General features: G+C 39.3%; 3 protein-coding genes and 1 pseudogene across 3 annotated transcripts; 2 read left to right on the top strand and 2 right to left on the bottom strand.

The window, feature by feature from the left end:
• Positions 1-8411: 8411 nt before the first annotated feature.
• LOC128533439 (olfactory receptor 1M1-like) lies at positions 8412-9482 on the bottom strand (annotated as a pseudogene).
• Positions 9483-32656: 23174 nt separating this feature from the next.
• On the bottom strand, positions 32657-33718 carry LOC128533452 (olfactory receptor 1M1-like). Its single transcript, XM_053507723.1, has one exon. It carries the CDS (start codon positions 33638-33640, stop codon positions 32657-32659), a length of 984 nt encoding a protein of 327 aa, XP_053363698.1. The 5' UTR covers positions 33641-33718.
• A 19244-nt stretch (positions 33719-52962) lies between these two features.
• LOC128533603 (olfactory receptor 6N1-like) lies at positions 52963-53907 on the top strand. The gene has a single exon (XM_053507889.1). It carries the CDS (start codon positions 52963-52965, stop codon positions 53905-53907), a length of 945 nt encoding a protein of 314 aa, XP_053363864.1.
• Positions 53908-69530: 15623 nt separating this feature from the next.
• Positions 69531-70490, top strand: LOC128533272 (olfactory receptor 8I2-like). Its single transcript, XM_053507519.1, has one exon. It carries the CDS (start codon positions 69531-69533, stop codon positions 70488-70490), a length of 960 nt encoding a protein of 319 aa, XP_053363494.1.
• The last annotated feature ends 1599 nt before the right edge of the window (positions 70491-72089 follow it).

Genomic DNA, 72089 nt, shown 5'->3' with positions numbered 1-72089 from the left:
TATTTATTATTCTAAAGAACCAGCACATTAAAGTGCCCACTAAACAGCTTGAATTTGGAACTTAGGAAAATTTTATTCATATCTGATGCAGAAAAGCTAGTTTACAAATTCATGACCTCCAGATTGGGCTATTGTAATGCATTACTAGGTGGTTGTCCTGCATACAACCACCTAGTAATGCATTAACAGGCTACAGTTAGTCAAAAATGTTCTTACCAGATCAGGAAAATATGATCATATAATAACCTTACTATCATCCCTGCACTTGCTACCTGTTGAGTTTAGAACTGATTACAAACTAACATTACTTACATACAAGGCCTTAGGTGGTTTAGCTTCCACATATATTCTGACAGGTTACAATCCGGCATGCTCGTTAAAATCTCAAAACTCTGGATTTCTTGTTGTTTCTAGGATATCAAAATCTACAATGAGGTGGGGCATTTTCATATTTAACTCCTAAGCTTTGGAATAGCCTTCCTGACAATGTTCGGGGCTCAGACACAGTTTCCCAGTTTAAAAGCAGACTCAAAACACATCTCTTTAACCTGGCATATACATCATTCATCCCATAACCTCATCCTCCAGTACATTTAAATGCACAATCTCATCTAGTACATCTAGTACATCCAGTAATATACTCAGCAAGAAAGAAACGTCCTCTGGCTTTTAACTGTTTTTACTTTCAGTAAACTTAATGTGTAAATATTTGTATGAATATAATATTGCCAGCAGCGTGAATCCTCACTAGAACCAGAAGATATGAGCACATCACCCCTATCTTATCCACATTGCATTGGCTCCCTGTGAAATTTCGCATTGATTTTAAAATACTACTCTTGACATTAAATGGTCTCGCGCCGCAGTACCTGAGCGAACTGCTAGTGTCTTATGAACTGCCACGCCTACTTCGATCAAAGGATGCAGGCTGCTTGTCAGTACTGCGTATTATGAAAAATACCGCTGGGGGCAGAGCTTTTTCTTACAAAGCCCCAAAATTATGGAATAGTCTTCCAAATAGTATTCGGGACTCAGACACAGTCTCAGTGTTTAAGTCCAGGCTAAAAACCTATTTATTTAGCCAAGCATTTTTATAAATAGATTTGCCATAGGTAAAGGAGCAGATCTGGGGGACTCATGAACGTAGAGTGTTATGGTGAACTGGTATGTTTGGATGCTGTCTTCCTCACTCTCATTGATCACTCAGGTTTGCTGACGGTGAGGTGATTGTTTGCTTTACATCTCAGGAAGCCCTCATGTCTGTGTTTCCTTCTGGCTCTCCCTTTTAGTTATGCTGTCATAGTTAGTCCTGCCAGAGTCTCTGCTTGCACTCTACAGTTAATATACATTCACATTATACATTGTGTGACTGTGACCATACCTAACTGCCATCTCTCCTCTTCTTCTCCCCCCCCCCTTTCTCTTTCCTCTCTCCTCCTGTCTCCCCCTTTCACTCTTTCTCTCTCTCTGTCGAGCTACACATGTCGTTCCTGAGCTGCCAGTGATCCAGACTCCCTCTGCCCTCCGGACCTGTCTGACCCATCCTGGTGCCCCGCTTCTGGCTGAAGATCTCGTCACATGGATGCCCTGTGTGTCTCTCTGGAATGCGTCTGGTGTCTGGGGATGATTCTCTCTACCTAGAAAATGGTTCTGGTATTGACTGGTGTTGGCAACTGTTTCTCTGGGGACTTGACAGTTCGATAGTTCAGGGCTGGAACTTCTTACAAGTCTACCTGGGTCTTCAATAACTACCTGGACTCCATATTAACATCAATTAACATCAGCTATTATAGCTGAACTGCCTCCCACCCTACACACTGTATAAATGCAGATCATTTACTGCTTTCTGTTTCACCCAAATGAGGATGGATTCCCTGTTGAGTCTGGTTCCTCTCAAGGTTTCTTCCTATTACCATCTCAGGGAGTTTTTCCTTGCCACTGTTGCCCTCGGCTTGCTCATCAGGGACAAACTGACCATTTTGATTCATACAAATTCACATTTCATACTAACTTAAATAATTCTTTTGACTGTGTAAAGCTGCTTTGCGGCAATGAAAATTGCTAAAAGCGCTATAAAAATAAAATTGAATTGAATTGAATTAAAAGAGTCAACACCATAAGACATAAACTAAAACGGTTTCACAATGTGTCTATTGAATGAAGGGAGGCTTAAAATCAAAAGTACCAGTCAGTATCTGGTGTGGCCACCAGCTGCTTGAAGTACTGCAGTGCATCTCCTCCTCATGGACTGCCTATTGCGGACAGTCTGAGCACTGATGGAGAAATTGTGTGTTTCTGGTGTGACTCAAGCAGTTGTTGTGGCCATCCTGTACCTGTCACACACTAAATATACATTCACTTTTTACATTGTTCGACTGTGACCATACCTAACTGTTATTTCTCCATCTCTTTGCTCTCTACTTTTCTGCTCTCTCCTCTCTCTCTCTCTCTCTCTCTCCTTTTTCTTCTACCTATCTCTCTGTCGAGCTATACATGTCGCTCCTGAGCTGCCAGTGATTCAGACCCCCTCTGCCCGCTGGACCTCTCTAACTCATCCTGGAGTCCTGCTTCTGGTTGGAGATTTCATTACATGGATGCCCCCATGTGGTCTGCCTGGGATGCGTGTGGTGACTGGGGTTGGTTCCACTTTTCCATGAAGGTGGTCCTGTCCTCGACTGATGCAGACAGCTGTTCTCTGAGGAGCTGTGACTTCAGTCGCTCAATAGTTCAGGACTGGAATTTCTCACAGTATACCTGAGCCTCCAGGAACAAACTGGACTTTAATCTTACACATCTCCTCTTATACTGAACTTCCAGTCTCGCATATTATTATGCACATTAATCCCTGCTATCTGTTTTCACCCAGATGAGGATGGGTTCCCTGTTGAGTTGGCTTGCTTATCAGGGACAATCATATAATTTTGATTCATACACATTCACATTTCACAAACTTAATTCTTTTGATTGTGTAAAGCTGCTTTGTGATGATGTAAATCGTTAAAAGCGCTATACAAATAAAATTGAATTGAATATATATATATATATATATATATATATATATATATACACTCAACAAAAATATAAACGCAACACCTTTGTTTCTGCTCCGATTTTGTATGAGATGGACTTAAAGATCTAAAATTCATTCCAGATACACAATATTACCATTTCTCTCAAACATTGTTCACAAATTAGTCTAAATGTGTGATAGTGAGCACTTCTGCTTAGCTGAGATAATCCATCCCACCTCACAGGTGTGCCACATCAAGATGCTGATCTGACATAATGAGTAGTGCACAGGTGTACCTTATATTGCCCATTTTTTCCCTAGACCTTTTGTTCAGGTGTTCATGCAGTAAACTCATGGGAGAACACGATGGTTTGAGAATTTAATTAAACACGAACATATATATATATATATATATATATATATATATAAGTGGCATTTCAAAATCCAACAATTCAATGGTCAATGATTGGTGCATGGGCATCAACTCGCACGTTCTGCGATATCCAGTGTCATCCATACTGCCGTAGTTTTAGAGCTCTAAAACAGCATTCGCTGGTTAGTAAGTAAGTAAGCAAATAAAAGTATAAAATAAATAAAATAGCTTTAAATTGTAATACAGCGTAGTAAAAGTATATATATATATTATATATATATTATATATATTATATATATAAAGAAAGAGAGATTCTGGTTGACTTTTCAAATCAGGGCCCGTTCTAAACCGGACCATATGGGGGGGCAGTGAGAAATGTGAAGGGGGCATCATGTGTACACATCATGTTCGAGCACTGTTTTTTTCCCTGTGCTTATAGTAACAGTATTATCCTTGCTAAATTGTGTTGTGAGCTGTGTCTTAAGCCTGGAGAAGTGGAATGCACTTTGTCAGGCCTCTACCTTTAGACCTGTCCAAGACTAAACTCCTGCTGGTATAGCTCTTAAGGTTACGGAGGCACGCAAACCCCCTGACCACAATAAGGTGGCAATCCCTCAGGGGGGGGAAACTGAAAAATAAAAATTAAATAAATAAAACAAAATAAAATAAAATATCCTTAATCCAGATTCTATCAATCAATGACATAAAATTTATTTAAGCTGGATGGTCTAATTCTCAAAAACGTTAAACCTAAAGTAAGACTTAACACACTATAACTAGAATATTTACAAAACTGAAAGGTTGTCTTATAAATAATAATAATAAAAAAGAAAAAACTAAGTTAAAACAGATGGGCTATAGAACAGATCATATTATGTTTTTTTTTTTTGCAATTTTTTTAAAGTAAATGAACAGCTCTCTTTTCTCCAATCCACTCTAAACCAACAGTCTCCTATTTTTTACTTAGGGGTCTGTCAGACAACGGTCATTTGTCTTCAGTCTGTCAAATTTAGCGGATGAGGACTTATCGCTGTGCTTTTTGTAACTGAAAAAAAAAAAAGCTACAGCTTCTTCAACGTCCTTCGACTCTGTGACCGCTGAACTCTGACACGACACTACGTTAGGCTACGTCTTCATGCATTTGCATACGGACGCTGATTAGATGTTTAGGTTTAAAAAATTTATGTGTTTACAGTATGTGTTTGTATGTGAATATATTATATAAGTATGTGTTTGTGGCGCGTCTCATACGTGACATTCATATAAAATTGCAATTTGTGATAAATTCACAAATTTACTGAATATATTATGTTTTTCACACAGTGTCACTCACGACTTTAGACGTCCGTTGATTTCTTTGTCTCTTGTTTTATTTTCAACATCAAAGTACATGGTTGTTACAGTTTCTTGCATAAATCCACTATAGTCACGACAAGTCGTTTGCTGTGTTCTGTAGCTTCGGTAGATTACAGTTACAACAACTTATCTTACTGTATCCTTTAGCTCACAGTATCACGATCTAAAGCTTGTGTTTTCCACCCCTTTCTGTATCCTTCCGTGTCTTAACAACAACAACAACTAACGTGGGTGATAGACATGCAGCTACACAACTGTAAGATGATGTCACAGAACAACCTATGAAATGATGTCACAATACAAATTATGAGTATAATACTAAATGCTTAACTAATAAATTGAAATGAAATAAACACAACAGATCACAAGAATTAAATATGGCCCTTACACTGAGCCAATGGTTTTTCTCTCTCTCTCTCTCTCTCTTGCTGTGGAATTGTGGGTAGTCGTCTCTCCTGCTTGGTCTTAATGCATCTCTTACTGGTACAATCAACATCCATGTATGCATGTACTGTTAACTATAACACTGTAATCATGTGTGTAAAGTATTTTATTTTGTGTTTTTATGTGTATGTGTACTGTTTATTATAACAGGTGTGTGTGCATGTGTAAAGAAAAAGCAAGTCTCATTAGAAAGGTTAAACATCCATTTTCTCTCTCTCTCTCTCTCTCTCTCTCTCTCTCAGTCTGCACTGATTCCGTAATGTGTGTGTGCGCGAGTCATTGGACACACACACACACACACGCACACACACACACACACACACACTAATGGAAACACTGCTCGGTCATGATTCTTTTTATAGGTAAAGTGCTGGTTAATTAGTTTTATTTCCCGTTTGTGTGCATGCACACAAAGATCATTAAGGATTTCTTATTTATTTTCCTGATAAAACAGTGTTTCCATTAGTGTGTGTGAAAGTCGTCCCACACAGTAGTTCTCCCCCTCTCAAATAAAAGAGGAGGAAGAGGGAGAGGAGAGGGTGTAATTTCTGCTCTACTTTCACTTTAGCTTTACAGCACGTGCACGCACTAACACACACGCACACAGCCTGCATGTGAAGCTAACACATAAATAGTTTGTGCGCAGGCAAACACTAACAAAAACACTTCTGTCTGGATTTTTTTTTCAAAGGTAAAGTGCAGGTTAATTAGTTTTATTTTTACTTTATATTTTGTATAAATTATTTTTATGTATTTTTTTGGGTTGTGGAACAAATAATCAAAATTTTTACTATTTCTTATGGGGAACTTTGATTTACGAGTGTTTTGCTATACGAGCATGGTTCTGGAATAAATTATGCTTGCAATCCAAAGTTCCATTGTATTTCATGTTATTTATTTATTTATTTATTTAGTTTTTATTATATATTTTTTATATTTCTATTTTTTATTTTACTATTTTATTCCAGTTTTTAATTTTCATAGTTTTTATTGCCTGTACATTATGTAAATTTTGCTAATGTAAAAATTTATAAAGTTTATTTACATATTTCTTATATTTCTAATTCATAATTTCTTATTTCTCTTATTTTCACACTGAAACTTTCCTTTTGAATCTTGAGGTCATCAGTAGTATTAAGCATTTTACTTCATATCATACTGTGTATAACTGTGTATGTGACAAATAAAATTTTAATTTGAAACCCACCAAGCATGTTGAGAACATGCAAATTACACAGACATACATATTTTATACATATATACTTTATCACACATGAGCAAAATATGTTACAAGCATTTATCACATATAGTAAATAACGATTAAAGGGGGGAATTAAACACAATCACATTGCCTATACCAATTTTTGACATCTTTTACTTTAAGATAATATACTTATAATGTATCCAAAATTTTTTCAAAGTTTTTGCATATCATTAATTTCCCTAAGCCTCCTGAAAAGCACAAATACTGCATGTTATCATAATGCTTTCCATGTACCAATATGACAAACAGTCCTGTTAGCATAAAAAAATAACTTCAAAAAACTACATGTATAAACAGCAATAAATTGCGAATAAACCTATGCTAGTATATTTTACATGATATTTTTGTACTACAAAGATGAAGGTGAGTAAAGACCTCCCACAAATTACCTCATTTAACACATTTTCATTCTAATAGCAATTGAGAACCATGCTACAATGAAAAAGATGGTAGCAATAGACCAAATGTTCTAAATCAAGTCCGGATGCACTGAGCCTTGAGTAACATCAAACACATTTTAAGGAATAATGCACATAAATTTGCCTTTTGAATATCTTTTTATAAATTTCACAAACCTCTTTGCTGTTATAATAACCTCCAATATTTTAAGAAGAATTTCCACTTAATTTGGGAATGTAGGATGTGTGGATATTGTGTGGGATTGGGGTCACAGTAATAGGCAGACCGCAAGCCAACCTTAGCAAACTTTTAAACACTTTCCTGCTTGTACATGTCTGGGCCCGTAGTTTCAGTTAAAGAAAATTGTGATGCTACAGGAGACAATCATACAATCATGCTGTTCCAACTTTGTTAGGGAAACGCCTGTATATGCGTTGGACAGTAAGTTGTACATAAACATTGGCCATTTAGAGGCATATGTACCTGTCCATCCTCTGCTGTGGGATTATATATTTAGGAGAATATACAAATGTGCATTAAAGTCAGACAACAAACATTAGTATATCACTTTTACTTTATTACCACTTTATTAGTTAGGAGGAACATTCAAATCTATTATAGAGTTTGCATAGTTTTATTAATAAAAACTGTCAAAAGGTTTACATTTTTAACTACACTGAAAGGCCTAAAAACAACATCACTACAAAAATAAAAATTCAAAATATGAATTATTACATCACCTTGATGCATGTGTACTGTATGTCATTGTTACAGGCCTAAAAACCTTACAAATGCTAATCAACAATTTTTATTTAAATAAAATATAAAATACAACTCAAGTTATTCTGGGTGTAATTAATAAAATTTTTATAACTGTCAATAATAATCAACATAGAGTCAGCCAAAAAATTTATACATGCTTGAGGAAAAGAGAAACCTACATACATATTTATATGATATCAATTAAATGTATAAATTAATTGATAGTATAAATATTTTTATATTAAATTAAACTATTTTTCTTTTCCTGAACTGTGTTTATATATTTTTGGCTGATTCTGTAGTATTTGCTACATATTGTAAAAGTAAAAAAAAAAACAACGGCCTGTAGTCGCTGATTCTAATTTTAGAGCAAAGTGATGTGCTTCTTGTTAAGTCCACGAAAGTAAAATAGTTTTGTTCAAAATGCTTCATTTATTTACTTACACAGTTTTGTAAGAATAGTTTTTGTACTAGTTACATAAGAAGGAAGCAAAGAAGGAAGAGGAGACATGGAACAAAGAAAGCAATAAAGAAATAATCTTTTGTATTGCTTATCCAAAAAAAATCATGTTGCAAATAAGTTTTTACGTATGGGAACCATTAAAGATTTTCAGGCTAAATTTAATACACTTCTTTTAAGTATCAAATCTGAATTATTATTTTGGTTGAACAAGGTAGACCCTTGACTCGAATTAAAACCTGTAGACTCACTTTTTTTTTGAAGATATATTTAAAAGATGTTTGTACTATACAGTCTTTTGATATTTGCGTACTAAACATAAATAGCACTTAAATATATACTATCACTTTTCTGAAGCATGGACTTTGGAAATCATGACGGTTTTCTTTTTAAACATTTTAATAATAAAGGCTCTGAAATCCTTTGTGTTTAAGACATAAATAATGGGATTTAACATGGGTGGAATTGTCCTTGAAAGTGAAGTATTGATTATCCTAGCATTCGGATGGAGAGAGAAAGTTAGAGCAGCAAGGTATGTACTTAATACAGGAAGAAAAAATATACCTACTACTAACAGATGAGAGACACAGGTTTTGAATGCCTTAAGACGACCCTCCCATGTTGTAATTTTAATTAAAGCCAATAAAATACCTAAGTATGATAAGAATATTGCAATCAATGGTGCATAAAGATATAGTATCACACAAAAGTTCCCCATTATGATATTAATGCTGTTATCATTACACGCCATTGCATAAATTGGCCCATGGTCACAAAAAAAGCTTTTTATTTCATTGGTTTTACAGAATGACAGTCGTGTAATCAATACCACCATTGTGCCAGTTACAATACCATTAAATATCCATATGGCAATTAAAGTTGCAAGCATGAAGGAAGTGCTTACCATTGCATGGTATCTTAGTGGTAAGCAAATGGCAATGAAGCGATCATATGCCAATGCAACAAGAGTTAAAGACTGTCCACTAAAAAAGAAAAAAGTAAAAAACATGTTGGTCAAACATGCATCATAGGTTATGTACTGTGAATCATAAAAAAATGTCTTAACAAGGCTAGGAATCAGTGCATTTGTTTCACCAAAGTCTGACAGAGCCAAATTAAAAATTCCCATGTATTTTGGAATATGCAGTGAATGGTCAACTAATATCATGAAAAGTACAATTGAGTTTCCACAAAGTGAGAAAACATAAATAAAAATTAGAAAAACAAAGTAATATTGGCTGAAAGGTATTTCAGAAAATCCACTAATAAAAAAGTACTCTGGATGCACAGATGCATTTAGTGATAAACTTGAGTTTAAAGCATTCATGTTGAAGTAGGTTCTGTTCATGTTATTTCCAGCCTAAAAGAGCATAAACAATGGAGTAAAACAAAAATAAGCTTGTACATTCAACATAACCCGATTAGTTCAACTAATTTAAGAAATATATAATTAAGGTAAAACAGGACAGCATAAAATCTCCATCTACATTTACAACACATAAGCAGAGCTGTCGCAGTGAAAATGACATTTTAACTATTAAATTATCATTACTCCGATTTAGTTCTATCTTATACCTTGTTGTAGCTTCAACTTGTGTACTGTATGTGCAGTATATTTAGTAATGTTGGACCATATTTTCTCACGTGATAGCTTAGACAGTGATGTAAATACAAACCAACTGCTAGTTTTTTTTTCTAATTTCTCTGTTGGGCAACAGGTGCAGGGCGAATGCCAAACATGCAACTTTCTTTTCTACAACACAGAAAGTGCAAATATGTAAGCACAACCAAAAATGGTATTTGGGCTTTAAACAGCTGTTGAATTTTTGCATAATGACAGATCCAAAATCTAACAACAGGTTATTAAGGTTCATATAGAATACAAAATAGGCATAAATGAACACATTACAATATACAACACATTTTATATTTGTGAATTTTAAATATGTAGGTGTCATGTTTCCCACCAACATTTAAATCATCCAACTTAATGGCCATAGATTATAATCAAACAAGTTATAGATAGAAGCTGTGATTTTTAAAAATATTTTAATCATTTATCTGAAGCGTACTATGGAGAAGTGTTCTTTTATGGCTATGTTAGTCTACTTTAATTTAATTCAATTCAATTTAGTTTTATTTGTATAGCGCTTTTAACAGTTGACATTGTCGCAAAGCAGCTTTACACAATTAAAAGAATTATTTAAGTTTGTATGAAATGTGAATGTGTATGGATCAAAATGATAAGATAGTCCCTGATGAGCAAACCAAGGACGATGGCAACAGTGGCAAGGAAAAACTCCCTGAAATGGTAATAGGAAGAAACCTTGAAAGGAGCCAGACTCAACAGGGAACCCATCCTCATTTGGGTGAAAACAGATAGCACGGATTGATCTGCATAATACTATGTGAGACTGAAAGTTCAGTATAACAGGAAATGTGTTAAATTAAATGGAGTCCAGTTTGTTCCTGGAGGCTCAGGTAGACTGTAGAAAAAATTCCAGTCCTGAACTCTTGAGCGACTGAAGTTACAGGTGCTCAGAGAACAGCATCAGTCGAGGACAGGACCATCTTCGTGGAAAAGTGGAACCACAGGGGCATCCATGCGACGAGATCTCCAACCAGAAGCAGGACGACAGGTCAAGAAGGCAGAGAAGGTCTGGATCACTGGCAGCTCAGGAGGGACCTGTATATCTCGACAGAGAGATAGGTAGAGGAAAAGGGAGAGAGAGAGAGGAGAGAGAGCAGAAGAGGAGAGAGCAAAAAAGATGGAGAGATGGCAGTTAGGTATGGTCACAGTCTAACCTACTGTGACAGCATAACTAAAAGGGAGAGCCAGAAGGAAACACAGACATTAGGGCTACCTGAGATGTAAAGCAGCCAACCACCTCAACATCAATAAACCTGAAGTGATCAATGAGAGTGGGGAAGACAGCATCTGAACATATCCATTCACCGTAATACTCTACCTCCATGAGTCCCCCAAATCTGCTCCTTTACCTAAGGCAAATCAATTTATGCTTTTTTTTTATCAAAAATGCTTGACTAAATAAATAGGTTTTTAGCCTGGACTTAAACACTAAGACTGTGTTTGAGTCCCGAACACTATTTGAAGGCTATTCCATAACTTTGGGGCTTTGTAAGAAAAAGCTTTGCCCCTGCTGTAGTTTTAATAATACGTGGTACTGACAAGCAGCCAGCAACCTTTGATCGAAGTAGGCGTGGCGGATTGTAAGACACTAGCAGTTCACTCAGATACTGCGGCGCAAGACCATTTAATGCTTTATACGTCAATAGTACAATTTTTAAATCGATGCGAAATTTTACAGGAAGCCAATGCAATGTAAATAAGATAGGGGTGATGTGGTTGTATCTTCTGGTTTGAGTGAGGACTCTCGCTGCTGCATTCTGGACTAACTGAAGCTTGTTTATGCACCTTGTTGAACAACCAGACAGTAAGCCATTACAATAATCCAACCTAGAGGTGATAAAAGCATGAACTAGTTTTTCTGCATCATTTGGTGACAATATATTTTTTATCTTGTCAATATTTTTTAAAGTGAATTAAATCAAATTTCAAATTTAAATTTTACTTGTCACATACACAGTATTACTGTATATATATATATATACTGTACATAAAAATTAAAATATACTGTACAATAGAGCATTTACAATATAGCAAATGTAGAAAATATAGAAAAAAAAGTGAATTGTAAAAATTTAAAAATTAAAATTTTGTGTAAAAAAGACTGAGGGTGTGCAAATATGCATTATTAAAGTGACTTATTAAAGTGCCTTTGTGTAATCGTTGACAATAAAAACATGATTATGTTAGTGTAGGTGTGCGTAATTGTGTCCATAGTGTCCATTAATGTCCAGTCAATTTTTGATGTTAAAAAGATGGTATTAGTTCTGCATGGTGGCGTGGTTGAGAGACCTTATCGCCTTCGGGAAGAAGCTCCTTTTCAGTCACTCTGTATTGGCTTTTAGGGAGCGGAATCGCTTTCCAGACCGCAACAAAGTGAACAGTCCATTGTTGGGATGGCTGAGGTCCTTCACGATCTTCCTGGCCTTGGTCCAGCACCGCTTGCTGTAGATTGAGTGCAGGTCAGGGATCTCGGTGCGGATGATGTGCTCAGCTGATTGCACCACCTTCTGTAGAGCTCGTCTGTCCTGCATGGTGGTGTTCCCGAACCAGGTTGTAATGTTTCTCATCAGGATGGTGCAGGAGTAGAAATTCCTTAGCAACTTGGAGGGCAGTCCATTCTTTCTCATGTGTCTAAGGTGGTAGAGACGCTGCCAGGCCTTTTTTACCATGGTGTTGATGTGACAAGACCATGACACGTCCTGCGAGATGTTAACACAAGGTATCTGAAGCTGTCCACTCTCTTTACTGGGCTCCTGTTGATGATGTGGGTCTGGTAGTTCCTCTCCTGCTTTGTACTAAAGTCTACTATCAGCTCCTTTGTCTTGCTGATGTTCAGGAGGAGATTGTTCCTCTGGCACCAGTTCTTCAGATTTCCAATCTCCTCTGGGTAGGCCGTCTCGTCGTTGTGCGTGATCAGGCCGACCACGACGGTGTCGTCAGCAAACTTCTATGGCGGTGGAGTTGGTAGTGGCCACGCAGTCGTAGGTGTACAAAGAGTACAGCAGGGGGCTTAGAACACAACCCTGGGGGGGCTGAGCACACAACCGTGGGGAGCTCCAGTGCTGAGACATGTCCGCCCATCCCTACAGCCTGTGGTCTGCCAGTTAGGAAGTTGGAGATCCACTGACACATAGATGAGCTGAGTCCCAGGTGCTCCAGCTTGGTGGTGATGGTGGAGGGAATTATGGTATTAAATGCTGAGCTGTAGTCGATGAAGAGCATTTTAACATAATTCCCTCTCCGAGTGTCCAGGTGAGTGAGTGATGTGTGGAGGAGATGAGAGATTGCATTGTCTGTGGCGCGGTTTGGGCGATATGCAAACTGTAGAGGGTCCAGTGTGTCAAGTAGTAAAGAAATGATAAAGTCCCTTACCAGGCGCTCAAAGCACTCCATTACTACTGAGTGGCAAGGCTACAGGGCGATAGTCATTAAGAGAAGCAAGATGGGGTTTCTTCGGGACAGGAACAATGATGGACTCCTTAAAACCTGTAAGGATCACTGACTAAGATAAAAAGATGTCGAATATTTCTGTGAACACAGGTGGTAGCTGGTCTGCGCAGGCTCTGAGGATACGGCCTGAGATACCATCTGGTCCTGCTTTCCTGGCGTTCACTCGCGTGTTCAGCTCGTCTGCCAGAGTCACGTCCGTGTCCGTCATATCGGTTGTTGGTGTTTTATAGTCCGTTATTGTCCTTAGTCCTGCCACAGGCTCCTAGACTCACTCTGTTGGAGTTGTGACTCTAGTTTCCTCCTGCAGCGCTGCTTTGCCTTCTTCACTGCTTTTCGCACATTATAAGACGCAGCCTTGTACAGGGCCATGTCCCCCGACGCAAGTCCCGTGTTATAGGCAGCGGTGCGAGATCTCAGAGCGTCACAGACGGTTTTATCCACCCATGGCTTCTGGTTGGAATGTTCTGATAAGTCTTTTTTTCCACGGTATCATCTGCTAGTTTCCCGATGAATCCCACAACCGCTTCTGTAAACATGCTGACGTCGTTGGAGCTGTTTCGGAACATGCCTCTGTCTCATCAAGTGCGTCCTGTAACGTGGTCACCAATTGGTTTGTTCAGCGCGCGACCTCCCTCTAAACCGGAACTTCCTGTTTCAGCCTTTGTTTGTATTTTGGCATGAGGAAGATGGCGGCATGATCAGATTTCCCAAACGGAGGGCGAGATTATGCCTTGTTTACGTCGCGTCCTTTGTTCTCTCTCAGGATCTCACTCGGCCAGCTCGTATCCGGAGTTAAAAATGTCGAATTGTGAGTACATTGTATACCAATAAAAACAAGAGTGTCTCAATCATACCTAATGTACCTAATGGTGGTGAGTTGACTGGTTTTAAAACACTGAAAACTAACTTAAAAATCAAAAACAAAGAAAAAGGGTTCGGAGCACTCATGACGGCAACCGACCTCACCGGCGCCATATTGGATCTCCTAAATAAGGAAAGAATGCTATCCTGGTAATATTATATACATGTGCTTCAAATGAAAGGCTGGAATCTATAATCACACCAAGGTCTTTTACTGTTGCACTTGATGGAACAGAAAGGCCATTAAAAATCATAGTGTGATCAGAAAGCTTACTTCCACCTGCTTGTGGTCCTATGACTTGAACTTCTGTATTATCAGGATTAAGCAAAAGAAAATTAATTAATGTCCAATCTCTTATGTCCTGCACACATTGCTGAAAAGTTCAAACATGAGGAATGATCACCATCTAAATCTACAACCTGATAACAATCAGATAGCAATAGGATCTGAGCCACAAGAGAGCTGTTCCCTTAATTCCTAATACATTTGCAAATCTGTGAAGAAGAATACTATGATAAAGTGTCAAAATTTGCACTGAGGTTGAGTAAAACAAGTATAGTGACGCAACCCTGATCAGAGGCCAATAGGAAGTCATTTACCACTTTAACAAATACTGTCTCTGTGCTGTGATGAGGCCTAAATCCTGACTGATACAGTCCGTTTATGCTATTTCTATGTAGATATGAACATAGCTGCTGTGATACTACCTTTTGAAGAATTTTAGAAATAATGGGGAGGTTTGATATCGGCCTGTAATTGGAAAGCTGACAGCGGTCAAGGTCAGTTTTCTTGATTACTGGTTTAATAACTGCTAATTTAAGGGATTTAGGAACATGCCCACTGCTGAGTGAACAGTTAATTACTTTCAACAGGGGTTCTGTTATTGCTGGAACTATCTGCTTGAGAAAATGTGTCAGTATAGGATCTAATTCACAGGTTGACGACTTTGAAGAGGCCATGAGTGAAATTAGTTCTCTCGCTTTAAAGGGGAGTAAAGTATTCTGGGTTTTGATGTAATGTAATTAATTTATCATCTGTATCACTTAAATTGTCTGGCTTTAAAGCCTGAATTTTTTGTCTAATATTTATTATTTTGTTATTGAAAAAGTTCATGAAATCCTCACTAGTGTATGTTCTTATTGTGGAGATTTCTGCAGTGGTCTTGTTTTTAGTTATTTAGCTATGGTATTAAATAAATGATTATTTTTGTTATTTTTTATAAAAGTGGAAGTATACATCCATGTTGCGACACTAAGAGCTTTTCAGTTCAGGATGCTCTCCTTCAATGCTTTTTGGAATACCACAATTTAGTTCAATGCCATTTGCGTTCTAATATTTAAACGGTTTGTTTTAGTATAATAATTTTCCTTTTAACTGGAACTACATTATCTAAGCTATAACGAAGTGTTGACTCTAAATATTCGGTCGCCTGATCGAGTTCTGTGGAGTCAAATGGCGATCCAATCAAAGTTGGTAACTCTGGAAGATTATTGATAAAGCTCTGTGTGGTATTTAATGTGAACAAACGTTTAAAGTGGTAGCGCGGTACATTTTTGCTATGACACACTTTAAACGAGACAAGAGATAACTCCACAGACTGTGGAATTGTAATTATGTTTCTTATACCTAATCCAAAGGACAATATTAAGTTCAAAGTGTGACCTGCTGTATAAGTGAGTCCTACTACACACTAATTTACTCCTATTGGGTCCAGTATAGACATAAATGCTATTTTCAGAGGGTCTTCTGGATTCTCAAAATGAATATTAAAGTCTCCAGCAATTACCGCTTTGTCTACAGAAATGACAAGGTTTGAGAGGAAATCAGCAAATTCACAGAAAAGCTCAGAATATGGCCCTGGGGGTCTGTAAGTGATGATAAGCGGAATCGACTTAGCTGACTATGTTACTATAAAGAGCTTCAAATGCATTAAATTTAAATCTGTGTTTTTGTACGATAGCCAGATTGTCATTGTAAATAACTGCGACGCCTCCTCCTCTACCAGTAAGCCGAGGCTGGTGTATGTGGAGAGGGAGCCACGTCAAATAGCCGCGACCGTGTGAATGGCGTGCGAATGGTGTACGGCTGCCCTATGGACGCCGTGATCCCCCCTCCCTCTCCCTCCCTCTCCTGCCAGAAAGGAGTGTCAAGATTTCATAGTAAACATACCCATTCAAGCCCTATTTATTCCTTTACCTGGTTCCACCACTAGATGGCAGAAGTTATTCTGCAGGTTATTTCTATGAATATAATGTGTTGCAGTTCATGAAGGACACAAGCTGAGGATAGATGTACATGAGCTAGTGAGCTAAACGCTCATAACCAGGTTTATATTTTCCCCACTTTGGCCGCAAGTTTGCACGGTAGCACGAGCGCCTAGTGAACGAGCTGGATAAAAACACTGAAGTGTTTATTAGTTAAGGAGTGGGGGGAGGTGTGTGTGGGGATGGGAGGTGTGTGTGTGGAGAGGAGGTGTGTGTGGGGGGCTTCAGTACTCTGTAAGTTATAGTTTGGCTTCAGAGATCAACTCATGCTCCTATACGAGTGTTATATCGCTCAACTTATTTGAATAAAAAGCGCATCAAGTAAATTCTTGGTTAATTTAATGCAGACAATAATACAGACAGACCGCGGTTAACGCTAACAAAGTTTAATGGTTAACATTAGCACTGTGACTCAGAGAACTTCCGGTTCCGGGACGAGAACACTGTGCACATCTGTGCTGCCGCTTCGTACCTTGATTGTTTGCTGGATTGTTTGTTTGTTTGTTTGTTTCTGCTGCATGTCTCTCTGCTATTCTGCTTGGCTGGTTGGATCATTCTATTTTATACTGCTGATGCTTAAAATAAACTGGACTACAACTATCAACTTTTTGCTGTCTGTGAGTTTGTCACCAGCCCGCTGTCAGCCCTCTCCCCTGTTAGCGTCTCCACTTTAGGAGTTTAGGGATTCTCCGGCGCCCACAGTACATCCACCGCTAATGGCGTGTGTTCAGGAGTACCTTTTGCTCTAAGCCCGAAGCCCTTCTGTGCATCTGGACTAACTATAGATTGTCTGCTTCCAAACAACCTCCTGCTGGTTGTAATGTTTATCACTCTCTAATTTATCTCACTGGTCTCACTAGTAGCATCGTACTGCAAATCTGATTCCTGTACATCGTCACTTTGCACTTCTGAACTGTCGGTCAATATCGGACAAAGCCCGTAATCTCAATGAAATTATCACTGACAATATGCTTGACATTTTTCTTCTCACTGAAACCTGGAAAGCTCTGGGATGATTTTAATCAGTTAAATCTTCTTGCTTCTGATGGATATAAGTATCTCACCAGACCTAGACCGCATGGCAAAGAGGGTGGTCTTGCTGTCATTTACCGTGACAATCTTCATCTGTAACAATTTGATTTTCACAATACAAATTCATTTGAAAACATGGTTTTGAAAGTTGACTGTCTTACAATTATCTTACTCTACTATCTTTCTAAAGCCCTGTCCAGCTTTTTTTCCAAACTCAGTGAACTGTTAACCCTTGCCTGCTCATTGTCATTTCCTATTCTTCTGCTAGGTGACTTCAATATTCATTTTCTTTGTCTCTTCGAATCTCTCTGATTTCATTGATATTTCTTCTCCATCTGTGATACTATCTAATTACAACTCTACAATTTCTGAAATCCTATAGCAGCATGCTCCTATCAAGACCAGAAATGTCCCCGCCCATCACTCTTCTCCTTAGTATACCCCTGAGCTCTGTATTCTTAAGGCTACCGGCAGACGGCTTGAACGTCTTTACAGGAAAAACGTTCCTACTGTTCATTATTTGGCTTTTCTACACTGATAAAAATATCCAGCATGATCTACTTGCAAAAAGTTACCTTAATTTTTTTTTATCGGATTATTATGTAGTTTAAACAAGACTATTCTTTGTATTTACTACCTACATTTCTTTCTGTAAAAAATATTTTTTGCTAGTAAAATCTACTTAATTTTTTTTAAGTTAAGTCTATTTAATTTCACAAGTAAACCCTACTTAATTTAATAATTTTCCTAGTCATTTTTTGTGTCCATGCTCAACCTAACTTTAAGAGTTTCAAATATGTATTTTTAATTGAATTTTTTTTTTTTTTTTTAAGTTTTGTAAGGGCCATATTTCATTCTTGTGATTTGTTGTTATGTTTATCTTATTTCAGTTTATTAGTTAAGCATTAAGTATCATACTTATAATTTGTATTGTGACATCATTTCATGAGTTGTTCTGTGACATCATCCCACAGTTATGTAGTTTCATGTCTATCACACACGTTAGTTGTTGTTGAGACACGGAAGGATACAGAAAGGTGTGGAGCACACAAGCTTTTGACCGCGAGACAGTAAGCTAAAAGGAATACAGTAAAAAGAGTTGTTGTAACTGTAATCTACTGAAGCTACAGAACACAGCAAGCGACTTGTCGTGACTACAGTGGATTTATGCAAGAAACTGCAACAACCGTTGTACTTTAATGTTGAAAATAAACAAGAGACAAAGAAATCAACAAAACGTCTGGGGTCGTCAGTGAAACTGTAACAAAAGACACATGTCAGAACTTGTGAATAACATGCACGTACAAGTTTCTTTATTACTTGGAGTGGGGCCTACTTTGTTTTATTAAATGTCCTAGTCTCATTTTAAAGTTACATATACTCACAAAGTTACATATACTCACATTATCTAGTTAGTTATATATTATAGTTAAAATACCAGTTGTGTGATTTTGTACGTTGAAATGCAACTTCATCCAGCACAAAACTTAAAGTAAGAACCACCCTAAAAAATACTGGGTTATTATTGCTGGGTTAATTTAACCCAGCAAAATGGGTTATTTTTTTAACCCAGCAAGATGGGTAAAATATTCAACCCAAATGCTAGGTCAAATTTAACCATAATGCTGGGTTAATTTTACCAAGCAAAATGGGTTGTTTGTTTATAGTGAATCTGTAAAAAAAAAAAAATTACCCATGTCTATTAAACAGTTAAATTACTTTAATATACTGGTCTATTACAAAAAAAAAACTTTCAAGTTTTGCAAAGCATACATATATGCAATAAACAACATCCTATTAAATGTTCTTAGAAAAAAATATTTATTTTTCAAAAGTATAAGAACAGATAATCACCAGAGACATCATTATTATACTATTACTCACAAGGGCAGAATGGAGTAATTGCACAAATAGGCTGAGGCAGCTTCTACAGAGCAGGATCTCTCTGTGACATTAGATATCTTTTCTGCAGAACAAAACTATCCAGCCCTGGTCTTATTTTGACCTACAAACACTGTCTATGACTTTTAAAGTAGGCCTCGCTATTTCATAGCAACATTACAAAAAGTCCTATACAGGACCACACTGCTCTGGATAGTTAATGTCAAAAATATAAAATGCCTTGAAGCACACATCAACTGCCCCAAGTAGTGTGCATTGCTTCAGAGCCTGTCCCACCAGAATGACGAATGCCTGAGAGCAGCGCTGGTCATTATCTCCCAACGTCAGTTTGTCGGGGTATGGCCTTGACAGTTCAGCCATGTTGGTTCCAACCTTAGAAAGAAAAAAATGAAAGAAAGTAAACATTTTGTTGAATAGCAAAGATTAAACTGAATAAGACTATTAATTTAGTGTGTAATAGGATTGATACTAAATAAAAAATATGACATAGCTGTCCATTAAGATAGGGTATAGGTAACCTGAAACAAAAACATGGAGACAGCTATTACCAAAAATAAAACAGCAAAATAAGCATGGCTTTTACAGATCTGGCCTTTAAAAACGCACGTTTTCGGAAAAGGAATCCCACGACTTGCCGCAACTGCGCGCGGCAAGCTGTGAAAATGCCCTTCAATACCTGTAGGGGGCAGTCGTGTTTCAGTCTAAAGTATTGTGTGTCTACTGAAGCCGAAAAATGTTATGTCTCTTAGGCGCCAATTGACAGCAAGCGACAGAGCTCATAAACGTGTCAAGCTCAAACTAATATGTATTTATTCATCATTTTCATTCAGAATTATTATTATTATTAGTAGTAGTTTTCTGAATTTATTATTATTATTGTTGTAACGCACCCGCGCGTGTATGATGTTAGCCTATATGCGTTTTAAACGCGGAGGGGTACTGGTGGCTCAGTGGTAGGTGATTCGCCTGCCATGCGGAACACCCGGGTTCGATTCCCAGCCAGTGCTATGGTGCTATGTGCTAAAATGCCACGATATAGCCATTACATTATCAAGTTATGCTTCGGTACTATATGCATGTTAGCAATTGAGAGTTTTTTTTGCTTAAGCTATGAAACACATTAGCACTCACCTCACATAAGCAAATAGTGTAAAACAAAGGATTCACATTTATTACATTTTCACCCAGAGCGGGATTCGAACCAGGGTCTGGACGATTTTATAGGATATACGGATATTATACAGATATTATTTAAGCAACGCCACACCATGTGGAAAGCGGCAAAAATGCTTCAATTTCATTGGCTGTCACTGAGTGTCAGCTATTCACGACTGGCCCCCCGCGGAACGCAGAATCCCCGGGCTTTGACTACGCTTTCTCCATTCGTTATTGCCAGAGGCGGACTGGGACCAAAAAGTGGCCCTGGACTTCCTGGCCCACAGCAGCCCACACCATAATACATTGGCTCATTAATGTGGAGATACATTTTTAACACCAGTTACTAGTATAAAAATATAACACAATCCAGAAATCAATGCTATTTAAACATTATTTGAAGTATCACTAAACATATATTGGGTCATATTGGTAAAACAAAGAAACGAAAAAAAGAACATTAAGACAAACAACATATAAATCTATAAAGACAATATTTTAAAAGGAATGGCAATAAAACTGAACAGGTAAGCTGAAATATAATCAGTAGCAGCAGTAGCTCACGCTAGTAAACTAGTTACTTATTTTAATTATTATGGTAGTCAATATTAATACGAAATAATGCTGAGAAACATTATTTCAATTAATATTGACCACCATAATAATTACTAGCACAAGTTAATGCTGCTACTAATTTTATTCTGTTTGATTGCCATTCTTTTTACTTGGCTCTGGTGGATCAGGGGAGACGTGTTGGTCATCATCAGCATGTGTTATGATGTGGGATGTGGTGCGCTGCTGGGTCCAGCCTCACTGTCCCTGACCCATTATAGGCAGAATCTGTTCATTTAAAGCATTTCACAGCATTTACCTCCAAAGCTTTTTCTTATTTTCGCGTAACCTTTTCTTCTTCCTCCTTTTCATTCATGTATATTATTATTAAATTGCTCAGAAAATTCGCTGCATCGAGAAAGGATCAATATCTAAAAAGTTTAAGATGCTCACGTGTGTGGACAAAGAATACAAAAGTGTATAATCTTTAATAAAGTTAGCCTAATACAATATTGTTACCAATGCTGAAGCAAACATGATTTTGTTTTAGTCTATTCATTGAATACAACGCGACAGCGCGCTCTGAGGTGAAGCGCACCCACAGTTACTGTAATCCCCCATCTCACCTTTACAACAGGTGTGAAGTCATCAAACCGGTTTCGCTGCTGTGGGAATTCACAGAATTGGGGGTTTTAAAACAATACTTCCCTGATTTCCATCTCCGCGCTTTGCTTTTATAATGTGGAGCAAGCCCGAGATCATATTAACGTAGCATGCATTATTTAAAGTTATTCATATCAGTGTATAGTTAGTGTGATTTGAAAAGTGCTATAACTCCACCTGCCACAGTTTCAGTCCAGTGGAACAATCTGACTACATGTGAAGTGCCATAAAAAAATATTTGCCCCTTCCTATTTTTTTTCTTTTCATATTTGTTACACTTGTATAGGTGGAATTTTACCTAAAGACTTTAGGTGAGAACGTATAGGTTAATATGTATAGGTGAGAACAGCAGATTCACACTTAGGGAGAGTGAATAATTTGCATTTGAACGTTGTCTGGCATTGGAAGCACACGCAGTGACACTAAAAGAACAATAGGATTAATAGGAATAGGAGGCACTAAAGAGGAGGATTTTAATTTAGACTATTAAAAAAATTAACCTGCGTCTATTTTTAGGTGTGCCAGCTGCCACTTTTTAGTCTTATAATGCCCACATGACATGCTGGTGAGCTATCCATGCCAATGATCTCGGGCTTGCACCCTGCGCTATAAAATACGAGTACAACGGCCATCCGCGGACAGCAGCTCCTGCCTCTGTCCGCTCGCGCTGGCTCTTCTTTAAAGTCCCTGGGGCGCGTTCCATTTGCCCCGTTTGCATGCCGCACTTCCGCGTTGTGTGCGCGCGTCTCACTCACACCGCGTAGTAAAATCCACTGTACACTAACAAACCCCGAGTATTTTATGGCGCGCATTGGAAGCCCGGGATCTTTAGCAAGGAGAGCTCTTCTTCACCATTCGTGCCTAATTCCGCAGCCCTGCTTCTTCGCATATCTGAAGGGGAGGCCGCCTAACTAGTGAGCGAGGAGCAATATTGATTTGGGCGCACGCCGTGACAGGCTGAAAAAAAACTGATTAATGTGCAAAAACTATAAAATAAAACTATATAAGACTACATGGCCTTTATAAGACTCAACTTTTATTTAAGCGCACTCACAATAAGGAAAAAACGTTGTGATTTTATAAATGTTTGAAAGCAAATAAGCTGCGCTTTTCTGTATTGATCTGTACTGTTCTGAACTTGAGCGCGTCAGAAAATGAACACAAAGGTTTTTTAAATGGTCAGAGTCAGTCTGCTTGCTGTTTTCCCGACGCGTTTATAATCATTAGTCTACTTCTGCTGGTGCGCTCTGGAAAACTTCATGCATGCGGCTGAGCGCTGATTAAAACTATGGAGTAAATTAAAGAGGAGAATCACGATACCGAATCGAAGTCCTGAGCCCAAACCTCATTTAAATTAAATTAACAAATATTATAAGTAAAAACCAAAAGCCCACGTTTAGAAACAGTTTATAAATTCTTTCCGACATAAGTTGGCCCGGTGTTATGCGCAAAGCGCCGGAAGATTTCCTGAAGCTCCGAAATCACTGGGGCATTTTTTCTAAATAGATGCTATCTTTAATAACTGATGGAGGTTTTGAGCTGTATACACACACATTTTTAAGGGGTTTAAAACTAATAAGTCCGAGCAGACCTACATGAAAGGTGAAAAGTGAGTAACTGAGCGCGCTGTCGCGGTGTATATACTGTACAACACGCGTTTATCAACCTTTTGATGAAAACGCTGCCTTTAGTAAAGTGAAAGTACTTTACAAAAGACAAACAGCTTTATTTTAGTCATGAATTCACAATCACATCACATTCCAGCTATTATTTCCAGCCGTGGTTAAATAATGGATGAACTAATTATTAAATGCTGGACACAAACAGCAAATATGATAATTATTATAAAAAGCCCGAAGAAGTTTGTGGTCATAAAATAATATTTACTTAATAATATAATATATATATATAGTTCATTCATGTTTTCTGATGATGTAAGATTAGAAGTGAGTAACTGAGCGCGCTGTCGCTCTGTATATACTGTACAACACGCGTTTATCAACCTTTTGATAAAAACGCTGCCTTTTGTAAAGTGAAAGTACTTTATTTTAGTCATAAATTCACAATCCAGCTATTATTTTCAGACGTGGTTAAATAATGGATGAAATAATTATTCAATGGTGGACACAAACAGCAAATATGATGATTATTATAAAAAGCCCGAAGAACTTCGTATTCATAAAATAAAATTTACTTAATATGATATATAGTTAATTCAGGTCTTCTGATGATGTCGACACATTTTTTATGTTTTAAATAAGACATGGTGGCATATTTACAAATAAGGACATTCGCATAGTTAACACTATCAGATTAAATTAATTTATTATTAAATTAAATTAATTTCAACACCATGTAAACCGAGACATTGCCATGTCTTTGACTGTTTTGTCCCTGTTAAAACATTACAAAAAATATATAAGAAACTTATTAATAATTTTAAAGCACGAATTTGGGCATCTCATTTCATTATTATGAAAATAATATGAAGCACATATACACACATTTATCATGAAAGATCTGTTGTAAAGCAAAATAAAATTCATGTTTGCTTCAGGATTGGAAACAATATTGTTTTAGACTAAGTAATTATACACAGTTCTTCGTTGTACAGTACTTGGATAAAGTCCTTCCATGCGCCATCTGGCGGATATTCAGTGAAGCACAACACATTTATTTAAATTCCCGAACGTTGCTTACGGCAAGTCGTGGCACGCCGCGCGCTAAATTGCGGCGTCTCGCGGGAAAACACGCGCAACTCTTACGTCTTAATGGCCACATCTGTAGGATAAAGTTCTTTATGTCAGACTAGTTGATCTTGTGGTCTGCGTTGATTTTAAGCTAATTACCGAAAAAATGTCATAGCTGGTGTCATACGAGCACGTTACAATCACCCAAATATGAATACTTTCATCTAGTAGTTATCTGTTCAGCTGTGGTACTTTCTCCTGTAGTTGGCGCGCTGACTAGTTAATTTAGCCTGAGTCACAAGCAACTTTGGTTAAAGAGGGCTACCTGGTTAGCTTACATGCAATTAATGGTGATACATTTGCATACTTGCCAAAGGGGGAAAGGTGTAAAATATTGTTATAACTCAGGAGAAACGCGGGAGAATTTTGAACGTGGATTACTAACTAGTGAAAAATGGGAGGTTAGCAGGTGTGTATATTTGTGAGAAGATCAGTGTTTTGTAACACCCCAGCATTTTATTCTCTCAAGCAGTGAGATTGATAAAGTTCCAATGTTAATGTGTTTGCTAACGCTAACAACCTAACTAAATGCCTGCATCATGCTAGCACTACAATTAACAGTTTAGCGTTCATTCATCACTCTACCATCTTCGTCACTCCGCAAACATTCTACAGAGAAAGCTAAAAAATTCAGACATCTTAGCCGTTTTTTTTTATACACAGATGGGGTTCTTTGGCTAACTAACAGCTATTGTTAGCTAAATTATCTTACCTCAGACCAGCTCAAGTTTGAGTGTAACCTTAACACGGTAACAGTAATAAATGTTATATATAGTAATAATTTTTCAGTCATATGTGACTTAGGTTCAAGTTTGAGTGAACATGTGTATACAGACCTTGTATTTAACGTCATTTTCCCTTAAATGCCCGAGGAGGATGAACCGTCATCAGTGGTGTGGGAGCTCAAGAGAGACACGAAGCTGACAGCAGCTGAAAAATGACCCAACAGAGGCAACCCAGCGTTTGGGTAGAAAAAACAACCCGTCCATACACTCCTGAACATCCACATTTCCTTCAAAGTGCACTTGGTCCTGAATCCACAGGTTGTCTTCTGCTTGTTAAAACTTTTTGCATACGAGGTGAACAGAATGCTCCAAAGAGTTGTTACCTAACGCAATAAGGCTTTGGTACATTTTTAATTTGATACGGGGTTTCCCATGCTTTTTCCATGGGGAGGCAGTTTTATTTAAACAGAGTAAAATAAACAAGATTATTGCTTGTTGTGTGTGTCCACTTAAAAAGATTGTTAGGGATTACGTTAGTTTATTATCTGCTGTGGTAGATCTGATTTATTCAAACACATTAATAAACCTTTATATCCTCAGGATGGGTCATTTGCATTTTTTAGAGATAATTGCAACAGAATTTTTTTAACAGAATGAACAAACTAATGAATTTTCTCGAAACGTTATAAAATAAAGTAAAGCTAAATCCTCTAAATATCCTTATAAAATATCGCTGATTATCAACGCCAGAATGAATGGCGAATTGTCAATATTTCACAGATATATATATATATAAAACTGCATATATGGAATAAACCTGAGACAGTTACATATACACACTGAATGACGCATAGATGGTTCCTTGCGCCATCTGCTGAGAGAAATGAGAATCGCAGGTTGAAAATTGCAGGAAACGGCATGACCGGCGCGCAGCTGTCAGCGATTTCACGTAAATAAGATCAAAATAGCTTTATACTGGCTTTTACTGGTGGGATTTTGAAAATGTAAGCCTACAGGGTGATTAAGCTCACAGAACTAGAAAAAAGTCATGGAAGGAGGGTCCTGGAATTTGGAACATGAAGTCCAGTTCAGCATAGGGAATAGTCAGTGAATGCAAAGGAGATGGAGTCTGGATTACTGGAAGCACAGGAGCAGCATGTGTAGCTCCAACCATCATAAAGCAGAATCCAGCTGGAGCTGGTCCTTCTCTGGATGCCTTATTTGTCTACTGAAGCTTGCACAATCTCCAGATGCAAGAAAATTAGCGTAGTTGCTATTCAGGATAGATGTACTGGAGTATGAAGTTATGGGATGAGTGACGTGTATGCCAGATTAAAGAGAGGTGTCTTGAGTCTACTTTTAAACTAGGAAACTGTGTCTAAGCCCCGAACACTCTCTGGAAGGCTATTCCAAAGCTTAGGAACTAAATATGAAAAAGCTCTACCCCCTTTCGTAAATTTTGAAATTCTGGGAACTACCAGAAGTCCGGAGTTTTGTGATCTTAAGAAGCATAGTGGATTGTAGCGTATCAGAAGACTGGTTGGGAGCTAAACCATTTAAAGCCTTGTATGTTAGTAATACTATGTTGTAAATAATTCTAAACTAAACAGTTAGCCAGTGCAGGGATGATAATATTGGGGTTATGTGATCATATTTTCTAGATCTAGTGAGAAACCTGGCAGCTGCATTTGGGACTAATTGAAGCTTGTTTATTAAGGATGCAGGACAACCACCTGTCACACCTGTACCACCACATTCCCGGGGAATAAGATCTGGTTCTCCGGATTACTGAGCCGCCCCTTTGTCTTCCCCTAGAGTGTCTATGTCGGTATGTCTCCCAGTAATACCAAATTAGTTTCACCTATGTCTGTCCCGTGTGTCACTATTTAAACCAGCCGAACCCGTAGGTCCCTGTCCGTTCACTGTTGTTTTCATGTTTGTCAATGGTTGACATTAACCCTCCATTTGTCATTGTTTCCTCCTCAGGACTGAGCAGTGTCTGCCGGGACCGGGCCGGTTCGTATAGAGACGACAAAATCAAGGTCAAGGCTGAAAAGTAATCAGTTTGTGGTTAAGACCTATATCTTTTTGTTTTGTTCTTTGAGTTTACCTTTCTCGCTATTTGTCTGTAGACCAAGCCTGAGGATTTGGGTTTTTATTGTTGAGTTTATTCTTTTCCCTCTTTTTTCACATAAATAATCAAGAGTGCTAAAACAACCTGCATTTGCGTCTGTTTCCTAAATACACAGACCATTCTGGACGCAGCAGGAATCCCCCTGTCCATTAACACTAGAAGCGCCGAGCACTGGTCATTTGCCCGCAATGGGGGAAAAAAAAAAAAACTTCACACTCAATCAAATTTCCAGGCCCCTCCTTTCACGACTTTTCCTAGATCTGTGAGCTTATCCACCCTGTATGCTTACATTTTCAAAATCGCACCATTAAAAGCTAGTATAATGCCATTTTGCTCTTATTTACGTGAAATTACTGATAGCTGCGTGCCGTTTTCTGCCTTTTCCAACCTGCGATTCTCATTTCTCACAGCAGATGGCGCAAGGGATCGTGCATACTATCTATGCGTCATTCAGTCTGTATATGCAACTGTCTCAAGTTTCATTTAATAGATGCAGTTTATATATATATATATATATATAGTTAGCAAAAAAAGAAATGTCCCTTTTTCAGGACTGTGTATTTCAACAATAATGTTGTAAAAATCCAAATACCTTTACAGATCTTCATTGTAAAGGGCTTAAAAAATGTTTTCCATGCATGTTCAATTAACCATAATCAATTAATTAACATGCACCTGTGGAATTTTCGTTAAGACCTTAACAGCTTACAGAAAGTAGGCATTTAAGTTCTAAAAATGCAGGACACTAAAGAGACTTGTCTACCAACTGTGAAAAACACCCAAAGAAAGATGCCCAGGGTCCCTGCTCATCTGCGTGAACGTGCATTAGGCATGCTGCCGGGAGGCATGAGGACTGCTGATGTGGCTAGGGCAATAAATTGCCATTACCGCACTGTGAGACGCCTAAGACAGCGCTACAGGGAGACAGGAAGGAAAGCTGATCATCCTCACTGTGGAAGACCACGTGTAACAACACCTGCACAGGATCCGAATATCACACCTGCATGACAGGTACAGGATGGCCATAACAACTGCCCAAGTCACGGGCGACCGTATCTCAGAATTCACATTTTTATGTATCATTAAGACTAGGCAAGGCAAGGCAAGTTTATTTGTATAGCACATTTCATACACAATGGTAATTCAAAGTATAAATAAAACAGTAAAAAATAAAACAGTTTAAGAAATTAGATAAACATAAGATAGTACAGTCAGTTCGGACGTAGCACAGTGCTCATTAAATAAATGCACAGCTGAACAGATGAGTTTTGAGTCTAGATTTAAATGTGACTAATGTTTTAGCACATCTGATCTCTTCTGGAAGCTGGTTCCAACTGCGGGCAGCATAATGGCTAAAGGCGGACTCCCCTTGTTTTGTGTGAACCCTTGGTATTTTTAACTGACCCGAACCTAACGATCTGAGTGGTCTGTTAGGATTATATTCAGTAAGCATATCTGTAATGTATTTAGGTCCTAGGCCATTAAGTGATTTATAAACAAGTAAAAGTACTTTAAAATCTATCCTAAATGTTACAGGAAGCCAGTGTAAGGACCTGAGGACTGGTGTGATGTGATCAGATTTTCTGGTTCTAGTCAGAATCCTGGCAGCAGCATTCTGGATGAGCTGCAGCTGTCTAATGGTCTTCTTGGGAAGGCCGGTGAGGAGACCATTACAATAATCCACCCTGCTGGTGATAAAGGCATGGACTAGTTTTTCCAAGTCTTGAACATCTAATTCTTGCAATGTTTTTGAGATGATAGTATGCTGATTTAGTTACGGCTTTGACATGACTACTGAAACTAAGGTCTGTCTCCAGATTCACCCCAAGATTCTTGACTTGATTTTTAGTTATCTGACCCCTAGAGTGAAGGTATGCATTCACCTTCAGAGCTTCATCTTTGTTTTGTTAGGCAATTTGGTTCTTTCTCATTATCTGACTTAGAGGGAGCATATATAGGCTAAACAGGAGCGGTGCAAGAATTGAGCCTTGTGGGACTCCGCATGTCATGGACGTCCACTTGGACTTGTGCTCTCCTATACTCACATAATAACCTCTCCCTTCTAAGTATGACCTGAACCATTTGAGTACCATGCCAGAAAGCCCGACCCAGTTTTCCAGTCTTTCTATTAGTATGTAATGATCAACAGTGTCAAACGCAGCGCTAAGATCTAGCAGTACCAACACTGATATTTTGCCGGAATCAGAATTTAAACGAATATCATTTATTATCTTTAGGAGCGCTGTCTCTGTACTGTGATGCGCTCGGAAACCAGATTGAAAACTGTCTAGGTATTCATTTGAGTTTAAATGGTTGTTCACCTGATGAAAGACAACCTTTTCAATAATCTTACCTATAAAAGGAAGATTTGATATTGGTCTGTAGTTATTTAATACGGAGTTATCAAGATTATTCTTTTTTTAAAGTGAAGCGGTTTTCAGAGAGTTTGGAAAAGTCCCAGTTTAACTCATATCAGTAAGTAGATAAACTGATGAAGAAAGACAAACTTTAGTGCCCTTTCATTTTATGAAAACCATTATTTCACAAGTTTATTCTATAATATTAGAGTCTCCTTCATTATCCAGTTGAAATAAATGTTTATCCCTATAAAAGGAATGGAAAATGGCTGAATTTAGAAAAAAATTATAAAATATACAAATAATTATACTTAAACAATTAACTCTATGTATATAATTGATGTATAGAATATGAAAACTACAAATATAGGACATATATCTATCATTTAAAACATTTAGCAGTGGTCGCCCCACATGATACCATATGATGTTTTCAAGTTTACTTAAGTATAACAGGCTAACAGTTAGCCTCAGAAACCAAACTAGCTTCTTCTAGTGACAAAGCACTATCAAATTTATCATCAAAATATAGATTTGTGGAAAAAAATTATAATTCACAGTTTTGGGGTGGTCGCCCCACATGATGACCGAAAGTGACTACGACATCACAGCCGTTAAAAAACAGCTTTTTCTTACTATATGAGAGAGACTGATTTACTATACAGTTGTTTCCAGGGGGTCTTCACTTGTGTCTGGCTGATGCAGTATCCCATCCTTGAGATGTTTTTTAAAATAACGGTCCCAAAATTGTGGTTTGTTGATGGTCGCCCCGGATAAAATGGATAGAATCAACATAATTCGGACAACATTCATTTGTATATCATGATAGAAATATATGAGCAAATGCTTTATAGTTTTGTCAATGGATGTAAAACATGTTTAAAATTATGCCAACTAGGAAAAGAGATATATTTAAGTTGATTTAAAGTGTTTTTAAACCAGTTGTCCTAACTAAAGTCAAGGCCGGACGGTCGCCCCATATGGTGTTTTGACACTTCGTATAGCAGAAAAATAATGAAAAACTTAAAAATTTGGAGAAGTTAGAGTGGTTTAGTAGGTAAAGAAGGTATAACAAGTAGATGAGAAATTTTTATGTATTTTTTAGTTTTTTCTGCAAAATAAAATTAACCCGGACAGAAAAAGGGGGCGTCACGTCATTGACCCGTATATATATATATAAACTGATCATTTTGCAGTGGTCTTTGCGTTTTGCTGTGGGAGGAAAAAGGATTACCCTGAGGAAACCCACTAAGCATGGTAATGAGGAAATTTGATATTAGAAACAAGAAAACATAAGCTTTTTGTCTATAACAATTTCACATCTATACTTTAAGGAAAATATACACAATGTATCAAAAATCTTTCAAGCACAATTTTTTAGCACAAATACTGGATGTTATCATAATGCTTTTCATGTACAAATATGATGAAGAATAGTCATGTTAGTACCAATTGAGAGACTACTTTAAGAAAACCCTACATGAATAAACTGCAAATAAACCTATGCAAGTATAATTTACAAATAGTATTTTTGGACTACAAAGATAAAGGTCAGTAAAGGACTAGGGCTTAGAGCTAACAAACTAAATATGGAGCTGAACATAAACAAAGACATGACATACCAGAGATGAGGCTGGGGTCAAGACAAGACCAGAGACAGGATGAGACAGGACGAGACTAGGGACTGAGCATGTCTTGGGGAGAACGTACACACAAAAGGCTAATCAATACTAGAGGCTAAACCGACTAGAGGCTAAAGCCACTAGCGGCCAATTTAACTAGAAGCTAAGCCTACTGAAGGCTAAGCTTGCTAGCAGCTAACCCAACTAGCGGCTAAAACTACTGGCAGCTAGGCACTCATGTGGCTAACCCGACATGGGCCTAAACAGACAAGAGCTAAACATAGTCACTAAAGACACACTTAACATTATTTACATAGGACAAAAGACAAAGTAACAAAAACAGCTTCATTAGCCAAACACCAGACAAACCGAAACATAACAAAACTAGAGACTTCTTAACCTACACATACACAACAAAACCTATACTAAATACAAAACAAAATGCCCACATGACAAACTCAAAGTATTATTATAAATATAAACACTGCTCCTGACCGAGGTGCCTTTTGGGAAACTCGGTCTACAAACAAAAACTACAAAAACAAGACTCCAGGCACTTGGTGCCCTCTAGTGGTAATCCCTCACAGTAACATTATTTCACACATTAACCTTTACAGAAATGCATGTTTCAGTCATACCTATTCCAACTTTGTTAGGGAAAGGCCTATACTGTATATGTGTTAGACAGGAAGTTCTCCATAAACTTTAGCCATTTACAGGACAAATGTATCTGTCCACCCTCTGCTGTGGGATTATATATTTAGGAGAATATACAAATGTGCATTGATGTCAGACAACAAACATTAGCATATAATTTTCACTTTATTATCCCTTTATTAATTTGAAGGAACATTTAGATAAATTAGTGGTATATATTTTGCATAGTTTGATTAATAAAAGCTGTTAAAATCTTACAAACTCTAGTTGACAATGTCTATTTAAATAACATAATAATACAACTTAAGTTATTCTGGGTGTAATTAAAAGAGTTTTTATACATGTCAATAATAATCCACATATAGTCAAGCCAAAAAAAAAAAAATGTATACACACTTAAGGAAAAGAAATACCTATAAATATTTAAATTTATTTTAAAAAAATTTATTGCTATACATTATACTGTATATTGGTATATGTGATAATATTCTGATGTGAAAAGCCCATAAAGTAAACTTGCTTTATTTATTACTTATACAGTTTTGTAAGTACAGTTTTCATAATAAGTAGGAGGAAAGAAAGTTATACTCATTATTTAAAAAATTATGTTGTAAATGTTTTTACAAATGGGATATTTAACACACCTTTCCTTATCAATTATAAATTAGTAAATTGGTTAAATGAGGCAGGCTCGTAACTGACATTAAAACCCTTTGACTCACTAGTTTTTTAAAGATATTTTAAAAACATCTATTTTATACAGTCTTTAGACATTTGCATGCTAAACATAGAACACGCTAAAATGTATGGTATCACTTTGTTAAGGCATGCACTTTGGAAATCATGGTGGTTTTCTTTTTAAACATTTTTATTATAAAAGCTCTGAAATCCTTTGTGTTCAAGACATAAATGATGGGATTTAACATTGGTGGAATTGTTCTTGCAAGTGAAGTATTGAATATCCTTGCATTAGGATGGAGAGAGAAAGTTACAGCAGCAAGATATGTACCCAATACAGGAAGAAAAAATATAGCTACTACTAACAGATGAGAGACACATGTTTTGAGTGCTTTAAGACGACTCTCCCATGTCGTAACTTTAGATAAGGTCACCACAATGCCTAAGTAAGACAAGACTATGGCAATAAATGGTGCATAAAGGTATACTGCAGTAAATACTTTTGCCATTATATAATTTATATAGTTGTCATTGCATGCAATTGTATAAACTGGCCCATGGTCACAAAAAAAGCTTTTTATCTCGTTGGTTTTACAGAACGAAAGTCGTGTAATTGAAACCACCATTGTGCCAATTATAACAACATTAAATATCCATATTGCACTTAAAGTTGCAAACATAAAGGAAGTGCTTATAATTGCATGGTATCTCAGTGGTAAGCAAATAGCAATAAAGCGATCATATGCCAATGCAACAAGAGTTAGAGATTGTCCACTAAAAAAGAAAAATGTAAAAAACATGTTGGTTAAACATGCATCATAGGATATATACTGTGAATCATAAAAGAATGTCTTCACAAGGCTAGGCATCAGTGCATTTATTTCACCAAAGTCTGACAGAGCCAAATTAAAGATCCCCATGTATTTAGGAATATGCAGTGAAGAGTCAACTAATATCATGAAAAGTACCATTGAGTTCCCAAAAAATGAGACAACATAAATAGAAATTAGAAAAAGAAAGTAATTTTGGCTGAAAGGTATTCCAAAAAATCCACTGATGAAAAAGTACTCTGGATGCACAAATGATGCATTTAGTAAACTTGAGTTTAAAGCATTCATGTTGAAGTGGGTTTTGTTTATGTTCCTTTCAGCCTAAAAAAGCATAAATAATGGAGTAAAACTAAAATAAGGATGCACATTCAACTTAATTTGTTTAAATTTAAACTGATGTAAGTATACAGTTTAAAATTAGTACATTTAAAATGTATAATTTAGTTATAACAGGGCAATATAAAATATCCATCTACATTTACTGTACAACACATTAGAGCTGTCTCAGAGAAAATGACATTTTAATTATTAAATTATCATTACACCTATTTAGTTATATCTTATACCTTTTTGTACTGTAGCTTCAACTTGTGTACATGCATTATATTTAGCAATGTTTTTTGTCACATGACAGCTCAGACAGTGATGTAACTACAAACAAACTGTTTTCTATTTTGTGATTTCTCTGTTGGGCAACAGGTGCAGGGAAAAGGCCAAACATGCAACTTTCTACAATTCTACAATACAGAAATTGCAAATGTGTACGCACAGCCAACATTGGTATCTGAGCAAGTGTAAATATATTAAATAAGGGATTTTATAAAATATTTCATATTAAAAGATTATTCTATAATTAACAATAAGATCATTAAACCCATTTTAGACATATTTTACTAATTTTAGGCTTTACATTATATAGTCAGATATAAAAATAAAAATAATAAAAAAAAACAAAGACAGATATTAATTGGATTTACACACATCCACACACAGTACTGAAAGTAAGGTAAAAATAATTTAGCATAATTTTATTGTATTAACTGACATACAGTAGGTCTTTCATATTTGTGGCATTGTTGATCCCAGTGCTCAAATTATATTTTAAAATCCCCTCAGTTTTACTTATACATATGGTAAATTTGGCATATGAGCAGATAAGGTTTACAGTTCTTGCTCAAGGGCCCAACAGTGCCAACTTAGTGGTTCAGAGTTTAAACCTGGGACCCTTTAATTGGTTGTTTAGTACAGTGTGTTTGATAATTTTAATTGGTCTTTACCTTGTTTTCTTGTCAGTTGCAGATTGTACTGTCATATACACACCACTCCTGTAAAGCCAAAAAAATACTAGAAGGTAGTGTTCCCACTTGTTTGCTTGACTGATTGTTTGTTAATTACCTGTTAACAAAGTCAGGAACACTGCAAAATGAAGTCATACAACATAATCTAGCTAAACCTCGTACTTCAGTACAGATGTGGCCATTAAGACTGCATGTGTTTTCCCGCCAGATACCGCAATTTAGCGTGCCGCGACTTGCTTTAAGCAACATTCAGGAATTTAAATAAATGTGTTGTGCTTCACTGAATATCCACCAGATGGCGCATGAAAGGACTTTATCTTAAAGCCGGACCAAGTACTGTACAAAGAAGAGCTGTATAATCAGTTAGCCTAAAACAATATTGTTTCCAATGCTTAAGCAAACATTAATTTAATTTTGTTTTACAACAGATATTTCATGATGAATGTGTGTATATGTGCTTCATATTATTTTCATAATGATGAAATGAGATGCCCAAATTCGTGCTTTAAAATTCCTAATACGTTTCTTATATAGTTTTTGAACCAGATACAAAACAGTGAAAGACATGGCAATGTCTCAGTTTAAATGGCCTTGAAGTTAATTTAATTTCCTGATAGTAGGCAATCTGATAGTGTTAACTATGCGAATGTCCTTATTTGTGAATATGCCAACATGTCTTATTTAAAACATAAAAATGTGTCGACATCATCAGAAGACCTGAATTAACTATATATCATATTAAGTAAATTTTATTTTATGAATACAAAGTTCTTCGGGCTTTTTATAATAATCATCATATTTGCTGTTTGTGTCCACCATTGAATAATTATTTCATCCATTATTTAACCACGTCTGGAAATAATAGCTGGATTGTGAATTTATGACTAAAATAAAGTACTTTCACTTTACAAAAGGCAGCGTTTTTATCAAAAGGTTGTACAGTATATACAGAGCGACAGCGCGCTCAGTTACTCACTTCTAACCTTACAGGTCAAAACCTACATCAGTTATTAAAGATAGCATCTATTTATGAAAAATTGCCACAGAGATTTCGGAGCTTCATGAAATCTCCCGGCCCTCTGCGCATAACACTGGGTCAATTCATGTCGGAAAGAATTTATAAACGGTTTCTAAACGTGGGCTATTGTTTTTTTACTTATAATATTTGGTCATTTAATTTAAATGAGGTTTGGGCTCAGGACTTTGATTTGGCATCATGATTCTCCTCTTTAATTTACTACATAGTTTTAATCAGCGCTCAGCAGCATGCATAGTTTTTCAGAGCTCACCGGCAGAAGTAGACTAATGATTATGAACGCGTCAGGAAAACAGCAAGCTGACTAACTCTCTGACCATTTAAAAAAACGTTCGCATACATTTTCTGTTGCGCTCAAGTTCACCAAAAACAATACAGAACATCGCACTTTATTTGCTTTCAAACATTCACAAAATCAAGTTTTTTCGTTATTGTGAGTGCGTTTAAATAAAAGTTGAGTCTTATATAGTTTTTGCACATTAATCTGAGTCCTCATCTGTTACATTTTTAAGGACAATAGTTTTTTCAGCCTGTCACGGCGTGTGCCCAAATCAATATCGCTCCTCGCTCACTAGTTAGGCGGCCTACCTTTCAGCAAAGAAGCGGGGTGCGAAATTAGACATGGATGGTATAGTTAAAATATTAACAAGGGGAATGTTTGATGTCATGTGGGCATTATAAGACTTGTACTGAAAACTTCTAACTAAAAGGTGGCAGCTGGCACGCCTAAAAATAGACGCAGGCTAAATAAAAATCCTCCTCTTTAGTGCCTCCTATTCCTATTAATCCTAAATTGTTGTTCTTTTAGTGTCACTGCACTTTACAATGCCAGACAACATTCAAATGCAAATTATTCACTCTCTCCAGGTGTGAATCAGCTGTTCTCACCTATACATTCAGAGGAACTGTAATGCACTTCTCCACACTTTAAAAACCTCTTGAATCTGAGGCTCTTCTGAAGACTTTCAGTGATTAAGGCCTCTTTTTAAATTTGTGTAAATTTAATCTTCTGGATTCTAGATTCTAAAGTTGACATTGTTACCGTTTTTAATCCTTGGAATAGAAGAAATTGAGATTTTCCTTATGATAGCATAAAAATTGCATTGTTTTCAATCACTCTATACACAATAATATTTTTTGGTATTTTTATTTAAAAAAACGGGTATGGGGCTATCTTGGTTTATTAATCCTCGTGGCTGGTTTAGGTTTAGTATTCAGTGCGCACTGTATCTGTTATTTTCCAACTATATCATAACACTCTGTAACATAACAACCTTTTATTTGGGGTTAAGTGACTTATGTGTCTAACATTTTTCATCTAAACCTTTGTTTCACTGAATAATCCACGACTGCGACACCCCTCTCTCTCACACACACACAGAGCAGAGCAAATCGTTAGCACGTCCCTCCCCCAAACAGCGCAGCCATTTACTTTCTATCCATGTACTTACATCTAAACTGAGTCGTTTACATAAATCACTGATCAATAGCTCATCATATCAATTTATTTATACAGATGTACCTGTTTTACATGGAAATTTACTGTTACTAAATGATTTATTCTGACAGAGCCATCAGAACAATGGCAGCTGGAACAGCTAAAACAGATGCAAAATGCTTTTCTAAACGTGGGGTATTGTTATTTACTTACAGTTGTGTAAATTTGTTTAATGTTTAACTTGTATTTCATAAGGTTTTGCCAGCGGTGCTACAGCACAATAGGAGTCATTATTTATTAGTCATTATTTATTTATTTAGTGTGTGTATAATATGAAATTTTATTTAATATAGGTATACTGTATATAATTTGATTAAATATATCTATATGTTTCTTCTTTTTTTTTTACAATATGGTTACTGCACATACAGTAATGAGCCACACACACCAACTGAGACCAGTCAGTGTCTATATTGACCTATGTCCATCACAACATTAAAACCAGCAGGTTAACAATATTACAGTTTACTATTACCACTAATTTGTAAATCAAGCCCATGCATAAAAATAAATACATAAGTGGAGTAAACTTAATTGTGCAAAATATAATATACAGTTTTTATTGTGTAATAAATTGACAATTCACACAATATAACAGACAACATCAAAATCTGGCAAATCAAATCTACAGCATTGATCAGTGGAATGCATGATCAGTTTTTAAAAACCAGTAGTTTTATTATGGAGTTTTCAGTGTTTAACAGCAGTTAACAGAAGATGTAATTTAACACACGTTAACGCGTTTATCATCTCTGAGCATGACGTGAGGAGAGCTTCCAGGAGAGTAAACACCAGAAAAGCAGCAGGACGGCGTCTAAGGTTCAAGTGCTTAGAGCCTGCGCAGCCTGGACCATTACAGTTTGTATACCGTTCGAACCGCTCTACCTCTCATCTCCTCCATACATCTCTCACTGACCTGAACACTAGAAGGGGGAATTATATTAAAATGTTTTTTTTATCGACTACAGTTTGGTATTTAATACCATAATTTCCTCCACACACACACAACCAAGCTGGAGCACCTGGAACTCAGCCCATCTCTGTGCAAGTGGATCTCTAATTTCCTAACTGGCAGACCACAGGCAGTACAAGCTGTGGGCAGAAACAGTGGTGTGAAAAACTATTTGCCCCCTGTCACGGGGGAAAGGGCAGAACGATATGAATCCAAGCGCGGATAATGACTGTATCGAGATGTGGGGGGGGCGTGGTCGGAGGCGTGAGCGAGGGTCGAATGCCGTGAGTCCGTCAGCGAAGCATCAAGAAAAATGTGCATGAGGCGAGACGGCGCAGCTGGGACACGTGGAATGTAGGATTAATTCGCTGCATAGTTGAGGGGAGCAAGAGTTTAACAGCGCAGGGGTTGACTATCTTGGTGATGGTGAAGGGGCCGAGGTAACGAGGGGAGAGCTTGCGGCAGGTGGTCTTTAGGGGGATATCTCTGGCAGCAACCATGACTCTCTGCCCCACCCTGTACTTGGGAGCCTGAGACCGTCTGCGGTCTTGTATCTTTTGCTGACCCATAACAGCGTTCTCCTCACTTGCAGCCAGGTCTTTCTGCAGCGCCTGACAAAAGCTTGGGCAGATGGGACACTGACCTCCTCCTCCTGAGACGGGAATAAGGGCGGTTGATAGCCCAGGCAGCACTGGAAGAGAGACAGACCGATGGATGATGAGGTTTGGGAGTTATGGGCATACTCAACCCAAGGTAGGAAACGGCTCCAGAAGGTAACATCTCGAGCAGCCATACACCTCAGGGCAATTTCGAGGGACTGGTTCTTTCTCTCCGTCTGGCCATTAGATTGGGGGTGGAAACCAGAGGACAAGCTGGGAGTGGCCCCAATCAGCTTACAGAATGCTTTCCAAAATCGAGAGGTGAACTGTAGGCCCCGATCTGAGACAATGTCCATAGGCAGGCCGTGGAGCTTGAACATGTGGTTAATCATGAGCTCAGCAGTCTCCTTGGCGGACGGAAGTTTTGGTAGGGGGATAAAGTGAGCAGCTTTAGAGAACCGATCAACCACAGTCATGATGCAGGTGTGGCCGGCGGAGGGGGGTAGCCCAGTGACGAAGTCCAGGGCAATGTTGGACCAGGGGCGATGAGGGATGGGCAGAGGTCTGAGGAGGCCAGCTGGGGCCGTGTTGACATGCTTGGATCTTATGCAGATATTGCACGCCGAAACAAAGCTAGAGACGTCCTCCTTGAGGGTGGGCCACCAAAACCGCTGCTGGGCTAGTGCCAGGGTTCTGGTGGAGCCTGGGTGGCACGAGAGTTTAGAGCTGTGGGCCCACTCCAGGACTTGAGAGCGCAGAGCAAGGGGAACGAAGAGAAGGTTAGGAGGCACGTTGCTTGGGCTTGGTTCATGAGATAGGGCTTGCTTGACACTGGTTTCGATGTTGAGCTCGGCCACGGCGAGTAGGCAGGGGGGTGGCAAAATAGTTTTACCTGCGTCAGGGTCTTGGGTGGTCGTAAATAGTCTCGAAACGGCGTCCGGCTTGGTGTTCTTAGACCCTGGTCGGTAGGAAAGGGGAAAAGTTGAACCTTGCAAAGAAGAGGGACCAACGGGCCTGGCAAGAATTGAGCCTCTTGGCGCTCCGTAGGTAGCCAGTGTCTCCATTCCTCCAGGGCTAACTTGATGGCTAAGAGTTCACGGTCTCCGATGCCGTAATTACTTTCAGCAGGAGTTAGGCGGTGGGAGAAGAAGGAGCAGGGGTGCAGTTTATTATGCAGGTTGGATCTTTGTGAGAGGATGCCTCCTACTCCAGTGCTGGAGGCGTCAACCTCCACGATGAACTGACGTGACGGGTCTGGGATGGTGAGGATAGGAGCGGAGGTGAACCGCTTCTTAAGCTCGCTGAAGGCTTTCTCAGATTCCGGGTTCCAACAGAAATGGGTCTTAGTAGACGTGAGGGCTGTTAGAGGGGCGGCGATGGAGCTGTAGCCTCGGATAAACCGTCGGTGAAGTTAGCGAAGCCTAAGAACCTCTGAAGTTCTTGCCGTGAGGTAGGGGTGGGCTACCTAGTGACAGCTTGGACCTTAGCAGGGTCCATCTCGATGCCTTTGGGGCCGATGGTGAACCCGAGGAACGTGCTAGACGTGGTGTGAAACTCGCACTTCTCAGCCTTGATGAACAAGTTGTTCTCCAGCAGCCTCTGCAGCACCTGCCTGACGTGACGTTGGTGTTCTTCTAGGTTCCGAGAGAAGATCAGGATATCATCCAGGTAGACGAATACAAAAGAATTAAGGAAATCTCTGAGAACGTCATTAATTAAGGCCTGAAAGACTCCGGGGGCATTAGTAAGTCCAAAGAGGACCACCAGATATTCATAATGTCCAGTTGGCGTATTGAAGGCTGTTTTTCATTCATCCCCTTCCTGAATGCGGACAAGGTGATAGGCGTTGCGCAGATCGAGCTTGGTGAAGATGCTGACCCCCTGAAGGAGTTCGAAGGCAGTAGACATTAGAGGAAGGGGGTACCGGTTCTTCATTGTGATGTCGTTGAGACCCCTATAATCAATGCACGGGCGAAGGGAACCATCTTTCTTGCCTACGAAGGAGAATCCAGCTCCTGCCGGAGAAGAAGAAGGGCGAATGATTCCTGCAACGAGGGATTCCGTGATGTACTGATCCATGGCTTGGCGTTCCTTGGGTGACAGAGAGTAAAGATGGCCCTTGGGGGGGTGCCTGGGAGAAGGTCAGTGGTGCAGTCGTATGGTCGGTGAGGGGGAAGAGAGACAGCACGAGATTTGCTAAACACAATCCTGAGGTCATGGTATTCTGGGGGGACACGGGTGAGGTCCGATGGCTCCTCTGTGGGAACGGGGTCGAGGCATGGCGTGGTGGCGGCGCAAGATGGAACAAGATGGGTTCCAGGCTACAATTGAATTCCTGACCCAATCAATGTGCGGGTTGTGTTGGGTTAACCAGGGGAGGCCTAGGACGACCGTGGCATGTGACCCCTCCATGATGAACAGCGACGTCTGTTCCAAGTGGTTGCCAAAGACCCTTAGACCAATGAGAGGGTTCTGTGGGTGATAGATGGGAGCGGACTCCCGTCGAGGGCCTGGACCTTGAGATGGTTCTCCAAGGGCAGTGCGGGAATACCCAGAGTTTTGGCTGAAGCCGCATTCAGCAGGTTACGATCCGAACCTGAGTTAACCAGGGCCTGCACAAGGTGGGTCTGTCGCTCATGGATGAGAAGGATGGGAAGCAGGTGACGTTGCTCTGGGAGCCCCTTTGGAGTCCCGCCCTCTAGTGCTCCCAGCTGAACTAGAGGGCGCCCCCTTTTGCTGGACAGTTCCTGAGTAGGTGTCCTGGTTTTCCACAGTAAAAGCAGGCCCCTTCCACTCGGCGGCGGAGACGCTCTTCTTGGGTGATGCGGGTTCTGCCCAGTTGCATGGGTTCGTCCTGGGGTTCAACTCGTAAAGGTGGAGGTCGCGGCAGAGTCCTGGGTGGAGAAAACCGGGCCAGATCCATAAGCTCTTGGAGAGACGAGGGGAGCTCTCGTGATATTAGCTCATCTTGGAGCTTCTCTGTCAGACCCTCCATAAATACGTCGCATAGCGCTCGGTTGTTCCAGCCGCTGGAGAGGGCCAGGGTCTGGAACTCAATGGCATAATCATAGGCCGAGCGCGAGCCTTGGCGGAGTTTCAGCAGTCTTCGGCTTGCCTCTCTGCCGTGGCATGAGCGGTCGAACACCCTCTTCATTTCTCTGGTGAAGTCCTCGTAATTGGAGCAGCAGGGGTCGTGGGCATCCCAAAGCGCGGTGCTCCATTCCCGGGCGCGTCCTGACAGGAGCGTGATGACGTAGACCACCTTGGATCGTTCGGTTGAAAAGGCGGAGGCTTGGAGTTCGAAGATCAGGGAACACTGAGATAGGAAGGAGCGGCAGGTGCCTGGATCTCCCTCGTAGGTGGGAGGGGCGGGGAGGCGTGGTTCCTGCTGCACGTGGGGGTTTGCTCCTTGCGGTAGGGAGAGTTGGAGCCTCTGGAGCTGGGACGTGACGTCAGCGAGAAACTGCTTTGTGCTGAGCAGTTCCTGTTGATGAGTTCCAAGCAGAGCACCTTGACTCTCCAATGCCGCTTTCATACGGTCAGAAGCCGCTGGATCCATAGCTGGCTGGATTATTCTGTCACGGGGGAAAGGGCGGAACGATATGAATCCAAGCGCGGATAATGACTGTATCGAGATGTGGGGGGGGGGGGGGGGGCGTGGTCGGAGGCGTGAGCGAGGGTCGAATGCCGGGAGTCCGTCAGTGAAGCGTCAAAAACAAAACACAAAGCAAGAGCCGTAGTCAAAAGAAAAGCGCGAGGTCAAAACCGGGAAGACAAGCAGCGAGGCAAAGCGAAACCAAAAGGACAAGAGACAGGAGCCGTAAATCAAAGGGGGAAGCGTGAGTCGAAACCGGGAGATTAATAAGCAGGCGAACAATCTAAATTGGCAGGCAAAAAATCAATAACGAGAGAAAACAAAGCGAGGTCGTAACGTGAAAGACGATGAAAGAAAACGCGAGAGAATCGAGGTATAAATACACACAATAATCCAGCGATCAGAGCAGCGCGCAGCGCGTGCTTAAATCACTGGGATAATCAGCGGCGGAGATGACAGGTGTGTGGATGGGGCGGCAACGGGGGCGTGGGAAAGAATGCATGACAGGCTGGGGGAAAACATGGGCACGTGGGTAAAGTGACAGCGTGGAGAAAAAAAAAAGGAATACGAGGCAGACAGGGCATAAATCATGACAGCCCCTTCCTGATTTCTTATTCTTTTGCATGTTTGTCACACAAAATGTTTCTGATCATCAAACACATTTAACTATAAGTCAAAGATAAAGTCAACACAAATTGCAGTTTCTTAAATGATGGTTTTTATTATTAAGGGAGAAAAAAAATCCAAACCTACATGGCCCTGTGTGAAAAAGTAATTGCCCCCTGAACCTAATAACTGGTTGGGCCACCCTTAGCAGCAATAACTGCAATCAAGCGTTTGCGATAACGAGTTGCTTGCAACAAGTCTTTTACAGCGCTCTGGAGGAATTTTGGCCCACTCATCTTTGCAGAATTGTTGTAATTCAGCTTTATTTGAGGGTTTTCTAGCATGAACCGCCTTTTTAAGGTCATGTCTCAATAGGATTCAGGTCAGGACTTTGACTAGGCCACTCCAAAGACTTCATTTTGTTTTTCTTCAGCCATTCAGAGGTGGATTTGCTGGTGTGTTTTAGGTCATTGTCCTGCTGCAGCACCCAAGATCGCTTCAGCTTGAGTTGACGAATAGATGGCCGGACATTCTCCTTCTGGATTTTTTGGTAGACAGTAGAATTCATGGTTCCATCTATCACAGCAAGCCTTCCAGGTCCTAAAGCAGCAAAACAACCCCAGACCATCACACTACCACCACCATATTATACTGTTGGTATGATGTTTTTTTTCTGAAATGCTTTGTTACTTTTACGCCAGATGTAACGGGACACGCACCTTCCAAAAAGTTCAACTTTTGTCTCGTCGGTCCACAAGGTATTTTCCCAAAAGTCTTGGCAATCATTAAGATGTTTTTTAGCAAAATTGAGACGAGCCTTAATGTTCTTTTTGCTTAAAAGTGGTTTGCGCCTTGGAAATATGCCATGCAGGCCGTTTTTGCCCAGTCTCTTTCTTATGGTGGAGTCGTGAACACTGACCTTAATTGAGGCAAGTGAGGCCTGCAGTTCTTTAGATGTTGTCCTGGGGTCTTTTGTGGCCTCTCGGATGAGTTGTCTCTGCGCTCTTGGGGTAATTTTGGTTGGCCGGCCACTCCTGGGAAGGTTCACCACTGTTCCATGTTTTTGCCATTTGTGGATAATGGCTCTCACTGTGGTTCGCTGGAGTCCCAAAGCTTTAGAAATGGCTTTATACCCTTTACCAGACTGATAGATCTCAATTACTCTTGTTCTCATTTGTTCCTGAATTTCTTTGGATCTTGGCATGATGTCTAGCTTTTGAGGTGCTTTTGGTCTACTTCTCTGTGTCAGGTAGCTCCTATTTAAGTGATTTCTTGATTGAAACAGGTGCGGCAGTAATCAGGCCTGGGGGTGACTACAGAAATTGAACTCAGGTGTGATAAACCACAGTTAAATTATTTTTTAACAAGGGGGGCAATCACTTTTTCACACAGGGCCATGTAGATTTGAATTTTTTTTTCTCCCTTAATAACGTAAACCTTCATTTAAAAACATTGTGTGTTCAATTATGTTATCTTTGACTAATAGTTACCGTTTTTTACAATCTCACCCTCCGTTTGGTAAATATGACCAGGCCTGAAACAGAAAGTTCCGGTTAAGAAGGAGGTCGCGCGCTGGACAGACCAATCAGTGGCCGCATTACAGCACGCACTTAATGACGCAAACTGGGACATGTTCCGAAGCTTCGATGACGTCAGTGTGTTTACGGAAGCGGTTGTGGTATTCATCAAGAAACTAGCGGATGATGCCGTAGAGAAAAAGACTATCAGAACGTTTTCCAACCAGAAGCCGTGGGTGAATAAAACCATTCGCGATGCCATTCGAGATCTCACACCGCTGCCTACAACACGGGACTTGTCGGGGGACATGGAACCTGCGTCATATAACATCTGGAAGGCAGTGAAAGAGGCAAAGCAGTACTACAGGAAGAAACTAGAGTCACAGCTCCAACAGAGTGACTCTAGGAGTCTGTGGCAGGGACTAAGGACAATAAGCGTGCATTACAAAGCACCAACATCTGGTATGACGCGGACATGACTCTGGCAGGCGAGCTAAACACCTTCTATGCTCGCTTTAAGGCTGCAGCTAAAGACACTAGCGGTGCTAATGCTAGGGGCGCTAACCGCTGCAGACAGAAAGACACTGCCAGCACCGGAAACGCGTTCATTATCACTGAGCACGACGTGAGGAAAGCCTTCAAGAATGTAAACACCAGGAAAGCAGCAGGACCAGACGACATCTCAGGTCGTATTCTCAGAGCCACCCAGGGTTGTGTTCTGAGCCCCCTGCTGTACTCTTTGTACACCCATGACTGTGTGGCCACTACCAACTCCACCGCCATCATCAAGTTTGCTAACGACACTGTCGTGGTGGGCCTGATCACCAACAATGATGAGTGGGCCTACCTAGAGGAGATTGGAAATCTGGAGAACTGGTGCCAGAGGAACAATCTCCTCCTGAACATCAGCAAGATAATGAAGCTGATAGTGGACTTCAGTACAAAGCAGGAGAGGAACTATCAGACCCCCATCATCAACAAGAGCCCAGTGGAGAGAGTGGACAGCTTCTGATACCTCGGTGTTCACATCACACAGGACCTGTTATGGTCCTGTCACATCAACACCATGGTGAAAAAGGCCAGACGCTTTAGAGACTTCAGACTGCCGTCTAAGATGCTCAGGAATTTCTACTCCTGCACCATCACCATAGAGAGCATCCTGACGGGAAACATCACGAACTGGTTTGGAGACAGCATCATGCAGGACAGACAAGCTTACAGAGAGTGAGATCAGCTGAGCGCATCATCCGCACCGAGCTCCCTGACCTGCAATCAATCTACAGCAAGCGGTGCTGGACCAAAGCCAGGAAAATCTTGAAAGACCTCAGCCCTCCCAACAATGGACTGTTCTCTTTGTTGCGGTCTAGAAAGCGATTCTGCTCCCTGAAGGCCAACACAGAGAGACTGAGGAGGAGCTTCTTCTCTTAATCACACCACCACACAGAACTAATAACATCTTTTTAAACTCCCAACATTGACTGGACACATTCATACACACTTGGACTACATGTTTTATATTTTCATACTGGACCATTGCACAAGACACTTTGATAAGTCAATTTTAATGCATATTTGCACAACCATTGCCACTTTAAATTTTTATATAGAGATTTTTTTTCTTCTACAATTCTATAGTTTGTAATATTTTTATCATGCCCTTATTTGTACAGTTTATTTTACTAGTTAAATTAATTTTATAAAAAATATTTCTCTTTATCCATATTTATTTCTTATGTATAATTATTATATTGTGGCGTGGGCGGGGCGGCGGCGGACGACCAGCATGCCTTGCGGGGATGTCGGTGTGTTCACCATGATGGGGAAAGGTGTTTGGGTTAGTGGCTTCGGCCCTGTTTGTGTGTGTGGGGGTGTGTGACGTGTGAAATGTGCTCCGGTTCATTGGGAGATAGGTTGTCGAGTGAATGTGCTGTTCATGCTGTTATTAGACTGCGTGTGTGCTAAATAAAGTACTCCCAGCCATTGCATTGGGCAGCAAATAAGCTCACTCGTCTCTCCACCATCCTTTCCGGCGATAAAAACGCTACATTGGTGTCAAAAGTGGGATGGAGAGTAACGGGTTCGAGCGCACAACGGAGGACCTTCTGAAAATCCAAGCGGGCCGCCAAGTAGCGGAGCGACTACTCGCACAGAAGAGGCGCGTTCCCGACGGAGCTAGCGCGAGCACACCACGTCAACCAATGCGCGGCGGCAGCCGGGGTACCCCGGAAGGCGACCTGTCGTTGCGCGAGGCCGAGCGCGCTGAGCCCATATAGGCGGTACATCACGACGGAAGAGCCGAGCGACCGCCCGCAGCTCAGTGGCGCTCGGTTCGTGAACCTAGCTGGGGACAGGGCTCCACTGTCGGGAACCTAGCCGGGCTCCGGCTCCACTGTTTCGCTGCTGTGCTCTGGATTACTGGGGCTAAGCAAGCATGTTTGCGGACGGCCTGATCCTGCCTTCAACATCCGCACCGTTGCTGGGGGCTACGTGAAGGTACGGGTGTTTTGCACAGCGCGAGTCCAGGTGGGTGGTCGAACTTATTCCCACGGGTTCGTTGTGGGGAATGCCACAGTTGTGGGGAATGCCAACCGCACCCGGTAGATGACATCGGAGAGCCGAGCAAATTACCGTACAGGGGCCCACCCCGTGGGACATACACCCTGGCCGAGAGCCCCCTCCTCCCCCTCCTTCCGGAGGAACACACCCACACCTGCTCGCCAGCAGCAAAATCTCGCCCCTGGCTGTGAGTGTCCACGCCCATTCGCCCCATAGGTGCCCCCACCCGAAAGTCTTGCAGCGGTGCCCGCGAGCGCTGGGTGGGGCGCTTCTGCCTGGCGATGAGCGGTTCACAGTTCAGCTGTGACACCGGCGGAGTGACTGCGGGTGACGCTCTGTGTGATGCAGTCACAGCCGCACGCCGAGGAAACATCGAACTCTGTGGAGGCCGGACCGCCTCAGGACAATGTTCGCGTTCATCCCTCACCTGCCAAAGGACGCCGGCGTTCCCACCGCCAGCGCCGACCGCCTCCACGCCCCCGAAACAAAGTTCGTCATGGTGACCAGGGACGGTCACAGCTCGGGTGGGGGCAGTGTGGCGTGGGCGAGGCGGTGGCGGACGATGTAACATATTCTGGCGCCTTGTTGAAGTTGGAGAGGCGTTCTGTTCATGGATGAGTCCCGGTTCTCACTGTTCAGGGCAGATGGCAGACAGCATGTGTGGTGTCGTGTGGGTGAGCGGTTTGCTAATGTCAATGTTGTGGATCGAGTGGCCAATGGTGGCGGTGGGGTTCTGGTATGGGCAGGGGTATGTTATGGACAACACACACAGGTGCATTTTATTGATGGCATTGTGAATGCACATAGATATCGTGACGAGATCCTGAGGCCCATTGTTGTGCCAACAATGCATGGCCTCATATTGCAAGGATCTGTACACAATTCCTGGAAACATGAAAACATCCCAGTTCTTGCATGGCCAGCATTCTCAACCAGACATGTCACCCATTGAGCATGTTTGGGATGCTCTGGATCGGCGTATACGATAGCGTGTTCCAGTTCCTGCCAATATTCAGCAACTTCGTACAGCAATTGAAGAGGAGTGGACCACTATTACACTGCCCACAATCAACAACCTGATCAACTCCATGCGACGGAGATGTATTGCGCTTCGTGAGGCAAACGGTGGCCACACCAGATACTGACTGGTTTTCTGAAAAAGATGTTACAGATCTTTGAGTTCAGCTCATAAAAAATGGAAGCAAAAATAAAAGTGTTTTGTTTATATTTTTGTTCAGTGTATTTAGATCAGTACACTAAATTATTAAATATATTGACAATTATTATAGAGAAATATATTTTCTTTCTGTAAGGGTAGAGCAGAGAGAAAGAATGTGTGTCTGTGAAGGTGAAAGTAGGAGGGGTCTGTGTGTGTGCATGTAGCACGATGTCCAATGATGCGCACATACATAGAAACAAAGAGCAGGCTGATACAGAGAAAGAAAATTGATTTTTAAGCTCTTTAATTAACCTTCCTTTTTATTTACACACGCACTGTACACACACGCATACAGACACAAAATAAAATATGTTTTAAGCGTACAGACATGGTCACAGTGTTATAGTAAACAATTGCACAACACACCTGCACAGATGTTGATTATACCAGTAAGAGATTATACCAGTAAGATTATACCAGTAAGAGACGCGCACTAAGATTCAGCAGGGGAGACTAGTTACATGTTCTGGTGACTACTGTTAAACACTGAACACACATATACTACTTGTACAGTAGTATAAGATGTGCCAAGATGGCGCCGGTGAGGTCAACTATCGTCACGACTGCTCCAACCCCCTCTACTTTGTTTTTGTTTTTTAAGTTAGTTTTCAGCGTTTTAAACCCGGCAAAATCATCACCATTGAGTACATTAGGTATGATAGAGACACTCTTGTTTCTATTGGTGTACAATGTATTCACAATTCGAAGTTTTTAACTCCGGATCCGAGCTGGCCGAGTGAGAACAAAGGACGCGACGCGGCTCCAAGGGAAATAAGCTGGCGTCAGGAACAGGCTGAGAGTCCGTGCACACCGCAAACCTCTGCCTAGCATCCTGCGGTTGTTTCTCTTACACGCTCCTGCACACCAAACCTGGAACTACTGTCCATCATGTGTCGTCCTTTTTATCTACCTCGGGAGTTTACACCGTAAACTCGGGAGTCAGCGCCGTTTATATTCCACCACAAGCACTGCCTTATGTGAGCTGCATGAGACACTCACACAGCACCAGACACAACACCGAGACTCTGCGCTCATTGTGGCGGGGGACTTTAATAGTGCCAACCTCAAACGCACAGCGCCAAACTTTTATCAGCACATCACCTGCCCCACCAGGGGCGAAAGGACACTGGACCACTGCTACACTACAGTCAAGGACGGTCTAAGCATTTCACTGCCTATCATACTGTGTATGACTGTGCATGTGAAAAATAAAATTTTAATTTAAATAAATTAGAATTTATAAAAAAAACTACTTGTTTGCAAAAACTGATTATGCAGTAACACTAACTTATTATTAAAAGAAAAAAAAAAGTAACTTAAGTCAAACCACACTGGTTAACTTATGACCAGCCTAATAATAATAATAATAATAATACTGTAACCAACTGACTGATTTTAACCATTAAAAAACAAACAAAACGACAACTCACTAGGGTTTGTTACATAGACATGCTAATCCACATGCTAAACCACCCACAGGTATCATTTGAATTATTTTTGCAATTTAAGACCAAATGTACGCTGCATAATTTTCAGCTGAATTATACTACATGTTTCTTGACCACATACTCTGTGGTTTCAACTTCAACATTTTTTAACATTCTGTCATTTTTTAATAGTCTGCCTTCTTGTCAGTAAAAACTACGCACTGAATTTTAAATTCGGCGCAAAAAAAGTAGAACATACCTTCACTGTCCGCTTTGTCTTCTTTTTCGTTTCATCTATATCAGGCAATCTAGGTGGTGCGCTACCGCCACCTAAAGATCTGGATGAATGAAACACTTTACGCCTAGGCCTGGCGAGGTCCTGCACGTTTCTCTAACACACTGGCGACTTAAAAATTTGCAAGCTTGTAGCATGTGTGGCTGTAATGATAAGTGTATACAGAAATTACTGAACACGAAAATTATCTCATTGCTTCAGTTCTTGATAAAAAAATATTCTGTATATTGTATTTTAGTTCTTTATTGGTAATGGCATACAGACCGTAAAGTAAGTTTAACATTTATATAAGATCTCATCTTGGAGTTTCATTAATCAAAGCACAAAGTAAAAGTGTGTGTATAATTCGTAAAAATGCATTGTTTTTATAATGTTTCAATAAAACAAGTATAAATGTTTTTGTCTGCATTGCTCTCTCTATTTATCTACATACATATATATATATATATATATATATATATATATATATATATATATATATATATAGCAACATATATACAGTGGCTGTATATATGTTGATGCAACATATATACAGTGGCTTGCAAAAGTATTCGGCCCCCTTGAACTTTTCCACATTTTGTCACATTACAGCCACAAACATGAATCATTTTTATTGGAATTCCACGTGAAAGACCAATACAAAGAGGTGTACATGTGAGAAGTGGAACGAAAATCATACATGATTCCAAACATTTTTTACAAATAAATAACTGAAAAGTGGGGTAATTATTCAGCCCCCTGAGTCAATACTTTGTAGAACCACCTTTTGCTGCAATTACAGCTGCCAGTTATTTAGGGTATGTCTCTACCAGCTTTGCACATCTAGAGACTGAAATCCTTGCTCATTCTTCTTTGCAAAACAGCTCCAGCTCAGTCAGATTACATAAACAGCGTTTGTTAACAGCAGTTTTCAGATCTTGCCACAGATTCTCGATTGGATTAAGATCTGGACTTTGACTGGGCCATTCTAACACATGGATATGTTTTGTTTTAAACCATTCCATTGTTGCCCTGGCTTTATGTTTAGGGTCGTTGTCCTGCTGAAAGGTGAACCTCCGTCCTAGTCTCAAGGCTTTTGCAAACTCCAAGAGGTTTTCTTCCAAGATTGCCCTGTATTTGGCTCCATCCATCTGCCCATCAACTCTGACCAGCTTCCCTGTCCCTGCTGGAGAGAAGCACCCCCAAAACATGATGCTGCCACCACCATATTTGACAGTGGGGATGGTGTTCAGAGTGATGTGCAGTGTTAGTTTTCTGCAACACATAGCGTTTTGCATTTTGGCAAGTTCCGTTTTGGTCTCATCTGACCAGAGCACCTTCTTCCACATGTTTGCTGTGTCCCCCACATGCCTTGTGGCAAACTGCAAATGAGACTTCTTATGGTTTTCTTTTAACAATGGCTTTCTTCTTGCTACTCTTTTATAAAGGCCAACTTTGTGCAGTCCACGACTAATAGTTGTCCTATGGACAGCTTCCCCCACCTGAGCTGTAGATCTCTGCAGCTCGTCAAGAGTCACCATGGGCCTCTTGGCTGCATTTCTGATCAGCGCTCTCCTTGTTCAGCCTGTGAGTTTAGGTGGACGGCCTTGTCTTGGTAGGTTTACAGTTGTGCCATACTCCTTCCATTTCTGAATGATCACTTGAACATTGCTCTGTGGGATGTTTAAGGCTTTGGAAATCTTTTTGTAGCCTAAGCCTGCTTAAAATTTCTTAATAACTTTATCCCTGACCTGTCTGGTGTGTTCTTTGGACTTCATGGTGTTGTTGCTCCCAATATTCTCTTAGACAACCTCTGAGGCCGTCACAGAGCAGCTGTATTTGTACTGACATTTGATTACACACAGGTGCACTCTGTTTAGTCATTAGTACTCATTAGGCACTGTTTAGGCAACTGACTGCACTCAGACCAAAGGGGGCTGAATAATTACGCACACCCCACTTTGCCGTTATTTATTTGTAAAAAATGTTTGGAATGATGTATAATTTTCGTTCCACTTCTCAAGTGTACACCACTTTGTATTGGTCTTTCACGTGGAATTCCAATGAAATTAATTCATGTTTGTGGCTGTATTGTGACAAAATGTGGAAAAGTTCAAGGGGGCCGAATACTTTTGCAAGCCACTGTATATTCATACATGGTCCATTCATATATTGAAATATATAAATAAATATAACCACTAGTTTCCTATATCTGGAAATGTATTATTTAATATATTGCATTATATTTTACAATATATTGGCATATTTTTTTCCTGTTAAGGGAAAGAAAGAAAGAGAAAAAGGTGACCTGGTGAACATTTACATCAAAAGAATGCCTGAGTTAGTGTGTCTTACTTTTTTGGGACTAGGATGCACTATGGGCAAAGCCAAACTGTTCATGCCGTTTTGATATGTACCACCTACCTAAATTTTGTTGCAGACCCTGAACACATGTAAAACAACTATATATTTTTTCAAATAATATATTTTTTGACCTCTTACAGCAGGATAATGCACCATGTTGTTCTGTTGTTATGTTCTGGCTGTAAGATCCATATTTAATATTGAACAACATATATCATTGTAACTTTATAATTCACACATGCTGTCCAAAAATAGTTAGATACATAATCTACTGCCTTATGATTGTAGTGTGCAGATGTTTTTTTTTTGTTTTTTTGCTTCTCCTATTAGATAGAGCTTTGGGAATTGTCCATAAGAGACATATTCAGTTGATTTGACCAATGATCTCAAACATATAGAATTATATAAACACAATGAAAATGTCCCCAGACCATTTTTATTCTGTTGGCAGAAGAAATTTACTACATGCCTTATTACATCATTATAATCTAAGGACTCCACAGTACTAGATGACTAGTGTCACTTGATGGTTATGCTGTTTAATTATAGAGTACATGTGTTTTAAATGACAATTAAAAAAAAAATACTGGACATTTTTATTTAGATATTTATTTATTTACTTTTGAAGATATATTTTTAAATACCCTAAACTACTAAGCAAAGGTAAATATGGCTCAAAATGTTTCCAGAAAAATAATCAGTGAATTTGTTATTACAGGATTTGACAATTTTGAAAAACCAATTATTCTTGGAGTCATCATACTCTCTGGATATATTCTTGTAATGCTTGGGAATCTGACAAATATATTTTTTATTGTCATGGATAAGCGTCTACACCAGCCAATGTATCTCTTTATTTGTAATTTAGCAATTGTAGACATGCTCTACTGTACATGCTCATGTCCAACAATGATTGGAAACCTTTTGGTTGGCTTTAAAACCATATCTTTTGTACCATGCATTATTCAGATGTTTGTGTTTGGTTTAGGGTTTGTTATGGAGGTGTTTACTATTTCTGTTATGGCTTTTGACCGATTACTTGCCATAACCAAGCCACTGCACTACCATTCAATTCTGACAAATGTGCGTTCTGTTATTCTCACTTCCTTGCTATGGATTCTTGGTTCTGTTACAATTGCTGTAACAGATGGAATAGTTTTTCCACTACCATTTTGTTATACAACACTGAAATTCATATTTTGTGACTATGGATCTGTTGTCAGAGCCACTTGTGTAGATCCTAACCCATATTTTGATTTGATGGGAATTTTAACTTTCTTTATGCTGTTTGGAACATTCAGTTTTATATGTGGGTCTTACATAATTATAGTTATAGTTGTTGTCAAAATTACCTCTAAGGGTAGCAAGAAACAAATGTTTAATACCTGCTTCAGTCATTTAATTGTTGTTGTATGCTATTATAGCCCTACTTTTATTATAACCAGTTTTACTCGGACAGGTATACTTCTCACAATAGAGGAGCGGCATGGGTTCAGAATTGCCACAATTCTTGGTCCATCCTTAGTAAATCCTTTCATTTATTCTTTTAGAACCAAAGAAATTAGAAACAAAATATTTAAAATTGTGTCTAAAGTTGGGCCAACCAAAAAATAGTATGAGGAATTTATTATTATTATTATTATTAGTAGTAGTAGTAGTAGTAGTATTTATTTTAATATTTACATAAACAGTAAATAATGACTCACAGGCCCACAAGGCTTAGACAACAAAACAAAAGTGCAGTTCTGTACAGTTCATTTCAATCTTTATACATTCTTCATAAAGAACCTATTTAGTTTGCATATATGGTCTACTATAATATTTAAATTATTTTTAACATGTTTAAAATCTGTTTTAAAGCAATATTAAGTTGTGCATAGTGGCTATGTTAATGAAACAAATAAACTACTAAATTTTCTACCACAGAAGTGTACAAAAAGTACAAAAGTGTACAAAAACTAGTGTTCAAGCTGTACACAGGAAATTCTCAAGTGTTGAACACTAGTTAAAGTCGAGTCGAGACCCCAATGAGGACGACGAGCATGCAGATAAGGTTTCCTGAGACCGTTTCTGACAGTTTGTGCAGAAATTCTTTGGTTATGCACTTCGATTGTTTCAGCAGCTGTCCGAGTGGCTGGTCTCAGACGATTATGGAGGTGAACATGCTGAATATGGAGGACCTGGGCTGGTGTGGTTACACGTCGTTTGCGATTGTGAGGCCGGTTGGATGTCCTGCCAAATCTTCTGAAACACCTTTGGAGACGGCTTATGGTAGAGAAATTAACATTCAATTCACGAGCAACAGCTCTGGTGGACATTCCTGCTGTCAGCATGCCAATTGCACGCTCCCTCAAAACTTGCGACATCTGTGGCATTGTGCTGTGTGATTCAACTGAACCTTTCAAAGTGGCCTTTTACAAGTGGCCAGTCTAAGGCACACCTGTGCAATAATCATTCTGTCTAATCAGCATCTTGATATGGCACACCTGTGAGGTGGGATGGATTATCTCGGCAAAGGAGAAGTGCTCACTATCACAGATTTTGACAGATTTGTAACAATATTTAAAAGATATGGTTATTTTGTGTATGTAGAAAATGTTTCAGATCTTTGAGTTCATCTCATAAAAAATGGGAGCAAAAACAAAAGTGTTGCGTTTATATTTTTGTTCGGTATATTAAAACAAAGCTAATAAAAGTAGATATTTAGTAAACTAATACAACATAGTATTTGGTGTCAGATACAAAAACAAATGCAGGTATACCCTAGTTTTATTGTTTAAAATGACTTACAAATCGGAACAGTGAGATAGGGAATTATTTCATGAAATTAATTTACTCTGAGTTAAAAAAACTCTGGGATTGTAGTTTCTAAACCCTAGTCCAAATTAACTCCGAGTTAGTTAATATATCAACATACTTATTAAAGCTAACTTGCTTGCTAGAAGTTTGACTTTTCTCCATACTTTTAACAGAAGCCTGCAGGCTGACAAAAGTATCAGACAAGGCATGTAATTTTCTTAAAGAGATAATTTACAAAACTCTCCGCTGGGAGAGTTAGACCCTGCTAGAATGTTTTGATAATTTAATAATAATTCTCTAATAAGTATTTAAATAATCATGATAATTTTATTCTCCAATTACACATATGACACATTGTAGACATGCTCTTATTCTGGAGCAAATATGTTATGTTGCACTATATGTCCTAACTAGAGTTTTCTGTATGGCGGTATGGTGGCATCGTAATTAGCACTGTGGCCTCACACCTCCAGAGTTGAGGCTTCAAGTATGTCTTGGCTCTGTGTCCATTGAGTTTGCAAGTTGTCTTTATGGTCCATGTGGGTGGGTTTCCTCTGGGTACTTCGTTCTCCTCCCACAGTCCAAAGACTAGAACTCAATTGCTTATTTTTAACTGTGCCCAAATGTAAGGGCTTAATACTCAGTATTATCTATTTCTTTATACATTGCATTATGTTTCATGCTCCTTACACTAAAAACAACTGCTAAAGTATGGAAAAAAAGTGTGCACTTAAAGATATTTTTTAAATATTGTAATAGTTTGACATGTCATATCTCATACAGCAACAACAATTGCATTATAAATAATGTTTCTTTTTGCTATACTTGTGACAACTTGTGACAACAAAGGAAGCTAATGGTAGAGCACTGGGCACTGTTGGGCATGATATGACAACTCAAAATAATCAAGATATAAACAAAGCAATAAAATAATTTAAAAAATAACAATAATAAAAACATATAACACAATTGAAAAAAACTAAAATAATTGTCACATGAAGTTTGCCAATCCAAGTTGCCCAATGATTGTCATCTTGTCGTACCACCTGTCCAGTTCATCTTTGAAGCCGTCCTTGTAGTCATTGTGGATTCTGTCTCTGAGTTAGATCTTCAGAATTCACCACTATAGCTTTCTTCATTGTAGCTTCTTCTGCTTTGCTCCTCCCATCGTCCATGTTTCACAGACCTAGTTAGGTTTATGTAGAACATTGGAGTTGAAGAGATGTGTGCAGGCTTTGATATCTTTGATTTTTGAGAGCACTTGCATGCTCTTAAAGCTATTCCACGCTGCTCTGCATTGACTACAGATCTGTACTTAACATTAATAAGTAAACGTATTTGTCGACAAAAGCGATTGTTTGGCTTTCTTTTGTAATTGCTCCTCTGGGGCAGCAGTTTTTCTTCATTGTCTGGGTTGTGCTCCTGATTCGCAGACCAACTGTTGCCCTAGCATTGTTAAGTTCTTGCAGTATTTACTCAGCAGTCTGTTCATTGTAGGCAAACAGAACAATATTGGCAGAGAAGCAAAGATAGTGAAGCTGCTCTCCATTAATCCAAATGCCTTGTTTTTTAATCCAAAGAATTTTTATTCAATTTGATTGATTCAAAAGCTTTTTCATAGTTAACAAAGATCACAGAGTGGAAATTTGAATTCTTACCTTTTTTCCAGTACTTCCAGTACTTTCCAGTACTTGGTGAACAACATGTAAATTGTCCACATTCACATTGAGAAACCACATTACGTAACTTTTTTGTCATCCAATTAGTCAGCACTTTAGTGGAGGCCTTGTAGATGTTTTTATAAATAGAATGTAGAAAATAGGGAGAAAAAACTGCAAGAATAACAAAATTGCCAATTATTTATAAAAATTAGCAATTATTTACAAAAAAAGATCATTAGAAAAAATAATACTTATCTCTGTTGTGCAGAAGGGAGTTGAGTATTTGACGGTGAGGTGATCGTTTGCTTTACATCTCATACTGTAAACCCTAATACTTATACAATCAAATAATGTTGACTAAACATTACTTAAAATTTTGCATTTTGGACCCAACACTTAAAAATATGAGTTCAGTTAACTTATTTACCATCAAAATGCATAAAGTTACGATTTCAAGTGTTGTGAGCTCAAAATCATGATTAATCCTTTGAAAAAAATATTTTTAAAAAGGTAATTTTTACAATTTACCAGAAAAAAAACCATTAAATAAGAAAACAAATGGCCTCAGATACAAGTATTTACCATAATGGGAATAAATTTAGGCTACTTATTTTTTATTTAGGAATTTTTGTTGACAAATGAACTTTAACCCATATACAAAAATGCGTGTATACGCATCTAAAATACATATACACACGCATTTTTGTATTAAAAATATGTGTATACAGCTCAAAACCTCCATCAGTGTCGTGAGACAAGACGAGAGACACGAGACACGACTAGAGACACGACACAGGTCTAGAGTAACGACACAGGACTAGAGACACGACTAGAGTAACGACACAGGACTAGAGACACGACTAGAGTAACGACACAGGACTAGAGACACGACTAGAGTAACGACACAGGACTAGAGACACGACTAGAGTAACGACACAGGACTAGAGACACGACTAGAGTAACGACACAGGACTAGAGACACGACTAGAGTAACGACACAGGACTAGAGACACGACTAGAGTAACGACACAGGACTAGAGACACGACACAGGACTAGAGACACGACACAGGACTAGAGACACGGCAATCAGCTAACCATGGTCATTAGCTAACCATGATCATTAGCTAACCATGGTCATTAGCTACACCTTCATCTAGCTAAGCATGTATTTAGCCTAACATGCACATAGCTACAATTACCTTATAGCTAAACACAACATTATGGACTCAGGATACTCAAAGGCTAGGCTAGGGGACACTCAAAGGCTAACTACTTACCTATTCTCTAACAAACAACACAATATGACTCAAAATCAAATCAGCTCCACACACACTTAAACACTAAAAACGTACATGCAAACACCTTTAGCCTGGGGACATGCTTAGTACTTATGGGATAACATGAACTACAAAATAACAATATAAAATAAACAAAGAAAAACAATACACAAAACAAAATGCCCACTTAACTGACAGTACGTACAAACATTTAATGCCCGACCCAGTTTCCCAGACTAATCAGCTCTTTATTGAAGTTTTAACGACCTACCTCGGTTCAGGTGTGCTTCCGCATCACCTGACCGAGGTCCCTTCTGGGAAACTGAGTCTGCAAAACAAAAACTACAAAGGGCTAAACAGTGCCCTCTAGTGGCCATTCCTTACAGGCACGCCTAAAAATAGACGCAGGTTAATTTTTTTATAGTCTAGATAAAAATCCTCCTCTTTAGTGCCTCTGCTTCCTATTAATCCTAGGTTGTTGTTCTTTTAGTGTCACTGTGTGTGCCAGACAACATTCAAATACAAATTATTCACTCTCTCCAAGTGTGAATCAGCTGTTCTCACCTATACATTCAGAGGAACTGTAATGCACCTTTCCACACTTTAAAAACCTCTTGAATATAAAGCTCTTCTGAAGACTTTCAGTGATTAAGGCTTCTTTTTAAATTTGTGTAAATTTAATCTTTTCGATTCTAGATTCTAAAGTTGACATTGTTACCATTTTTAATCCTTGGAACGGAAGAAATTAAGATTTTCCTTATGATAGCAAAAAATTGCATTGTTTTTAATTACTCTATACACAATAATATTCTTTTATTTTTATTTTTTTTTAAACTGGTATGGGGCTATCTTGGTTAATTAATCCTTGTTAGGTTTAGTAGTATTCAGCACATCTGTTATTTTACAACTATATCATAACACTGAGAAAGACCTTTTCTTTGGGGTTATGTGCCTAACATTTTACCTGTAAATGATATATTTTAGCAGTTTTGTCTTGCATATTTTGAAATAATAATTTTAAAAAAATCACAATCACAATACTGCGAAAATATCTTATTTTGCTGTCAAACTGTTTATAAGCCTCCTGGGTCTCTGTGAGACTGGTGCTACTGGACACTGAAAATATTGCCTTTATACATAGTTTTATATGTTGTTTGCCTTATTGTTCTTTCCTTTGTTTCTTTGTTTTACAAATATGATCCAATATATGTTCAGTGATACTTTCTTTTACGTTTTTGTATTGGGTTAAATTTATAGTTTTAAAATTTAATCTCCACTTTAATGAGTCAGTGTATTATGATGTGGGATGTGGTGGGCTGCTGGATCCAGCCTCGCTGTCCCTAAATCAATGTGTGTGTGTGTGTGTGTATTATATAAAATTTTATTTGATATAGGTTTATATATTAACTCATGCTAGGGTACTTTTACTATGCTAAATTTATGAATTACGCTCAAAGTATCAAATCCAACTATGAAGTCTGATTTAATTGTTACCATTAAACATTTTATATCTACTTATGTTTATTTTTCTATTTATGTTTTGCTGGCAAAATACATTTTAGGCAGAGATATCTGCTCTGTCTTGTTATTTGTTTTAAACCCCCCAATTTTGCGAATTCCCCCAGCAGCTAAACCAGTTTAATAACTTCACACCTATTGTAAATGAAAGGTGACAAGAGGCTTTACAGAGCACGCTGTTGCTTTGTATTCAGAGAATAGACTAAAACAAAATTATGTTTGCTTCAGTATTGGAAACAATATTGTATTAGGCTAACTTTATTAAAGATTATACACTTTGGGGTGAAGGGGGTGAGACCAAAAGTGCGTTTGCTTAAGGTTTATGTACAAAAAGGTGAATAAGCAAACCCCCAAAAGGTGGCTGTGAGCTTCAGAAGCTGACAAGGCCAAAACAATAAACAAAATTCCCTCTACCTAGTACCAAAAGTGACAACTTACCTGCACCAAAAATAAAGAAACACAAATACAAGACTCTTCCTTTACTCCCTAATTTTCACAAACCAAGAAAAAACAAGGGGCAAAAAAATGGCATCGACTCCTTACTAAGCCACTCAAAAAAGAGTTAATTACAAATATATACAAAAGTATTTACAAACCAAACAAAACAAAGAGGGCAAACACAAAAGCGTAGTCAAAACAAGCAAAAGGGTCATACACAGAATAGGTAAACAAAACCAAGCAACCATCAAAAGGGGAAAGTCTAAGAGTATTCAGAAACGTAGCTAAGGAGTCCTACACAGAATAACACTCAGGATCAAGCATAGGATAAACAGTAAGCAAAAAAAGGCCTTAAGTAGGCCTCTGGGTTGACTGTAGGACCAATCATCTGGGAGGAGGCGGGACCAACAAAGGACAGGCAGAGCAACAGCCAATAGATTTCTGGCAATGGCAGAAGTGGGCGGAACCTGCAAAGACAAGGAAGACACAAGCCCAATCCCCCCACCAGCAGAGACACAAATAAATCCAGACACACAAGAAACAAATAAATCCAATATCGTAACACCCCCTCTCTTAAGAATGAACACCCTGTTCACAATTATAATCATGGCATCGAGACAATGAGTCAGCTACTCAGAGCTATGGCTTCAGAATATCTAGTGGCAGCACACATCAGGGTTAGCAGATACACGTTACCAGACTCAGTTCGAGGAAGGGGACCGACACAATCTAACAAAAGGCTCGCAAAAGACCCTCCCAGAACAGGGATAGGATGAAGTGGAGCAGGGGGACTAACCTTGTTAGGTTTCCCTGCAATTTGACAAAAATGACAGGATCAACAGTACTTAGCAACTTCAGACTTAATGGCAGGCCAAAAGAAATGTTTTAAAACACGGAGGTAAGCTTTCCTGACACCAAGGTGACCAGCAAGATTATGGTCATGGGCAATACGCAAAACTTGTGTTCTATATGGTTTTGGAACCACAACCTGGAAAACAGCCCTTGACTCATGCTTAACATCAGAGGGTGACCATTTTCGCATTAAAACATCATCAAAGAAGTATGCCATTAAGTGTTAAGGTAACTCAGCACTATCTTCAGCTGCAGCAATTCAACGAGAGAGAGACGCATCAGATTTCTGAGCGGCAACGAACTGCTCTTGCCGAACACCCAAAGTAACGACATCATCTTGTATGGAGGAGGCCTTATCCTCCAGTGAAACAAGTCGACAAATTCTCGTCTCCAAATATTGGATTATCGCTACATATAAAGGAATCTGAAATGTCGGCAGCATCCTTCATTTTACGAGCCTGAGAGCGTGTCACCACACAGGTACTAAAAACCGAGGGGAACTCATGTGACAGCGTGTCAGTTTCATTCACCTCAGGAGTATTTGTGACAATAGGCAAATGAAAAACCTTACCACCAGCTAAATCGTTACCCAAAATAAGATAAACTCCTTTAATTGGCAACTAAGGATGAACTGCGACCTTAACAAAGCCAGACACAATATCACAGTCAAATAAAGATAAATAATATGTAACGGAGCTTTTACCACACCAAGTTTAACTCCCTGAACTAAAACATCTGCAACACAACTAGACTGGTCTGACAAAAGCAAGACACCTTCCAAAATAAATGACTGTGCGGCACCGGTGTCTCTCAGAATACGAAGAGGCTTAGGCTCAGAATCTGTGTCTGAAAGCGAAACCATACCATCCAAGATAAAAGGGTTAAACGCAGCATCCACCGATGAAAGCGAAATTGAACCTTTAGCTGGCTGCGGTGGTACATTAACTAAAGCCACACTCTTAGAGTTCTGTGCTTTACGACGGTTCTTACGAGATAACGCGGGACAGGTAGCGATGAAATGTCCAGATTCATGACAATAGAAACATTCACGGGAATCACTACCATTCTTAGACGCGCTAGCGGAAACTTTAGGGCTACGATTAGTAATATTGCGCCACGGAGGCGAAAACACAGTTTTGTGAGTGAGCACAAACTCATCAGCCAAAACGGCAGCATCAGCAAGCGACGAGACTTTTTGTTCATTTAAATAAACAACTATTTTATTCCAAATACAGTCTTTAAACTCTTCTAATAGTATCAGTTCTTTTAACTGGTCTAAGGTGGTGACTTTACTGGCTGCACACCACTTGTCAAACAAAGTGCATTTTTCACGGGCGAATTCTACAAATGTTTGGCTGGCGGATTTGGCATGTTTTCTAAACTTCTGTCGATAAGCATGCGGACAAGTTCATATGCCCGTAACACAGCTGACTTAACAGTTTCATAATCCACACTTTGTTCAAGTGTTAAGGCAGAACACACTTTCTGAGCTTTACCCACAAACTTGCACTGTAAAAGCAAGGACCAAATACTCCTAGGCCACTGCAGAGTGGCAGCGATGCGCTCAAACACAGGGAAATAAGTATCCACCTCACTTTCTCTAAACATAGGCACCAAAGCAATGCACTTACTTACATCAAATCCAGAACTTACAGACACAGTGGGTCCTAGCACAGGTGACAACTCAGATACAGGCACAGGCAAGGATGCGTGAACAGGCACAGGCAAGGATGCGTGAACAGGTACAGGAGACACAGGTGCACTGGTGGGCTCAAACCTTGAATGCAACTCCAGCTCCAGCTCTTTTAGCCTCATCTCCTTCTTAGTTTCCAGATCCAATGTTTGGAACTGTAGCTGCTAAGCTTTGTACTGCTGCCGACTTAACTCCAAGTCCAGCTGTTTAAAGAAGAGCAAACTAAACACTCCTCTACCACAAAGACAAATGCCGCCAGACAAACACAAGTGCACTGAAACAAACGGGACCCCAATTCTGTTATGCCCCGGTCTAGGTCGGGCCATAACAGGAGTGAAAAAAAAAAAAGGGGGTGAGACCAAAAGTGCGTTTTTTTAGTGTTTATTTACAAAAAAAAAGTGAATAAGCAAATCGACAAAAGGTGGCTGTGAGCTTCAGAAGCCGACAAGGCCAAAACAATAAACAAAATTCCTTCTTGGTGCCGTGACCCAAATATCGTACGCTGTATCTGCACGGAGAGATTGTGTATGTGTGCACGTAAAGTTTGTGTGTGTGTTTGTGACGTTATCTTTTCCTTCAATTGTGCTTCCAACCAACCAACTCAGGCCTTCAAACTCAGAAAGTTACGTGTCATAGCAGATAACTGCTCCTTTGATCTACTGATTACAGCGGGGCGCCGACTGTACAAGCCAATCCCTTGCCCTAAAAATTGTGTGAATGTCTGCAACAATCACTAACCATTAAAATGTTAAGAATTGTATTAAACACGAATACATAAATTATATTTTCTTTATACATAATATTTTCATGTGTATATATATATATATATATATAAACTCATGCTAGGGTACTTTTACTACACTAAAGTAGGGCCAGGGGTAGCTCAGTGGTTAAGGCATTGAACTACGGTTCGGAAGATCCCAGGTTCAAACCCCACAACCACCAAGTTGCCACTGTTGGGCCCTTGAGCAAGGCCCTTAACCCTCAACTGCTCAGATGTGTAATGAGGTAAAAATGTAAGTCGCTCTGGATAAGAGCGTCTGCCAAATGCCTAAATGTAAATGTAAATGTAGTGTCCAAGTGAGTAAGTGATGTGTGGAGGAGATGAAAGATGGCATCATCAGTAGAACGATTTGGACGGTAAGCGAACTGCAGTGTGTCTGGTAATGAAGAAATTATAAAGTCCTTGACCAGGCGTTCAAAGCACGCCATCACTACTGAAGTGAGGGCTACAGAGCGATAGTCATTAAGAGAAGCAGGATGAGGTTTCTTTGGAACCGGAACAATGATGGACTCTTTGAAGCATGTGGGGTCACCGACTGAGATAAAGAGAGGTTAAATATCTCAGTAAACACAGGTGCTAGCTCATCTGCGCAGGCTCTGAGGATATGACCTGAGATGCCGTCTGGTCCTGCTGCTTTCCTGGTGTTCATTCTCTTGAAGGCTTTCCTCACGTCATGCTCGGAGATGAACGTGTTTCTGGTGCTGGCAGTGTCTTACTGTCTGCAGCCGTTAGCGCCGCTAGCATTAGCATTGCTAGCATTAGCATTGCTAGCATCTTTAGCTGCAGCCTCAGAGCGAGAATAGAAAGTGTTCAGCTCATCTGCCAGAGACACGTCCGTGGTCGTCATACCGGATGTTGGTGCTTTATAATCCGTCATTGTTTTTAGTCCCTGCCACAGGCTCCTAGAGTCACTCTGTTGGAGTTGTGACTCTAGTTTCCTCCCGTAGCGCTGCTTCGCCTCTTTCACCGCTTTCTGGACGTTATACAACGCAGCCTTGTATGGTTCCATGTCCCCCAACGCAAGTCCCGTGTTGTAGGCAGCGGTGCGAGATCTCAGAGAGTCGCGGATGGTTTTATCCACCCACGGTTTCTGGTTGGGAAACGGTCTTTTTCTCTACGGTATTATCCGTTTCCTCGATGAATCCCACAACCGCTTCCGTAAACACGCTGACGTTATCATCTGAGCTGTTTCTGAACATGATAGAACCTGCTATCGGAGAAAACACATAAAGGCGTAATCTGGGCCACGTACGGCCAAGGCGTCCAGACCCCGGGGAGCTGGAAGAGTAAGAGAGTAGTAAAGGGGACATTTGCTGTTTCTTGCGAGGCTAAGAGGTCCACCTCTGCTACATGAAATCTCTCCCAGATTGACTGACTATTTCGGGGTGGGGTTTCCATTCCCTGTGTGTCACAGCTCGACTGGACAGTACATCTGCTTCCACATTCATATGCCCTGGAATGTAAATCACCCTGAGGGACAGGAACTTGTCCTGTGCCCAAAGCAGAACCTGGTGCGCTAGCTTATTTAACACTAGAAGCGCTGCGCCAGTGTCACCTACTAATAACGCGGTTCAGCGGTCATTTGACCGCCTATTGTTTTGAATGGGAAGCTGTTGCTGACACACAATGATCGCTAGATGGCGCTTTCACCCAAAGCAAATAGTTTAGCTCCAAGATCAACTTGCACTTGGACAATGCGCCATTCATTCCCGCATTGATAATCAGCGGTATCTTATTTTCATATTCAACTGAAAAAATGTACTACAGAGTCTCTAAGGGGACAAAGGAAGAGAGAAAAACGGCATAAAAAAAAACAAGTCATGTTTTGCATTATACCCAAAGTATTTGTCATGACTTTTTTTTTCTGCCGTTTTTTCTCCTCCTTTGTCCATCTAGGGACTTCGTACTATAACAAAAAGAAAGCTCTACTTAATTTTATATCGTATGGAGAAAATTTATTAACCTCGTTTCGTTCAGTGTTGCTAGGCAAAGGACCACGCGCCTAATCGGCGGGAACGTGGTTCACTTGGCCGCGGTGTATTATAAACCTGCGGAATGTTTCACTGCTTATGTTTATGTTATAAACGCGAGGGAAATGTGGAAGTGATGTGTGGCCACTGAATGAGAACTAAACCAAAGATTTTCGGTAACTACACTGAGTGTAACATCTGCATAGTGACACTAAACAGCTAAAAAACTTCACTTTTCCGTTTACCTCTGAGAAAAAAAGCTGTATTTTGTTTGTTTATATTTAGAATGTTTATGAAAGTACACAAAGTAGGTGCGCGCACACACACACACACACACACACACACACACACACCTCCCCTGAGCCCTCGGTCAACATCTAATCACCGCCGATATGCAAATGAGTCAAGACGTAGCCTAACGTGGTGTCGTGTCGGATTTCAGCGGTCACGGAGTGGAAAGACTTTGAAGCAGTTTTTCAGTTACAACAAGCACAGCGATGAGTCCACGTTGTTTCACTGGTTATCACATAGTCACACTAAACAGCTGAACAACTTCACTTTTCCGTTTAACTCTGAGAAAAAAAAGATGTATTTTGTTTGTTTATATTCAGAGTAACACCTTCCAACCACCTCTCATAGTCTATTGTTAGTTTTAGTGATTTGGCAGAAACTAATTATCACTACATAAGTACCCCAACACCATTGATCATGAGTTTCAGCTGAAACTAATTCTATATTGTAGATGCAGATTTCAAATGTATAAAGATGCATGATATACTATATATGTGTGTGTGTGTGTGTGTGTGTGTGTAATCGAGGCTGGCTCTATTCAGGGGCAAGAGGGGCAGCGCCCCCTCAACTAAATGTCTGCACATGTTAATATATTCTTAAAATTAATATATTACAAGTTGATAAACTGATCTGCGGTATCAGAGAAATCCGCTGAAAAAGGGACACTATACAATACGGTATTAGATGTCCCTCATGTCTCTGTCCCTCTGCTGTGCGTATTCATTCACAGGCTGCAGCGCGCGCACACACACACACACATATACACACACATATACACACACACACCTCCCCTGATGCAGTTGCAGCGTTTTTTTCAGTTACAACAAGCACAGCGATGAGTATAAGAATAAAATAAGGTAACAGTTTGGTCTGTGTAGTTATAGTGCCCTTGTATAGAATAAATAAATGAAAAACACATTCCAACCACCTCTCAAGAGAGTGCCATAGTTTTGCAAAAATACTTGCAAAACATCAGCATACAGTACATTGGAGGGAACTTCTGAGGTGGTCAGTGATTGATGGCACGGTCGTTCGGAGGGGGTTGTGATCACACCTACAGTTCTTTTGTTCTAAGCTGTCGGTCAAATATCTCTTCACTTGAAATGGAAGCACAAAATTGAGGGGCAACAAGCAAGGGATTTCAGCATCTCGACGCACAGTATAAGCTGTTTATAAAGAAGACACTGTTTTTTTTCATTTTGTAATCTTTCTCGTGTTTACCTTGTACTGTACAATATATATTCATTTTTTAATTAGTTGCTGTAAATAAACTACATATGCAGTTGATTTACCAGAAAGGACTTTTCAGTTTTTTGTGAACTCAACTCCAGGGTCAAGTAATAGCGATTTTATAAAAAAAAAAAATAAAAAAAAAAATATATATATATATATATATAGCGGAACCTGAACGAAACAATATTGATAAGTTCAAGCTTAGATTAATATACAAACTGCTTCAAAGTCTTTTCACTCCGTGACCACTGAGTGTGGATACAGACCAAATATATATATATATATATATATATATATATATATATATATATATATAGAGAGAGAGAGAGAGAGAGAGAGAGAGAGAGCATCTTTATACATTTGGAATCTGCATCTACATTTGTTGTTGCATGTATAAAATTAGTTTCAGCTGAAACTCATGATCAATGGTGTTGGGGTACTTATGTAGTGATAATTAGTTTCTGCCAAATCACTAAAACTAACAATAGACTATGAGAGGTGATTGGAAGGTGTTACTCTGAATATAAACCAACAAAATACAGCTTTTTTTCTCAGAGTTAAACGGAAAAGTGAAGTTGTTCAGCTGTTTAGTGTCACTATGGCATAACCAGTGAAACAATGTGGACTCATCGCTGTGCTTGTTGTAACTGAAAAAATGCTGCAACTGCTTTAAAGTCTTTCCTCTCCGTGACCGCTGAAATCCGACACGACACCACGTTAGGCTACGTCTTGACTCATTTGCATATCGACGGTGATTAGATGTTGACCGAGGGCTCAGGGGAGGTGTGTGTGTGTGCGCGCCTACTTCGTGTACTTTTATAAGCATTCTAAATATGAACAAACAAAATACAGCTTTTTTTTTCTCAGAGTTAAACAGAAAAGTGAAGTTGTTCAGCTGTTTAGTGTCACTATGCAGATGTTACACTCAGTGTAGTTACCGAAATCTTTGGTTTAGTTCTCATTCAGTGGCCACACATCACATTGGTAAACCCGGAAAATTGGTAGCATGAACAGAGCTAATGTAAAATTACTTTATAAAAGGTATTAAAACTCCAACCGGATGAGCCCAGATGACAGCTGAAACACGGGCTAATGTATGCACAAAAGGGGGAACCACGTGAGGCGTGGCTAAGCCCCGCAACCGCATCCTATCACCGTGAAATGGACTGACTTTGAAAGGTCAAAACCTGTATGCTCAAGCAGAATTGTTGTCAACGACAACGACCACTACTACAACTTGCAACCTTCAACAACCTCTTTAACCTTGTGGGCGCCACACCACCGTGACTGGCGTCATCCGCTCTTCAGAAACTCTCAACGAGACTTCGTGCCAGAACCCGTGCAAAGTCCGCAATGAAGAAACCCTCAGGAGAAGTTCTAGAGTGCAGCCATCGGTAACCAGGCAACCAACGCCCTTACTGAGGGTCCTTCCCAAAAGACTTCATCTCTACAACAGCGCCCCAACCAATCAGCAACGCCATGATTTCCTAGATTTCCTAAATACTAGATTTTGTGTTATCATCATTAGCCACGTGATAAGCAGAACTGGTAAGATGCACGAAGTTGTGCTAAACGCTGGATGGGTAGTCGATAAAGTGTACATTATATATTTTTTTATTCAGTTAATTAAATTAACTCGAATCGTTAAAGACTCGATACACCTTTGACCCAGAGCTAAACACTACATATTAATGGTGAAGAATGCATTAGGCATTGTGTCCACATTAAAATACCTACATATATTGGTGAAGAATGCGACGTTGTCATTATTATGGAAACCCTACACAGTGCATCACAGCTTTCTGTGTATCAGGCTAGATAACCATGACCATTCAGATTGCTTATGCTTAACCCTGATAAGCACTAAAGTGCCTCCAATTAGCACATGAGATCAGACTAGGCTACAATGGGGATGCGAGCATCATGGACCATGACACTGTGGAAGAAGACGACCTGATCAACCATTGAATGGGTGGCTGTGTTTGTGTGCATCACTTACTTAGTAATGAAATGACACTAGCAGGCATTAAGGGCAAATAGTTTGTGCTTTTTTTTATATATATACTTACCACCTATCTAAACTTTGTTGCAAACCATGAACAAACCTTTAGGGCAACCATATTTTACACATGGCAGTAAAGTGACCTCATTCAGTAAGATAATGAAGCCTTTTGTTATGTTGTTACATTCTGCTTGTAAAATGTATATTTGACATTTAACAACCTATATCATATTATTTTTACATAGAAATAATGCACATATGGTGTCCAGAAATGCTATGATACATGGTCTATTGCCTTAAGATTGTGATGTAGAGATTTTTTTTTTTACTTTTTCTATTACACAGAGCTTTGGGAAGAGTCCATAAGAGACATCATCTGCTTAGTTAACTTATGAGCTCAAACATACAGAAGTATATAAACATGCAATGTTCTCCCAGATCATTTTTATCCTTTTGGCAGAAGAAGTGGACACCACATTATACATTATTGCCGCATTATAATCTAAGGACTATATACTTTTATATTTAATTTATATTTAAATAAACTTACAGTTATATATAGAGTAAAATATACTTGTATTTTAATTATGGAATAACAGGAAATTTAAATAACAAGAGACTACTACCCAGATTAATTTTTTAAGATAATATATATATATATATATATATATATATATATATATATATATATATATATATATATAAAGCAAAGGTAAATATGGCTCAAAATGTTTCCAGAGCAACAATCAGTGAATTTGTTATTACAGGATTTGACAATTTTGAAAAAAAAATCATTCTCGGAATCATTATACTCTCTGTATACATTTTTGTAATGCTTGGGAACCTGACAAACATATTCCTTATTGTCATGGATAAACGTTTACACCAGCCAATGTACCTTTTTATTTGCAATTTAGCAATTGTAGACATGCTCTACTGTACATGCTCGTGTCCAACAATGATAGGAAACCTTTTAGTTGGCTTTAAAACCATATCTTTTGTACCATGCATTATTCAGATGTTTGTGTTCGGTTTAGGGTTTGTTATGGAGGTGTTTACTATTTCTGTTATGGCTTTTGACCGATTACTTGCCATAATCAAGCCACTGCACTACCATTCAATTTTGACAAATGTTCGTTCCGTTATTCTCACCTTCCTGCTATGGATTTTGGGTTCTGCTACAATTGCTGTTGTTCCTGGAACAGCTCTTTCACTACCATTCTGTTACACAACACTGAAATTCATATTTTGTGACTATGGATCTGTTGTCAGAGCCACTTGTGTAGATCCTAACCCATATTTTGATTTAATGGCAGTTTTAACTTTCTTTTTGCTGTTTGGAACATTCAGTTTTATATGTGGGTCTTACATAATGATAGTTATAGTTGTTGTCAATATGACCTCCAAGGGTAGCAAGAAACAAGTGTTTAACACATGCTTTAGTCATTTGATTGTTGTTGTGTGCTATTATGGCCCTACTTTTATTATAACCATTTTAACTCGGACAGGTATATTTCTTACAATAGAGGAGCGGCAGGGATTCAGAATTGCCACAATTCTTGGTCCATCCTTAATAAATCCTTTCATTTATTCTTTTAGAACCAAAGAAATCAGAAACACAATGTTGAGAATTGTGTCTAGAGTGTGTAGACCTCCCAAAAAAATATTGTGGGGGTAATTTTTTATTGTGTTTTTCTTTTAATATTTACATAAAGAGGGCGTAAAGGCTCACAGGGACACAAAGCATAGAAAACATAATACTCTGAACAGCTTATGACTGTCTTTATTTAGTCTATATAACCCATTTAGTTTACACATATGATGTATTAAAAATATTTGGATTATTCTTGACATCATGAAAATCTTGTAATATTTGTATGAGGCTAATCAAGTAATGCAAGGCAGCATTTACGTTGTGTATAATGAAAAGATCTGTGAGTGGCTTTGTTTATCAAGCAAATAAACAATAAACTACATTTTCTATCACATAAGTGAACAGAAACTTAACTTGTGTTCAAGCTGTGCACAGCAAATTCCCCAGTGTTGAATTAACACCCAGCACTGAACATATGGGTGGCACGGTGGCTTAGTGATTAGCATGGTCACTTTGCACCACGGACACAAGGTTCGATTCTCACCTTGGGTATGTCTGCATAAAAGTTTACATGTTTTCCACATGCTGGTTGGGTTTCCTCCAGGTACTCCGGTTTCCTCCAAAGGCATGCAGATTAGGCTAACTGGTGTTCCCAAATTGCCCATAGTGTGTGTGAATGAGAATGAGGCATTGAACTAGCAACCCAAACACTTAAATAACTGCCACAGAAATATACCTGATATACTTCCAGGGTGGGGAGTATTCATTGCTTAATGTGCGAGATGGCATGTGGACAGACAAAAAAAAAAAAAAGTTATGAGTACATCTAGGCTCAAATTAACTCTGAAATAAGTAAATCAACACTGGGAATTTTACTGTGTAGAAAATTCACAATCACTTGTTAAGCTATTTGCTTGGATTTTATCAGAACAAAGCTAATAAAAGTAGTTATTTAGTAAATTTATGCCAGATATTATTTGGTGGCAGACACAGACCTGTAAACTGCAGCCTTATTGTTTAAAATTACAGAGAAATCAAACCAGCAAAATAAAAGGTTATTTCTAAAGACCAATTCAACTTAAATCTAAGTTAGTTAATATGTCAACATACTTAGTAAAGCTAACCTGCTTGCTAGCTGTTTTACTTGAACCTACCATGAGTTTTTCCATGAGTTTTTCATGACTATAACGCACGTTAGTTGTTAGTTGTTGTTAGGACACGGAAGGATACAGAAAGGTGTGGAGCACACAAGCTTTTGACCGTGAGACAGTAAGCTAAAAGGAATACAGTAAAATAAGTTGTAGTAACTGTAATCTAACGAAGCTACAGAACACAGCAAGCGACTTGTCGTGACTACAGTGGATTTATGCAAGAAACTGTAACAACCGTTGTACTTTAATGTTGAAAATAAACAAGAGACAAAGAAATCAACGAAACGTCTGAAGTTGTGAGTGACACTGTGTAACAAAAGACACACATCAGAACTTGTGAATAACATGCACGTACAGTCAGACTCCCTCATAATTACGTGTATGTGTTGAGTATTTTTTTCTGCACAATCAATTATTTATCTAAACAACATTCTAAATTCTTCCTCTAATTATTCCTCCTATAAATATTCATCAAATCACACAAAGGAGGCTCATTAAAAACAAAAGAAAAAGAGAGAGAATTTCTGGCATA

This window comes from Clarias gariepinus, chromosome 11 (assembly GCF_024256425.1).
Source record: "Clarias gariepinus isolate MV-2021 ecotype Netherlands chromosome 11, CGAR_prim_01v2, whole genome shotgun sequence".
In the NCBI taxonomy this organism is placed as follows: Eukaryota; Metazoa; Chordata; class Actinopteri; order Siluriformes; family Clariidae; genus Clarias; species Clarias gariepinus.
Note: the sequence above shows the minus strand (reverse complement) of the source record. Positions and strands in the feature narration are given on the sequence as shown.

Coding starts and splice junctions, on each gene's coding strand:
- LOC128533452 (XM_053507723.1), bottom strand. CDS start 33,640: ATGAATGCTTTAAACTCAAGTTTACTAAATGCATCATTTGTGCATCCA.
- LOC128533603 (XM_053507889.1), top strand. CDS start 52,963: ATGGCTCAAAATGTTTCCAGAAAAATAATCAGTGAATTTGTTATTACA.
- LOC128533272 (XM_053507519.1), top strand. CDS start 69,531: ATGGCTCAAAATGTTTCCAGAGCAACAATCAGTGAATTTGTTATTACA.